The sequence below is a fragment of the Haliotis rufescens genome, unplaced genomic scaffold (genome assembly GCF_023055435.1).
Source record: "Haliotis rufescens isolate VD_foot unplaced genomic scaffold, xgHalRufe1.0.p SCAF_28, whole genome shotgun sequence".
Taxonomy (NCBI): domain Eukaryota; kingdom Metazoa; phylum Mollusca; class Gastropoda; order Lepetellida; family Haliotidae; genus Haliotis; species Haliotis rufescens.
Genome location: NW_025963979.1, coordinates 6,877,437 through 6,949,525, shown reverse-complemented (window position 1 = coordinate 6,949,525; position 72,089 = coordinate 6,877,437). Strand labels below are relative to the sequence as shown.

Sequence of the window (72,089 nt, the reverse complement as noted above, 5' to 3'; positions counted from 1 at the left end):
ATTTATACCAAGAAAGTACTATTAGTGGATTTCAGAATTTTCATTGTTTGTGTTACATGATACATTGCCAGGTGACATGTTTACAGTAGCAAAGTTAGAACCTGGTGGTATCCCTGGTGATTGATCGAACTTGTACATGATAAGTATGGTACCCCGGTAAGATTTCCACTCCATGTTGAATCTCTCTATGCACATCTCACAGTAAGATATATATTTAAGTGTGTTATTATCTGATCTCATGCATTTGATATTGGTTCTGATTCAACAAGATTCCCTGGTTATCAAAGTAGAACATACTTTCATCACGAGAAGCTGTTTAGTCCAACTTAAAGTTTTTTGTTTTATTGGCTTTTAGAAAGCTATATGTATGATAAAAATAGATTTTATCTTGTTATCTCATAGTGAGGTTTATTATGAGAAAATGCAATAAATGTATTTTGAATGTATTTAAGGAGTTCTTGTTGATTGAACAGCCATATGTAGATGGGTATGGTTTAAAATATGTCTGAATTTGGCTGCCATTACTGCATTTTGTTTTTGAAACCACACAGTGCTTAGACATCTCAGGGATATCGTGTCTGTATACCTGATGATTTCAATACTGGTAATCATGTATGATAGGTGATAACAATTTTATGACAGCTCTTGTAAGTCATGCTGACTTACTTACAATGAGTAACATGCTACATTTTCATTGTCAGTTTGATTTCCCCCAAGGGACGTGTGGTTTATATTCTGGGTAGTCTTTGGGAATGCTCTTGAAATATACACAAAGAAAAAAGTTAAGCACACCCCTATTTCAGAACAGTCCCCTATTGACAAAAGTCATGGCATGGGATGACTGACCACAGAAACTGGGCGATACCAATGTCATCAGATAGAACAAACATTTGACAACAAATAAAGAAGATATTGGTGAGTTGTGTTTTAAATTTACTGACAATAACATCATGGTAACACAGGTACTGTTTTTGACCTTAGACAATACCTAAAAAAGTATGGAGCTGCAGGTAAACGAGTTACGTTTGATGTTTCATGTGAAAATGTGGACAGATTTGGCGGTGGCAGCGTAATAAGGGGCCACATCTTCCAACACTGGTACAACAGAGCAGGTGTGCAAAGCAAGTTAACGACCCAATGCTGTTGTCCTACTACCGCACTTTGTTCCCGTTATGAACGTCATCTTTCAACGTCAATGCTTAACTGCTCACAGCACATGTAACGACAGCATTCCTACGAAACCACATGACCCTCTAACTCGTCAGATTGGAACCCAATAGAACACATGGGACACACTGCTGGCACATGCACATATATAGTGCACAAACGAACACTTGGTCATAGGTTACATGAACGCTCAAGGGACACCTTTGTAATTTCCCATTAAATGTCTTTATATTGGTCAGGCGGCAACTTCTACAATACGTCATCACACAGCCAGTATAGGTGTGCGGTAAATATGTGTTGCTTCCCATAGCATGCAGCCTTGTTGGGCACTCTCCCCCGCAAAACATAAACTTATCATTTCAAGAGTAGACAAGAATTTACTTTAATGAAAGAACACATGTAGGTTAAAATCAGATTGTTATTTATGAAATATGCTTTTGTTCGTTTTTCTTAGTTCAACACCGCATTCGGCAATATTCAGCGGCCTGTAAATAATCGCGTCTGCAGGACAACCATCTTGGGTTGTTTGTTGTTTAACGCCGCACTCAGCAACATTCCAGCTATATGACGGCTGTCTGTAAATAATCGAGTCTGGACCAGACAATCCAGTGATTTACCTATTGGATAAGATGCGTTCTATATGGAGACTTTTGATGATATTATGAATAGTGTAAATATTTGTTGGTTGAATTGTCATGGCCAGTACATCTGTGCCGGAGCAATCATGCAAGGTGCACTGTCAAGGATTGACCCGTCCAACTGTCTTGAATATTTTGAAAAAAATAATTTGTAAAGAGCAACTTTGTTTTAGGATTTACCTGAAGTATAAATGTATGCTGGACAGTGAACACTGTGTTCGGCTCCTCCTTTCTGAGAAAGTTTCATCCTCATGGCAGTCATGCCAAACAAATTAACAGACCATCAAAACAATATGTACAGATTAACGAACCTCAAACATGTCAATCATCAGTTCTTTGTGCGCATAGTACTACATTAGAAGTTTCTACATGGTATTGCAGACACGCTAGATATGAAGGTACATCGCCGTCAAAGGGAATTTGTAACGGAAACCCCACTGCTTATTTTGCGTTATCAAAGGGAATATGTAACAGAAACACCACTGCTGATTTAGTCGTTATCAAAGGGAATATGTAACAGAAACACAACTGCTTATTTTGCGTTATCAAAGGGAATATGTAACAGAAACACCACTGCTGATTTAGTCGTTATCAAAGGGAATATGTAACAGAAACACAACTGCTTATTTTGCGTTATCAAAGGGAATATGTAACAGAAACACCACTGCTGATTTAGTCGTTATGAAGGGGAATATGTAACAGAAACACCACTGCTGATTTAGTCGCTATCAAAGGGAATATGTAACAGAAACATTACCGCTGATTTAGTCGCTATCAAAGGGAATATGTAACAGAAACACCACTGCTAATTTAGTCGTTATCAAAGGGAATATGTAACAGAAACACCACTGATGATTTAGTCGTTATCAAAGGGAATAAGTAACAGAAACATTACCGCTGATTTAGTCACTATCAAGGGGAATATGTAACAGAAACACCACTGCTAATTTAGTCGTTATCAAAGGGAATATGTAACAGAAACACCACTGCTGATTTAGTCGTTATCAAAGGGAATATGTAAGAGAAACACCACTGCTGATTTAGTCGCTATCAAAGGGAATATGTAACAGAAACATTACCGCTGATTTAGTCGCTATCAAAGGGAATATGTAACAGAAACACCACTGCTAATTTAGTCGTTATCAAAGGGAATATGTAACAGAAACACCACTGATGATTTAGTCGTTATCAAAGGGAATATGTAAGAGAAACACCACTGCTGATTTAGTCGCTATCAAAGGGAATATGTAACAGAAACATTACCGCTGATTTAGTCGCTATCAAAGGGAATATGTAACAGAAACACCACTGATGATTTAGTCGTTATCAAAGGGAATAAGTAACAGAAACATTACCGCTGATTTAGTCACTATCAAGGGGAATATGTAACAGAAACACCACTGCTAATTTAGTCGTTATCAAAGGGAATATGTAACAGAAACACCACTGCTGATTTAGTCGTTATCAAAGGGAATATGTAAGAGAAACACCACTGCTGATTTAGTCGCTATCAAAGGGAATATGTAACAGAAACATTACCGCTGATTTAGTCGCTATCAAAGGGAATATGTAACAGAAACACCACTGCTAATTTAGTCGTTATCAAAGGGAATATGTAACAGAAACACCACTGATGATTTAGTCGTTATCAAAGGGAATATGTAAGAGAAACACCACTGCTGATTTAGTCGCTATCAAAGGGAATATGTAACAGAAACATTACCGCTGATTTAGTCGCTATCAAAGGGAATATGTAACAGAAACACCACTGCTAATTTAGTCGTTATCAAAGGGAATATGTAACAGAAACACCACTGATGATTTAGTCGTTATCAAAGGGAATAAGTAACAGAAACATTACCGCTGATTTAGTCGCTATCAAGGGGAATATGTAACAGAGACACAACTGCTAATTTAGTCGTTATCAAAGGGAATATGTAACAGAAACACCACTGCTGATTTAGTCGTTATCAAAGGGAATATGTAACAGAAACACCACTGCTGATTTAGTCGTTATCAAAGGGAATATTTTGTAACAGAAACACCACTGCTGATTTAGTCGTTATGAAGGGGAATATGTAACAGAAACATTACCGCTGATTTAGTCGTTATCAAAGGGAATATGTAACAGAAACACCACTGCTGATTTAGTCGTTATCAAAGGGAATATGTAACAGAAACACCACTGCTGATTTAGTCGTTATCAAAGGGAATATGTAACAGACACACCACTGCTGATTTAGTCGTTATGAAGGGGAATATGTAACAGAAACACCACTGCTGATTTAGTCGCTACCAAAGGGAATATGTAACAGAAACACCACTGCTGATTTAGTCGTTATCAAAGGGAATATGTAACAGAAACACCACTGCTGATTTAGTCGTTATCAAAGGGAATATGTAACAGAAACACCACTGCTGATTTAGTCGTTATCAAAGGGAATATGTAACAGACACACCACTGCTGATTTAGTCGTTATGAAGGGGAATATGTAACAGAAACACCACTGCTTATTTTGCGTTATCAAAGGGAATATGTAACAGAAACACCACTGCTAATTTAGTCGTTATCAAAGGGATTATGTAACAAAAACAACACTGCTGATTAAGTCGTTATGAAGGGGAATATGTAACAGAAACACCACTGCTAATTTAGTCGTTATCAAAGGGAATATGTAACAGAAACACCACTGATGATTTAGTCGTTATCAAAGGGAATATGTAACAGAAACACTACTGCTGATTTAGTCGTTATGAAGGGGAATATTTTGTAACAGAAACACCACTGCTGATTTAGTCGTTATGAAGGGGAATATGTAACAGAAACATTACCGCTGATTTAGTCGTTATCAAAGGGAATATGTAACAGAAACACTACTGCTGATTTAGTCGTTATGAAGGGGAATATTTTGTAACAGAAACACCACTGCTGATTTAGTCGTTATCAAAGGGAATATGTAACAGAAACATTACCGCTGATTTAGTCGTTATCAAAGGGAATATGTAACAGAAACACCACTGCTGATTTAGTCGTTATCAAAGGGAATATGTAACAGAAACACCACTGCTGATTTAGTCGTTATCAAAGGGAATATGTAACAGAAACACCACTGCTGATTTAGTCGTTATCAAAGGGAATATGTAACAGAAACACTACTGCTGATTTAGTCGTTATGAAGGGGAATATTTTGTAACAGAAACACCACTGCTGATTTAGTCGTTATTAAGGGGAATATGTAACAGAAACATTACCGCTGATTTAGTCGCTATCAAAGGGAATATGTAACAGAAACACCACTGCTGATTTAGTCGTTATCAAAGGGAATATGTAACAGAAACACCACTGCTGATTTAGTCGTTATCAAAGGGAATATGTAACAGAAACACTACTGCTGATTTAGTCGTTATGAAGGGGAATATTTTGTAACAGAAACACCACTGCTGATTTAGTCGTTATTAAGGGGAATATGTAACAGAAACATTACCGCTGATTTAGTCGTTATCAAAGGGAATATGTAACAGAAACACCACTGCTGATTTAGTCGTTATCAAAGGGAATATGTAACAGAAACACCACTGCTGATTTAGTCGTTATCAAAGGGAATATGTAACAGAAAAACCACTGCTGATTTAGTCGTTATCAAAGGGATTATGTAACAAAAACAACACTGCTGATTTAGTCGTTATGAAGGGGAATATGTAACAGAAACACCACTGCTGATTTAGTCGCTATCAAAGGGAATATGTAACATAAACACCACTGCTGATTTAGTCGTTATGAAGGGGAATATGTAACAGAAACATTACCGCTGATTTAGTCGTTATCAAAGGGAATATGTAACAGAAACACCACTGATGATTTAGTCGTTATCAAAGGGATTATGTAACAAAAACAACACTGCCGATTTAGTCGTTATGAAGGGGAATATGTAACAGAAACACAACTGCTGATTTAGTCGTTATCAAAGGGAATATGTAACAGAAACACTACTGCTGATTTAGTCGTTATCAAAGGGAATATGTAACAGAAACACCACTGATGATTTAGTCGTTATCAAAGGGAATATGTAACAGAAACACTACTGCTGATTTAGTCGTTATGAAGGGGAATATTTTGTAACAGAAACACCACTGCTGATTTAGTCGTTATGAAGGGGAATATGTAACAGAAACATTACCGCTGATTTAGTCGTTATCAAAGGGAATATGTAACAGAAACACCACTGCTGATTTAGTCGTTATCAAAGGGAATATGTAACAGAAACACCACTGATGATTTAGTCGTTATCAAAGGGAATATGTAACAGAAACACCACTGCTGATTTAGTCGTTATCAAAGGGAATATGTAACAGAAACACCACTGCTGATTTAGTCGTTATCAAAGGGAATATTTTGTAACAGAAACACCACTGCTGATTTAGTCGTTATGAAGGGGAATATGTAACAGAAACACCACTGCTGATTTAGTCGTTATCAAGGGGAATATGTAACATAAACACCACTGCTGATTTAGTCGTTATGAAGGGGAATATGTAACAGAAACACCACTGCTGATTTAGTCGCTATCAAGGGGAATATGTAACAGAAACACCACTGCTAATTTAGTCGTTATGAAGGGGAATATGTAACAGACACACCACTGCTGATTTAGTCGTTATCAAAGGGAATATTTTGTAACAGAAACACCACTGTTGATTTAGTTGTTATCAAGGGGAATATGTAACAGAAACACAACTGCTAATTAAGTCGTTATGAAGGGGGATATGTAACAGAAACACCACTGATGATTTAGTCGTTATCAAAGGGAATATGTAACAGAAACACTACTGCTGATTTAGTTGTTATGAAGGGGAATATGTAACAGAAACACCACTGCTAATTTAGTCGTTATGAAGGGAGATATGTAACAGAAACACCACTGCTGATTTAGTCGCTATCAAGGGGAATATGTAACAGAAACACCACTGCTGATTTAGTCGTTATCAAAGGGAATATGTAACAGAAACACCACTGCTGATTTAGTCGTTATCAAAGGGATTATGTAACAAAAACAACACTGCTGATATAGTCGTTATGAAGGGGAATATGTAACAGAAACACCACTGCTGATTTAGTCGCTATCAAAGGGAATATGTAACATAAACACCACTGCTGATTTAGTCGTTATGAAGGGGAATATGTAACAGAAACACCACTGCTGATTTAGTCGTTATCAAGGGGAATATGTAACAGAAACACCACTGCTGATTTAGTCGTTATCAAGGGGAATATGTAACAGAAACATTACCGCTGATTTAGTCGCTATCAAGGGGAATATGTAACAGAAACACCACTGCTTATTTTGCGTTATCAAAGGGAATATGTAACAGAAACACAACTGCTGATTTAGTCGTTATCAAAGGGATTATGTAACAAAAACAACACTGCTGATTTAGTCGTTATGAAGGGGAATATGTAACAGAAACACCACTGCTGATTTAGTCGCTATCAAAGGGAATATGTAACATAAACACCACTGCTGATTTAGTCGTTATGAAGGGGAATATGTAACAGAAACACCACTGCTGATTTAGTCGTTATCAAAGGGATTATGTAACATAAACACCACTGCTGATTTAGTCGTTATCAAAGGGAATATTTTGTAACAGAAACACCACTGCTGATTTAGTTGTTATCAAGGGGAATATGTAACAGAAACACCACTGCTAATTAAGTCGTTATGAAGGGGGATATGTAACAGAAACACCACTGATGATTTAGTCGTTATCAAAGGGAATATGTAACAGAAACACTACTGCTGATTTAGTTGTTATGAAGGGGAATATGTAACAGAAACACCACTGCTAATTTAGTCGTTATGAAGGGGAATATGTAACAGACACACCACTGCTGATTTAGTCGTTATCAAAGGGAATATTTTGTAACAGAAACACCACTGCTGATTTAGTTGTTATCAAGGGGAATATGTAACAGAAACACCACTGCTAATTAAGTCGTTATGAAGGGGGATATGTAACAGAAACACCACTGATGATTTAGTCGTTATCAAAGGGAATATGTAACAGAAACACTACTGCTGATTTAGTTGTTATGAAGGGGAATATCTAACAGAAACACCACTGCTGATTTAGTCGTTAACTGAGGGAATATGTAACAGAAACACCACTGCTAATTTAGTCGTTAACTGAGGGAATATGTAACAGAAAAACCACTGCTGATTTAGTCGCTATCAAAGGGAATATGTAACAGAAACACCACTGCTAATTTAGTCGTTATCAAAGGGAATATGTAACAGAAACACCACTGCTGATTTATTCGTTATCAAGGGGAATATGTAACAGAAACAACACTGCTGATTTAGTCGTTATGAAGGGGAATATGTAACAGAAACACCACTGCTGATTTAGTCGTTATCAAAGGGAATATTTTGTAACAGAAACACCACTGCTGATTTAGTCGTTATGAAGGGGAATATGTAACAGAAACACCACTGCTGATTTAGTCGCTATCAAAGGGAATATGTAACAGACACACCACTGCTGATTTAGTCGTTATCAAAGGGAATATGTAACAGAAACACCACTGCTGATTTAGTCGTTATCAAAGGGAATATGTAACAGAAACACTACTGCTGATTTAGTCGTTATGAAGGGGAATATTTTGTAACAGAAACACCACTGCTGATTTAGTCGTTATGAAGGGGAATATGTAACAGAAACATTACCGCTGATTTAGTCGTTGTCAAAGTGAATATGTAACAGAAACACCACTGCTGATTTAGTCGTTATCAAAGGGAATAAGTAACAGAAACATTACCGCTGATTTAGTCGTTGTCAAAGGGAATAAGTAACAGAAACATTACCGCTGATTTAGTCGTTGTCAAAGGGAATAAGTAACAGAAACATTACTGCTGATTTAGTTGTTATCAAAGGGAATATGTAACAGAAACACCACTGATGATTTAGTCGTTATCAAAGGGAATATGTAACAGAAACACCACCGCTGATTTAGTCGTTATCAAAGGGAATATGTAACAGACACACCACTGCTAATTTAGTCGCTATCAAAGGGAATATGTAACAGAAACACCACTGCTAATTTAGTCGTTATCGAGGGGAGTATGTAACAGAAACACCACTGCTGATTTAGTCGCTACCAAAGGGAATATGTAACAGAAACACCACTGCTAATTTAGTCGTTATCAAGGGGAATATGTAACAGAAACAACACTGCTGATTTAGTCGCTATCAAAGGGAATATGTAACAGAAACACCACTGCTGATTTAGTCGTTATGAAGGGGAATATTTTGTAACAGAAACAACACTGCTGATTTAGTCGCTATCAAAGGGAATATGTAACAGAAACACCACTGCTGATTTAGTCGTTATCAAAGGGAATATGTAACAGACACACCACTGCTGATTTAGTCGTTATCAAAGGGAATATCTAACAGAAACACCACTGCTAATTTAGTCGTTATGAAGGGGAATATGTAACAGAAACACCACTGCTGATTTAGTCGTTATCAAAGGGAATATGTAACAGAAACACCACTGCTGATTTAGTCGTTATGAAGGGGAATATGTAACAGAAACACCACTGCTGATTTAGTCGTTATCAAAGGGAATATGTAACAGAAACACCACTGCTGATTTAGTCGTTATCAAAGGGAATATGTAACAGAAACACCACTGCTGATTTAGTCGTTATCAAGGGGAATATGTAACAGACACATCACTGCTGACTTAGTCGTTATCAAGGGGAATATGTTATTGTGATCCGGAAGAACATTGTGAAACGTGATATTCTTATGGTGATGTCTGGTTATAAATTCAAAGAAGACAGCTTTCTCGACATTGCTAATACATGTTGAAATTTTGTCAGTTTGGGGAGCATTCGTCCTACTGCTATACTTTTGAACACCCTGGATGACCTAGGCTATTACCAGGCCTCCCATACTGACAAGGCAGCTACCATGTTCCACCTATAGTAGATGCTCCAAGAATGCATATTAGTTTTTATATTTATAAACATTTGTCTCATCACCTGCTGTGCCCCATGTGAAATATTGCTACTATTTTTACATACTTATGTATATGCATAATCCAAGAAATCAATAACGGCTGAAAGAAATTATATTTAAAATATGTTTTTAATCTTAATGTTATAAATCTTGCGATTGCTGGTACATATAATTAAACAACCCATCAATACCTAAAGGGTATAATTCGCCCGATTGAAATTGTTATTGAAAACAAAGCACTACCTCAAACACGTATTGCTTGATGTGAAGGACTAGACTTACATCAAATGTGGACATAAATCATTGTTTTCTGTCAAAGATATCATCCGGTTTAACGTGAGGACGGTGTCATTGTAGCACAATACCGGGGTTAGATTAATCCCCAGGCCTTTCTCTTATTCTATTAAAATAGTCCGCCCCGTTAGCTGATTGTCTACCCCGTGTGTGCAGAAATGACGGGTGTTCTTCGTAGTTATATCTTACCATTGACTACTGTGATGTCTTAATCCAAATTCTAAAATAAACTGACGTCCAAAAGAAAGTTTACCAGAGTTTGAAATCACTCTTGCTCAAAAACAACAAAACATACATGCATGAAGTGAAGTGTATTGAGAAGATCAATTTATCAACATAATCAACACTGAAAATGACAATCATACCGCGACCAAGAATGACGTCAGAGCCCCCCAAAGTTGGGTGTGGTACAAAACTCGAGCTTTCAGAATCATGGACAATAGGCAGAGTACATAAACAATCGCTCACGTTCAATAACAAGTCGTTAGTAGCGTGTGTGACCACCAAATGCCTCAATACACGCAAAAACTTTTCGACGTACAGAAAAAGTCAATCGTCTGATGAGGTCACGTGGGATTTGATGTCATTCTTCTTGAAGGGCCAAGATCAGTTCTTGCCGGTTGGCTGGAGAGTGTGGTCGTTGTCGAACACGACGATCCATCAAGTTCCAGAGGTGTTCTATGGGGGACATGTCGGGTGAGCGTGCAGGCCACGGCAGGTCTTTGACGTTGTTGGCTGCGAGGAAGTTAGTGACAATTCTGGCTGTATGGGCTCTAGCGTTGTCATGCTGATAAATGACACCACGTGGCTGCTGTTGGAGAAATGGTTGGACAACTGGATGAAGAATGTTATCCATGTAACGCTGAGCTGTCAAGTTTCCGTCAACGATGACCAGCGGTGTCCTCTCCTGCCCACAGATCCCTCCCTACACCATGACACTCCCTCCACCATATGGTACGACCTCCTGCACGCAACACGCCGCCGTTCGGTTCACCCCTTTGGCGGTAAACACGTTGTCTTCCATCAGCCCTAAACATACAGAATCGACTTTCGTCAGTGAAGACAACCCTCTGCCAGTCACGTCGTTGCCAACGTCGTACAGCCCGGGTCCATCTCAATCGCAGACGACGATGTTGCGCTGTCAATAGCTGTCCTCTGTATGGTCTTAAAGCCCTGATTCCATGAGCGCTGAGTCTCCTGGCCACTGTCTGTCGACTAACCCTGTGACCTAAGGCATTTGTCGCCGATGACGTCACTGTCAGGAAGCGATTTCGGGGGTGCAAGGTACGCGAGTACCGGTCATCATGGGGCGTGGTCACCCTGGGTCTGCCTGTTCTTGGCCTGTCTGCGGTCCGCCCTGTCTGTCTGTAACGTTGCATCAAGTTGGTAACGGCAACACGGGAGCAACCGAAGGTTCGTGCAATATGGGCGTGGGTGGCTCCCATTTGTACCATACCCAAGGCTCGTTCACGTTGTTCGACCGTGAGTCGTGGCATTTCTTTTGTGTTTTTTTTATCACTGTGGATGTCTGATTGCCGTTGCAATCGTTTTATACCCTTACCCGCACGTGCATTTGCAGTTGTCCGTGGTGCACGTGTTTTTCACTTTTTCGCGTGTTATCTCGCAAACATGTAACAGACGATTAACATTTTCTGCATACACTATTGTTGTATTTAGGTTATGTGTTTTAGATAGACTTCATCGAATTATTCTTATACTTTGTCTGAAATTAATATTTTCAGTTGGTAAAGTTTCTTTTGGACGTCTGTTTACAACGTACTTCAAAATTATCAAAAATACGATGTGTTTAAACAGCGACATGTATTTACTATGGGGTAAAAAAAAAAGTGGGTCTTCACAGTTTTCGGTCAGGCGGAGCGACTGCTGCAGCTAACGCCGGAGTAACAGACAGACTGTTCAAGAGACACGGACGCTGGGCGTCAGATAAGGCCAAAGACGGTTATATCAAAGACAATGCTTCTGAACTGTTGAGTGTGTCATCAATGTTGGGATTGTAAATAAGTTGAAATAAATCTGCTGCATGGACCCGTTCTTTTAATTCGAGCAGCGGTAGGCATTACCCTTGAGTGGAGTATGTTGTCATAGTAAATGTTTTATGTTCGGTTGAACATAGTGAATTAGAACATAAATGTATTTACTATGGGGTAAATACGGTAACGAATGTGATTTGAAGAAGGCTGTGCACGTGAAAGCGGTGGCATCACGTGCTTAAGGTGCTGAGGAGAGGGCAAGAAACACCACTCGAGGCCTTCGCGTCACACAGGCGAGCTGTTGTCTTCTTTGTTTGTTAAAAATATACACATAAAGGTAATCAGATTTTTAGTGTAATGCTTGTCTGTGTTGGACGGCCTGTTATTGCAGTGTTGCCGAATGGCAGGTAAAACCGTATGGGAAAAATTGCCGCAGGGCATTGAGTGCTGTTTAGCACGGAGAAGGGTGTTGCTTTCTTTCAGTGAGTGATCCCACAGAGAGTTGATTCCGGAGTCCGGACATGGATTTGGATACACAAGAAGACCCACCGTCCAGATAAGTTATCTTTATATTTTCAAAAAGTTAATTTCGCAGTAATTTATAAAGTGTTCAAGCGCGATATTACAAGGATATTGCAGTATTTCGTAACGGTTTTATGTGCCAAAAATATTAAAATGTACGTTTTTGTTACAGAAAGAATACCTTAGAGAATATGGAGTGTCGGTGTTTGGAATGGAATATAACACGACAGTCGCGTATGATTTTGTAAATAAACCCGCTCGCCTGTTAACAGCGGTAGGCATTACCCATGAGTGGAGTATGTTGTCATAGTAAATGTTTTATGTTCGGTTGAACATAGTGAATTAGAACATAAATGCTGTTACTTATGGGCTAACAAAATGCACCTGTTCTAAAATATGAATTAGTTCTAATGTGTAGCTTTTCCCTCTTAATCATATTCAGTAAACAAAACACTCCCACATTACATGCACTTGATATTCTCGATATTCTCGTGAATGTGAACACCAGCTGTAGAAGTCCATACATAAGTATGTATAAATATGTATAAATATAAGCGACAAAACTTTTTCCATATTCTCTAAAGAAATCTCTGCCAAAAACAGAGTCAAGCATGTGTTATTGAATCACTATAAAAAATGATACATGAGCCTTTCTGATGACGTATATTACGACACATTCAAGAAACATTTCAAAAGAAAATCTGACGTTTCTCACTGGTTTGACAAGTTCGATCTCAGGCCGTCGTGATATAGCCTCACTATTTCTGATTGCAAACAAACAAAATCATATTGCGTTTATTTATATGGTTGTGCCGAGCTGTTTATTCACACCTGTTTTCACTCAGGTCCTTTTGTTGACTCCTTGTTCACAAGATCCGATGAGCATTGTGTGAAAGAAGTTGAAAGTCTTTCCAAATCTGACCTTGACCAACATTTCAGTCAAGAATATTGCGGAAATAACTACACAGGTAAAGATATTTTGTGATTCTTTTATCCTAATAATGACATATCACGTAACCACTGATGGAATTTTACAGACCTTTTATTTTGTTTACGTGGCATGAGTTAACACACAGACAATACGTTAAACATACGTCTTCCTTAGGCAACTGACTATGAAAGTCCAGTTTTCACTCTTGTCGAACTAGGCTGGACTTATGGAGTTTTATTTTCGCTGGAAACTGGGTTGAAACTGGAATTTAAAGTCAGTTAATGCCCTTTACTCGGAAAGATGATAAACATACAAGATTATACATCTATACGAAACAGAAAGAGAATTTATTTACTTATTACGTACTTCAAATAGTTATTTGCTATTAATGATGTTCTTAATAATTTATGTTGGCACGGTGATTTCTCTGTAAGTATCTACATTATAGTTTGTGTCAACAAAAGTAAATACTTTTTTGTTGCCCAGCTTTCCACTGCCATGATTAAAGAATAATGATTGAAGCTTTAGTTACTTTACAATTAATCAGTTGAATTCTTAATACAATTGTTAGATTACCATAATGTATATATATTGGAGCTTTGTTAATTCTACAGATTCAGAAGAAGAAGATGAAGAAGACGCTACACCTGATGCAGAATGTTGTACAAAGGCGAACACACAAATAAAAACAGTGTTTTGCGAATTTCCGCAATTGGCTACATCCACCACTTCAAGTGGAGGGTGATGAGTCTTTTGGAAACAATGTTCTACATGTTGCCATTTGATTTCAGAAGAAGACCATACAAACAGTTGGAATAAAATACGCAGCATAGTGTTTATGGGCCACCTTCCTTTGAGTATTGCCGTCTTGTGTTTGATCAGCGAAAAGCACAAAGGAATTGATGAAGATGAAAGAAATGGCGAAAAAATGATTGCCACCCTCCCTCGAGGAAGCAAAAGAACTACAGAGGCGATACGGTGTTTCATACCATCAGGAGGTTTGTTCATTGCTACCCATCTACTGAGCAAGCTGCGGTTGACACCGTAAAGTATTTGATCGAAACATTAATGAATACTGCTGAATTAACAAAAGATCAAAACAAACATATCAAAGTTATGCTCTTCTGACAAACAACAATCAAAGAACAGCTTTACAGCTTGCAACTGAATTCAAATATCTTATGACAATTGAGAACATTTATCGCCAGCTCAGACCCTATGATGAAGTGTACGAGATACATCGGTATAACGTTACTGAACTTGACATAACTACAATGGTATGGTCAGCACGGCATAAGAAGAGGCCAGAAATACAAACGTGCAGGACACTTGGCAGCGCCTTCAGCCAACAATCTGTGACAGAATTATTGTGTACTCTTCCCCCCCGCAAGGCTCTTGACATGTTTTCTCATGATATTTTCGAGGAAATTATAAAAAGGAAATGGTTATTAAATAGAAAGTGGTGTTCTTTGTTCTTTGTGTGGCACTTCCTGTTCATGAGTTGGCTCAGTGTGTATGCTGTTGGAAAAGCTCACATGATTCGAGGTCAGGATCTCTTTCCAGCTGACTTCCTTCTAGTCACCAGGGTGTTTCTTCTGCTGATTGCTGTGCTATAAGTCTTCCCCGAGTTTCTGAGATCGTTCATTGTGATGCAACCCTTTGCTTGGCACGCTATTTATCATACAGTCATATGCTGGGTACTAACTTTCATATTCTCGATCCTTCTCATGGCAGACAGCATTGTCAATTTTGTGTCTGATTTTTGCATTGGTCATGGCACATGGCTCTTGCTTTTCTTTCTGAGAAGATGGTCCTTCCTCAGTGTCTATATTGTCCTCATCAATAAGGCTTTGTTCATCTTCGTCGTTCCTTTCACCATTATCATTAGCCTCCAGGTCGTAATCTTCGCTGTGGGAATGTATTCTGTATTTCTAGTGCAGAATGGTACTCCTAACCACGTTGACGAATTCGAGATCTATGGAAAGATGGGACAGTTAATGCTAGGCTTGTACGAACCCAAAGATCTACTCAAGTCCAGTGAGGATTTTGTGGCGTTGGCGCTCTTTGTACTGTTTATTATTATCACCTTTCTCCTGATGATTAATGCTCTCATAGGTGTCATGACCAATGACTTATCAAACACACAAATCAATCATACCAAAGTTGAATACCTTCAACGCTATCTTTAATAGTGTATTTTAAAGGGTTGTCTGTGAGTTTCAACTTATTTGTAGGTAAAACACTGGGTAGAAAAGATACGCAAAATAGAGACAGGTATGTAATGGCCTATCGCAAGGTACCCAGTGATGCTGCTGATAATCCAGAAAAGGTAGAACACAATGAACGCAATGAGTTCACAGAAACTAATCAGCTGAGGAATGAAATACATGGGATCCTCACTGGAATGCAATATGCACGTAAAAGTCATTCGGTGAAAGAACTGCGTATTTACCACTATAAAAAATGACAGTCGAACAGATGACACATCTCTTTGAAAGATGTTTTTTTTACGTTTTGTGTTCCTGATTCTGACAATGGGATTTCTCAGAACATAAAAGTTTGAAAACAGCACTAGTTGAACAATAGAAGTACATTTCGTGTTTTGAAATTTTGAACAGCGTTAATGCAATATTTAAGTAGAAGAAAAAAGCGTGAGATGAATACTGATGTAAGGTTGATGTGTACTGATGTTTTGTACATTTATGATTGCTGTTTGATGTTTAGCGATCTTCATGTCAAGACAGTTTCATGTCAAGATGCTTACTATGTTTAGTGTCGCTATTTCATACACTCCCATATATTGTTTGATGTCAAGATATTTAGTGAAATTAGAGTCGCTGCATTATACACTTATGTATGCTGAATGCTGTTTGGACCATCATGCCCTGACAACGTTGGGCGTTGCTTATAATAGGAGTAACTGGTTTGCCTGGTCCAGACTCGATTATTGACAGACCGTCATGATATGGTTGGAATATTGCGGTGTGCGACGTTAACTGAAAAAACCACAACGATAATGATTTGCATCTCTTGCTTTAAACTAATGTATGTCAACTTGATGTAAAGATGTTCAGTGGTTTAGTGTTACTGTGCTACAAACTAATGTATGTCAACTTGACATCAAGATGTTCAATGGTTTAGTGTTACTGTGCTACACAAACTAATGTATGTCAACTTGACATCAAGATGTTCAGTGGTTTAGTGTTACTGTGCTACAAACTAATCTATGTCAACTTGACATCAAGATGTTCAATGGTTTAGTGTTACTGTGCTACAAACTAATGTATGTCAACTTGACATCAAGATGTTCAGTGGTTTAGTATTACTGTGCTACAAACTAATGTATGTCAACTTGATGTCAAGATGTTCAGTGGTTTAGTGTTACTGTGCTACAAACTAATGTATGTCAACTTGACATCAAGATGTTCAGTGGTTTAGTATTACTGTGCTACAAACTAATGTATGTCAACTTGACATCAAGATGTTCAGTGGTTTAGTGTGACTGTGCTACAAACTAATTTATGTCAACTTGATGTCAAGATGTTCAGTGGTTTAGTGTTACTGTGCTACAAACTAATGTATGTCAACTTGACATCAAGATGTTCAGTGGTTTAGTATTACTGTGCTACAAACTAATGTATGTCAACTTGACATCAAGATGTTCAGTGGTTTAGTGTTACTGTGCTACAAACTAATGTATGTCAACTTGATGTCAAGATGTTCAGTGGTTTAGTGTTACTGTGCTACAAACTAATGTATGTCAACTTGATGTCAAGATGTTCAGTGGTTTGGAGTTACTGTGCTACAAACTAATGTATGTCAACTTGATGTCAAGATGTTCAGTGGTTTAGTGTTACTGTGCTACAAACTGATGCATGTCAACTTGACATCAAGATGTTCAGTGGTTTAGTGTTACTGTGCTACAAATTAATGTATGTCAACTTGATGTCAAGATGTTCAGTGGTTTAGTGTGACTGTGCTACAAACTAATGTATGTCAACTTGATATCAAGATGTTCAGTGGTTTAGTGTTACTGTGCTACAAACTAATGTATGTCAACTTGATGTCAAGATGTTCAGTGGTTTAGTGTCACTGTGCTACAAACTAATGTATGTCAACTTGATGTCAAGATGTTAAGTGGTTTAGTATTACTGTGCTACAAACTAATGTATGTCAACTTGACATCAAGATCTTCAGTGGTTTAGTGTTACTGTGCTACAAACTAATGTATGTCAACTTGATGTCAAGATGTTCAGTGGTTTAGTGTTACTGTGCTACAAACTAATGTATGTCAACTTGATGTCAAGATGTTCAGTGGTTTAGTGTTATTGTGCTACAAACTAATGTATGTCAACTTGATGTCAAGATGTTCAGTGGTTTAGTGTTACTGTGCTACAAACTGATGTATGTCAACTTGACATCAAGATGTTCAGTGGTTTAGTGTTACTGTGCTACAAACTAATGTATGTCAACTTGATGTCAAGATGTTCAGTGGTTTAGTGTTACTGTGCTACAAACTAATGTATGTCAACTTGATGTCAAGATGTTCAGTGGTTTAGTGTTACTGTGCTACAAACTAATGTATGTCAACTTGATGTCAAGATGTTCAGTGGTTTAGTATTACTGTGCTACAAACTAATGTATGTCAACTTGATGTCAAGATGTTCAGTGGTTTAGTGTTACTGTGCTACAAACTAATGTATGTCAACTTGACATTAAGATGTTTAGTGGTTTAGTGTTACTGTGCTACAAACTAATGTATGTCAACTTGATGTCAAGATGTTCAGTGGTTTAGTATTACTGTGCTACAAACTAATGTATGTCAACTTGATGTCAAGATGTTCAGTGGTTTAGTATTACTGTGCTACAAACTGATGTATGTCAACTTGACATCAAGATCTTCAGTGGTTTAGTGTTACTGTGCTACAAACTAATGTATGTCAACTTGATGTCAAGATGTTCAGTGGTTTAGTGTTACTGTGCTACAAACTAATGTATGTCAACTTGATGTCAAGATGTTCAGTGGTTTAGTATTACTGTGCTACAAACTAATGTATGTCAACTTGACATCAAGATGTTCAGTGGTTTAGTGTTACTGTGCTACAAACTAATGTATGTCAACTTGATGTCAAGATGTTCAGTGGTTTAGTGTTACTGTGCTACACAAACTAATGTATGTCAACTTGACATCAAGATGTTCAGTGGTTTAGTGTAACTGTCCTACAAACTAATGTATGTCAACTTGATGTCAAGATGTTCAGTGGTTTAGTGTTACTGTGCTACAAACTAATGTATGTCAACTTGATGTCAAGATGTTCAGTGGTTTAGTATTACTGTGCTACAAACTAATGTATGTCAACTTGATGTCAAGATGTTCAGTGGTTTAGTGTTACTGTGCTACAAACTAATGTATGTCAACTTGACATCAAGATGTTCAATGGTTTAGTGTTACTGTGCTACAAACTAATGTATGTCAACTTGACATCAAGATGTTCAGTGGTTTAGTATTACTGTGCTACAAACTAATGTATGTCAACTTGATGTCAAGATGTTCAGTGGTTTAGTGTTACTGTGCTACAAACTAATGTATGTCAACTTGACATCAAGATGTTCAGTGGTTTAGTATTACTGTGCTACAAACTAATGTATGTCAACTTGACATCAAGATGTTCAGTGGTTTAGTGTTACTGTGCTACAAACTAATGTATGTCAACTTGATGTCAAGATGTTCAGTGGTTTAGTGTTACTGTGCTACAAACTAATGTATGTCAACTTGATGTCAAGATGTTCAGTGGTTTAGTGTTACTGTGCTACAAACTAATGTATGTCAACTTGATATCAAGATGTTCAGTGGTTTAGTGTTACTGTGCTACAAACTAATGTATGTCAACTTGATGTCAAGATGTTCAGTGGTTTAGTGTTACTGTGCTACAAACTAATGTATGTCAACTTGATATCAAGATGTTCAGTGGTTTAGTGTTACTGTGCTACAAACTAATGTATGTCAACTTGATGTCAAGATGTTCAGTGGTTTAGTATTACTGTGCTACAAACTAATGTATGTCAACTTGATGTCAAGATGTTCAGTGGTTTAGTGTTACTGTGCTACAAACTAATTTATGTCAACTTGACATCAAGATCTTCAATGGTTTAGTGTTACTGTGCTACAAACTAATGTATGTCAACTTGACATCAAGATGTTCAGTGGTTTAGTGTTACTGTGCTACAAACTAATGTATGTCAACTTGATGTCAAGATGTTCAGTGGTTTAGTGTTACTGTGCTACAAACTAATGTATGTCAACTTGATGTCAAGATGTTCAGTGGTTTAGTATTACTGTGCTACAAACTAATGTATGTCAACTTGACATCAAGATGTTCAGTGGTTTAGTGTTACTGTGCTACAAACTAATGTATGTCAACTTGATGTCAAGATGTTCAGTGGTTTAGTGTTACTGTGCTACACAAACTAATGTATGTCAACTTGACATCAAGATGTTCAGTGGTTTAGTATTACTGTGCTACAAACTAATGTATGTCAACTTGATGTCAAGATGTTCAGTGGTTTAGTGTTATTGTGCTACAAACTAATGTATGTCAACTTGATGTCAAGATGTTCAGTGGTTTAGTGTTACTGTGCTACAAACTGATGTATGTCAACTTGACATCAAGATGTTCAGTGGTTTAGTGTTACTGTGCTACAAACTAATGTATGTCAACTTGATGTCAAGATGTTCAGTGGTTTAGTGTTACTGTGCTACAAACTAATGTATGTCAACTTGATGTCAAGATGTTCAGTGGTTTAGTGTTACTGTGCTACAAACTAATGTATGTCAACTTGATGTCAAGATGTTCAGTGGTTTAGTGTTACTGTGCTACAAACTAATGTATGTCAACTTGATGTCAAGATGTTCAGTGGTTTAGTATTACTGTGCTACAAACTAATGTATGTCAACTTGACATCAAGATCTTCAGTGGTTTAGTGTTACTGTGCTACAAACTAATGTATGTCAACTTGACATCAAGATGTTCAGTGGTTTAGTGTTACTGTGCTACACAAACTAATGTATGTCAACTTGATATCAAGATGTTCAGTCGTTTAGTGTTACTGTGCTACAAACTAATGTATGTCAACTTGATGTCAAGATGTTCAGTGGTTTAGTGTTACTGTGCTACAAACTAATGTATGTCAACTTGATTTCAAGATGTTCAGTGGTTTAGTATTACTGTGCTACAAACTAATGTATGTCAACTTGATGTCAAGATGTTCAGTGGTTTAGTGTCACTGTGCTACAAACTAATGTATGTCAACTTGACATCAAGATGTTCAATGGTTTAGTGTTACTGTGCTACAAACTAATGTATGTCAGCTTGACATCAAGATGTTCAGTGGTTTAGTATTACTGTGCTACAAACTAATGTATGTCAACTTGATGTCAAGATGTTCAGTGGTTTAGTGTTACTGTGCTACAAACTGATGTATGTCAACTTGACATCAAGATGTTCAGTGGTTTAGTATTACTGTGCTACAAACTAATGTATGTCAACTTGACATCAAGATGTTCAGTGGTTTAGTGTTACTGTGCTACAAACTAATGTATGTCAACTTGATGTCAAGATGTTCAGTGGTTTAGTGTTACTGTGCTACAAACTAATGTATGTCAACTTGATGTCAAGATGTTCAGTGGTTTAGTGTTACTGTGCTACAAACTAATGTATGTCAACTTGATGTCAAGATGTTCAGTGGTTTAGTGTTACTGTGCTACAAACTGATGTATGTCAACTTGACATTAAGATGTTCAGTGGTTTAGTGTTACTGTGCTACAAACTAATGTATGTCAACTTGATGTCAAGATGTTCAGTGGTTTAGTGTCACTGTGCTACAAACTAATGTATGTCAACTTGATGTCAAGATGTTCAGTGGTTTAGTGTTACTGTGCTACAAACTAATGTATGTCAACTTGATATCAAGATGTTCAGTGGTTTAGTGTTACTGTGCTACAAACTAATGTATGTCAACTTGATGTCAAGATGTTCAGTGGTTTAGTGTTACTGTGCTACAAACTAATGTATGTCAACTTGATGTCAAGATGTTCAGTGGTTTAGTATTACTGTGCTACAAACTAATGTATGTCAACTTGATGTCAAGATGTTCAGTGGTTTAGTGTTACTGTGCTACAAACTAATGTATGTCAACTTGATGTCAAGATGTTCAGTGGTTTAGTGTTACTGTGCTACAAACTAATGTATGTCAACTTGACATCAAGATCTTCAGTGGTTTAGTGTTACTGTGCTACAAACTAATGTATGTCAACTTGATGTCAAGATGTTCAGTGGTTTAGTGTTACTGTGCTACAAACTAATGTATGTCAACTTGATATCAAGATGTTCAGTGGTTTAGTGTTACTGTGCTACAAACTAATGTATGTCAACTTGATGTCAAGATGTTCAGTGGTTTAGTGTTACTGTGCTACAAACTGATGTATGTCAACTTGACATCAAGATGTTCAGTGGTTTAGTGTTACTGTGCTACAAACTAATGTATGTCAACTTGATGTCAAGATGTTCAGTGGTTTAGTGTTACTGTGCTACAAACTAATGTATGTCAACTTGATGTCAAGATGTTCAGTGGTTTAGTGTTACTGTGCTACAAACTAATGTATGTCAACTTGATGTCAAGATGTTCAGTGGTTTAGTATTACTGTGCTACAAACTAATGTATGTCAACTTGATGTCAAGATGTTCAGTGGTTTAGTGTTACTGTGCTACAAACTAATGTATGTCAACTTGATGTCAAGATGTTCAGTGGTTTAGTGTTACTGTGCTACAAACTAATGTATGTCAACTTGACATTAAGATGTTTAGTGGTTTAGTGTTACTGTGCTACAAACTAATGTATGTCAACTTGATGTCAAGATGTTCAGTGGTTTAGTATTACTGTGCTACAAACTAATGTATGTCAACTTGATGTCAAGATGTTCAGTGGTTTAGTATTACTGTGCTACAAACTGATGTATGTCAACTTGACATCAAGATGTTCAGTGGTTTAGTGTTACTGTGCTACAAACTAATGTATGTCAACTTGATGTCAAGATGTTCAGTGGTTTAGTGTTACTGTGCTACAAACTAATGTATGTCAACTTGATGTCAAGATGTTCAGTGGCTTAGTATTACTGTGCTACAAACTAATGTATGTCAACTTGACATCAAGATGTTCAGTGGTTTAGTGTTACTGTGCTACAAACTAATGTATGTCAACTTGATGTCAAGATGTTCACCGGTTTAGTGTTACTGTGCTACACAAACTAATGTATGTCAACTTGACATCAAGATGTTCAGTGGTTAAGTGTTACTGTGCTACAAACTAATGTATGTCAACTTGATGTCAAGATGTTCAGTGGTTTAGTGTTACTGTGCTACAAACTAATGTATGTCAACTTGATGTCAAGATGTTCAGTGGTTTAGTATTACTGTGCTACAAACTAATGTATGTCAACTTGATGTTCAGTGGTTTAGTGTTACTGTGCTACAAACTAATGTATGTCAACTTGATGTCAAGATGTTCAGTGGATTAGTGTTACTGTGCTACGAACTAATGTATGTTGTTTGATGTCAAGATGTTTAGTGGTTTAGTGTTACTCTGCTACAAACTAATGTATGTTGTTTGATGTCAAGATATTTAGTGATTTAGTGTTACTGTTCAACAGATTAATGCATGATGTTAAATATTTGGTGAATTGGTGTATGCGGTTTGATTTCCAGTTGTTTCGTGCTTTTAGTTTCATACGGTGTCCGCAGAGAGGCTGTAACCTCTATATTAAGTACGTTGCCGCAGAATTTCCCATGAAAGCCCAATTTGTACAAGAATGTAAACTAAACCCTACAAATCTGTGATAACAGATTTATTTCTTGTACGCTGCAAGTAAATAATATTACATTTAATTATTAACAATTACAACATTTGCACCCACTTATATGTCAAGGCAGCCTCTTGATAAACTCTCCTATCTGATGATCGTTGTGTTCATTGTAATTCCTGCATTCTGATTAGCTAAATTGTTCACGTGTTCTTGCCTTAATTTCCCCTATGCATATAAACAGTTAGTCCACGCCTACCGAAGAGGACTACTTTTATTACTTCGGAATGTCGGGGAATCCCAATATTACAGTCTAAAGAATTCGTTTTCTGCTCACGTGTATTGTCACGCACGCACCGGCTTGGGCTCCAGTACCTTTCATTGATGAACCGAGATACCTTCTAGACTTCACAGATCATTGTGCCCGAGTGTGGCGTAGACAAGGAGAAAGATTTCAGGATTCCAATGTAGCCGAACATGAATGATATGGAGGGGGCTCAAGCATGATATGGGTAAGGATAAGTAGACCTGGTGTGACTTGGGAGGCAAACTTGGGGCGCTTAGATACAAGCCAAGAGATATTTTATTTCTGCATTAGACCTCCTTCAATAGGGTGACATTATGTTATGGGTAAGGGTTATTAAACGAGGCATGAGTTTGTCCTAGGCTGATTTATCAACAATAACCAACATTTCAAGTGTCTATGTCAGCTGTGGATATTTTCCAGGCTGTGCCATATTTTAGTCAGGGGTCTAATTGAATTCAACATTATCTTTCAATGACCTGAAAGGCAAAGTACCAGGTACCTATGCGTATTGTCATTCCGTGTCACCATGGTCAGTCAAAGATATTACTCTGCAACTCTCATTTCCTTGTCAAGGAGCACTTGGTCCGACGATTGTTGCTCCTAATTACCTACATACACAGTCATATACCGGCGCACACACATACCAGTATTAACACAACACAAGGTTTGATACCAAGCTTCAGTCCATCTCTGAATAGACAACTAGCCAGGACAGGAACGACCGAGGTTCGACTCGATCAACTAACTGTAAAACCCACACCACTCTCATTACGATGGAACCATCTATATAAAGTGTTCCACCGCAATCCACGTTTTGTCATATGTCCTAAGACATCATTTTGATTCGTCAAAAAACACATCATACTCTGAACATGTTTTTGTATCGTGACGGCAAATACTTACCGGCATATGGGGAAGGTAGTCTGTCTTACAGACCCTGATACAAATATATATCAAATACAGCCAATGCAAGTCTATAATGTTGGGCAAGTCTGGATTACTGAAGTATCAGGAAATGAAGAGAGTAACTGGGCTCCCTTTTGTTATATTTTTATTAAGATAACTGAACAACTGTTTTCTGTACGATATGTTCATTTCAGAGACTAGATGTTAGTCCAATGGGGAAGGCTCATGCCACTGATCGGCACATGTGCCAGTAAAAAATGTCAGTGAGCTGACCCACATCACTGTGTTATATGTTATATTTCCTTTCAACAGCAGCTATGTTGTGGCGGGACTGTCCCATATTCTGACAGAACCTGGGCACAGGAGACATAGACTTTCACAGGCTTTTTCCAAAAGCATTGACAGTTTGTTTAAGTTATTATTGGACTTATTCACATTTATCATACTTGTTCACATGTTACATTACTTGTCTAGTATATACTAGACACTATATATCACCCTGTCCATTCGTATTATAATTTTGTTTCGAAAGTTAACCATACGGTAAGAGGAGTTAGGCCTAGGAAGTCTGTACTGTGGGGGGTTCATAGTTACATTGAACTTTTTTCAAATCTTCTCCAAGCAGGCAAAAACTCCTGAAATATAACACCCTCTCGTCACCTATATTTAAGTACATTTATGCACACTTTTCTGTTTCAGCATACATGTTCCAGTGTTTTTCTACTGAATTCTGTTACGTGTTTTTATTTCATTTCTCCACCCTGGGTCATCCTAAATACGATACCTATTATTAGATCTAGCTTTCAGTCACCGGTGGCCTACTTTATCTAATACCACATCTCTAAATAAACTGCAGCTGCGGCCCCGGAAAAATCCCTCCAGTGAAGCTTGACATGAACAAATCTCCCAGCTCGACCTGATAAAGACGAGGACGGATATTAATCTATAATTAATTGCCTTATGTGTCTGTAGCAAGCTACAGCAGACGACACTTTCTTTACTTCCGGCTGGGAATGCACTTACATTATTCAATCCCACATTCAAGAAAGTGAGTTTGGTTTAACGCCGCTTTTAACAGTATTCCAGTTATGTCACGACGTGTCAGCTTATTAATAATGTGTAAGGAAAGCCCAAAGTGATGCAGGTGTCAGACGTTTACCACTTCGGCGAAACCCTCGAGCATGGGGTAAGGTGCTGACAAACCTAGAAACATAATCGGGGCGAACCGGGATTCGAACCCACAATCATAGGTTTCTGGCGTGGAACCCACAATCACAGGTTTCTGGCGTGCCCAAGGGACGTAACTCTGCACAGCGGATCGCGGCGCCTGAGACGACTGGGTCACCCGTGCCCCCCTCACATTCAATTAGTTCCACCTATAATGTCATCAAACCTGCCAAATAAAACAGGTAAAGTTCAGAACTATGTGAATGGTAGACCAAGTGAATTGAGTACAGTGTAGTTTCTTTAAGACGTTTCATTGTGGCATTAAAGACGCTCTAAGTCTAACTGTCATGTACATGCATCAATTTCAGACAAATTCAACTCATTATCGGAATTGAATTTCACGTGCATTCAAATATTGCTTGTCATCAATCATCATCATCTATCATTACATAACCATATTATATAACATAGATATAAAGTATCGGTGTGTTCTGGTATTATAATGCATTTTATCTGATCAAATAATCTTATGACCCAACTGAGCAACAGATTATTTCGCTCGAAGCTACTATAATATGATTCATATGATCAGTAGTTTGACCTTTGGGTATTTTTTTTAATTGTATGCCCGTCATTTACAAATGTAATGCAATGTTACCAATGATCAAATTTTCATTGGAATCAAAATAAGAAAAATGGTTGCAAACTTATCATAAAACCTTAATAAAATACAACATATTGGTAAACAATGTAATGCCTTACAAGGGTAAACACGATTATCATGTAATTCAAGAAAATTAGTCACATCATGCTTCTTCCGCATAACCCACAACCTGTAAAATTGATCTTATGCATGTTATTATTCTGTCCAAACTCATCACGGGTTCAGCCTCTGAAACATCGTTTGAAAAACATAATTTGCAGTTGTTACTTTTGATTCTGCCAAAAGAAGTACTTATACCCAAACGTTTATTATTTCCCAATCTTCACATGAAGCGTTTTGTTTATAGATTTTGAATAGGGATTTTTATGTAGTGAGTTGTATGGTACAACAGTCATTGTAGAATGATTTGCCTACTGTAAAATAGAAATCACAGATTGACAGAGTGATTCTGTCGTCAAATCACTGTCATGCAATGCAGAAGCTTGGGCGTCTTCTGAAATCTGTCTACAAATGTCCAAGCGTTGGTAGTTATCAAAACAAAATCGCAGAAAAACAATGAAATTCACTTGATATTCCTTGAGAGCAACTTAATCGCCACTATTACTGACAATAAGGCCCGGTCGGTTAGCCTAGTTGTTAAAGCGTTCGCTCGTCACGCCGAAGACCCGGGTTCGATTCCCGACATGGGTACAATGTGTGAAGCCCGTTTCTGCATTCGTCACCACTCGCCCCTTTCCGTAACCTATCGATGAATGTTATGTGCGAAAATACGACAAACCAATCAGAATGCGCGTCTGATTTCATGTTCTTCGTCAAAGAATCCCTCAGAAATAATTTTTGATTTCACATGTCTTGCATGTAAAAATATACCCAAGACACAGTTAAATGTGCTCAATCATACTGTATAATTCCGCATGTCCAGATGTGCTTTAAATTGCATATATAATATATGGGGAAATGTATGTGAACCATTACGCAACGAGTTGACAATTATTTTAGGTATGCCCGTTTGCGCTAAGACTGAACCCGGTCGCAAAAATGGCCATGAGAGGGGCACGAGTCGCTATTCGGCTTGTCCCGGAATAACACGAATTGGTCACGAATGCCCGTTTCTGGTGTCTCCCGCCGTGATATTGCTGGAATATTGATAAAAGCGGCGTAAAACCTCACTCACGCACTCACTGACAATTAAGATTATATTCATCTGCTTTTTGACATGAGTGTTTCTTTTTTAAAAAGAAAAAGCCATTTGAGATTTGATTAGACAACCCCTGGGATGTTTACTTCCCAGATTTGCTGACTTATTGCAAATTAAGAACACAAAACAAAACAATAGTCCTGACATACATCATACTGCAGCCATATTATAAATGAGTTGTTGATAAGGGTTTATTTAATAAATACATTGTTAATAATTACAGTTGTTATGTATATACATAAAACCATTGATTTTGTCTTATACAATCATATAGCTTCATATCACAATTAGGAAAAGAATGATTATAATGTAATACCTTCAAATCGATGATATAGCTAAATACGTGTTCAATTCAGAAATCCGACATTAAGCAATCTCATTAAAATCAGACCTTAGTTCTCGCTACCGCTAAACAATGATCTGAAGACATCCCATTAGGGGTCACGTCAGAACGACCTTTTATCCGACTAATCAGAGCTTTGCTTACCAGATTATGAAAGTGACAGTCGGAATGTGATTTCTAATCATGCAACCTCGAAAACTTTAACACGGGGTATTCTGAACGATAGTTACGAGTAAAACGACAGAATCCACACAGTCTATACCATCTATTAGCCATTCCAGAATGATCTTTTGTTCAGGTTTCAAATTTGTAATCGAGAATTTGTCAAAATATGTTTCGAAGCGTATTCGCTAATTTTGAAATTAGTGCCGTAAAGCACGAGAAAGCTCCCTTCTGATTGGTCAAAGTTCGCGCAAGGTCGGTCTGACGTGACCTGTATTGGGATGTCCTCAGATCTTTGTTTAGCGGAAGCAAGAACTAAGATTTGATTTTAATGAGATTGGACATTAAGATGTGAATATGGTGTTTTCTATTCAAAGTAGCTACTTTTTCATTTTACTTCTTGTAGATTTGCTGAAGACTTGTAGTGATTGTATATCTGGGGTATGTAAGGCACATATATGTTGATAATGAAAAGCATAAAAAGAGCCACAAAAGTAGTTACAAACAAGTAAATTAAGCACATCAAAATACAAACATTTTATTAATTAAGTGAAAATGATTAAAAACCCAAAACGGATTTGGGAAACTATATAGTTTCCCTCTTAAGCATGGGGTTGTCTATGCAAACGTCCCTATGGAAATAGCCTGAGAACTTAGTGGCACATTTGGGAGACTCGCATTTTTCGCATCGAAATAGTTTAAAATACGGGTATGAAATGTTACCATCTCCTTCCTTAACTATTTAGGTATAAAATGACCTAAAAAGAGTCGCTCTATTGGAAAAGTATATAGCTTTTCTCTAACACGGAACGCTGTCTATGTAAACATCCCTATGGAAATAGCCTGAAAACTTAGTGGCACATCTGGCAGATATGATATGTTTGGAACAAAGAATGTAACAAATAAAGTCGTTCTGTATTATCAACCATAGAAAGCTAAAATACTGCAATACCATCCCGTATTGCCCAACACACTACAATACCATCCCGCATTGTCCAACACACTACAATTCCATCCCGTATTATCCAACACACTACAATACCATCCCGTATTGTCCAACACACTACAATACCATCCCGTATTGTCCAACACACTACAATTCCATCCCGTATTGTCCAACACACTACCAGACCATCCCGTATTGTCCAACACACTACAATACCATCCCGTATTGTCCAACACACTACAATACCATCCCGTATTGTCCAACACACTACAAAACCATCCCGTATTGTCCAACACACTATAATACCATCCCGTATTGTCCAACACACTACAATACCATCCCGTATTGTCCAACACACTACAATACCATCCCGTATTGTCCAACACACTATAATACCATCCAGTATTGTCCAACACACTACAATACCATCCCGTATTGTCCAACACACTATAATACCATCCCGTATTGTCCAACACACTATAACACCATCCCGTATTGTCCAACACACTACAATACCATCCCGTATTGTCAAACACACTACAATACCATTCCGTATTGTCCAACAAACTATAATACCATCCCGTATTGTCCAACACACTATAATATCATCCCGCATTGTCCAACACACTACAATATCATCCCGTATTGTCAAACACACTATAATACCCTCCCGTTTTGTCCAACACACTACAAGACCATCCCGTATTGTCCAACACACTTCAATACCATCCCGTATTGTCCAACACACTATAATACCATCCCGTATTGTCCAACACACTACAATACCATCCCGTATTGTCCAACACACTATAATACCATCCCGTATTGTCCAACACACTATAATACCATCCCGCATTCTCCAACACACTACAATACCATCCTGTATTTTCCAACACACTATAATACCATCCCGTATTGTCCAGCACACACTATAATACCATCCCGTATTGTCCAACACACTAAAATACCATCCCGCATTGTCCAACACACTACAATACCATCCCGTATTGTCCAACACACTACAATACCATCCTGTATTGTCCAACACACTACAATACCATCCCGTATTGTCCAACACACTATAATACCATCCCGTATTGTCAAACACACTACAATACCATCCCGTATTGTCCAACACACTACAATACCATCCCGTATTGTCGAACACACTACAATACCATCCCGTATTGTCCAACACACTATAATACCATCCCGTATTGTCGAACACACTACAATACCATCCCGTATTGTCCAACACACTACAATACCATCCCGTATTGTCAAACACACTATAATACCATCCCGTATTGTCCAACACACTACAAGACCATCCCGTATTGTCCAACACACTACAATACCATCCCGTATTGTCCAACACACTATAATACCATCCCGTATTGTCCAACACACTGCAATACCATCCCGTATTGTCCAACACACTACAATACCATCCCGTATTGTCCAACACACTATAATACCATCCCGTATTGTCCAACACACTATAATACCATCCCGCATTGTCCAACACACTATAATACCATCCCGTATTGTCCAACACACTACAATACCATCCCGTATTGTCCAACACACTACAATACCATTCCGTATTGTCAAACACACTATAATATCCTTCCATGTTCTCCAACACACTACAATATCCTTCCATGTTCTCCAACGCCGCGATATAACTGGAATACTGTTAAAAGCGGCGTTAAACCCAACTCACTCACTCACCCCATATTCTCCATTATACTACACGCTACTACAATATCCTTCCATATTCTCCATCATACTACAATACAATTCCACATTCTCCAACATACTACACGCTACTACAATATCCTTCCATATTCTCCATCATACTGCAATACCATTCCGTATTCTCCAACATACTACACGCTACTACAATATCCTTCCATATTATCCACCATACTGCAATACCATTCCATATTCTCCTTTATACTACACGCTACTACAATATTCTTCCATATTCTCCATCATACTCAATACCATTCCACATTCTCCAACATACTACACGCTACTACAATATTCTTCCATATTCTCCATCATACTGCAATACCATTCCACATTCTCCAACATACTACACACTACTACAAATTCCTTCCATATTCTCCATAATACTGCAATACCATTCAATATCCTCCATCATACTACAATACCATTCCATATTCTCCAACATACTGCAATATCATTTAATAATTTCCAACATCAAAAGCCATGATTATACTTCAGTCTTAATAGTACCATCTACCTAACTGTTCCACTTTGAAATAGGCCTCTCTGAAATATTGATATTGATATGTAAACCTACAGATCCTGGATCCATACATTTTACGTTTCTAGATAGTCATTTTATATTTTTTGTCAAACTAATCATCCTGCTTAATACTTTGGTTTTATAAGGCGTGTACCAGATGTGCACATATAATCTAACATAATCTATAATCTATACCAGTGTGGACAAAGTATGCGTGCAAATTTTTTCATGAGATTGTGCTTATCACTTAAAATAGGACACAAAATAAGTACCTTTTTAAAAAAAAGGTCAACCTTTAACTGTCTCAACCGCAGGTGCATAACTTCTCTTCAACAGACCACAGGAACTCTATGACGAGTCTGATGTCTGGAAATAACATCTATGGCAATGTTAATATCACTCTTGCGCCGGACATCCTTCGCCAGACATTAGGCACAACTGGCGACAGCGAGACATACCGCCGAGGCGAGAAGGGTGTCTAGCCGGGAGAGCCACATTTCAGAAATGGCTATTGCCGGTAGAGCCACATTTTCAGCTGAGTGCATTTCACCTATTCTAGCGGGTAATTAATTAATCCGATTACCGATACCTTTATATGAGTGTCCCACATTTAAATCTTCACTACAGACAAGAACATTGAACATTTGTGTACTGCAGACATTGTATTTTGTGATGGTACATTTTATGCCTGTCCCAAGTTGTTTGATCAGATTTATTGTTTACATGCTGAGGTGTTTGGCCATATGTTTCCATTAGTTTATTGTTTGTTGTCAAATCGAACAAAAGAGTGTTATGTCAACATGTTTCAGTACCTATGCGATTTTGCTAGTAGAGGATGTCTAGAGTTTGCTCCACTTACAATTAAGTTGGACTTTGAACGTGCAGCTCACAATGCCGTGACTGATGTATTTCCTGGGACATTAGTTAGAGGGTGTTTCTTTCACTTCACCCAATGTATCTGGGGGAGAATGCAGAAAGATTGTCTGGGGATGGTCTATAAGGAAGATGAGGAGGCGAAGAAGCTGATGAGAAGAGCTGCTGCCCTCCCTCTAGTACCTCGTAACAAAGTGGATGATGTGTGGCTTGATGCCATTGCTGACTCTCCTGCTGGCCCTAAAGTGACTGCCTTCAGTTGGGTTCAAGGAGGGGCCTTCATGCCAGAGATTTGGAACCATTTCGAAAACCAATGCCACCGTACCAACAATCACCTGGAAGGGTGGCACACCAAGATAAAGAAACTTGCCAAGAAGTGCCACCCGAACATCTACGAGGTAGTGAAGCTATTTCAGCGAGAGCAGTCACTCAAAGAGGTTGCAGTCCTGAGACTCTCTCACCAGTGGTCAGAACCTTCACGAAGAAAGAAGTACAAGGCAATCGATGCACGTATTGCGTCCCTCAAGATCCAACTCCCGAAAAAACACCTGAGTGAGATGGAATATGCTGACCACGTGGGCGACCTTCTTTCATCTGCAGTAATGACATTAAATCCATTATGATATTCATATTCATCAATGTAAAGTGTTGATGAATATGTTATCCTTGTTGAATAAAAAAATGAGAAAACAAGACTTGTTTTGTTATATACGGTAACCTGTTAGAATCACAAAGAATGTTTTGACAGCATAGCCGCGAGAGCCACATTATACAATCACGCAACCATAACCATTGCCGCGAGAGCCACATCAATTTGGGCTATCTATTTTCGAAATGTGGCTTTGCCGGCCTGTAGCAAGCACCCGCTTGAATTTTCCGAGAATTGAACTTTCCTAATTTAATTCATGACAGCAAGCAACAATGTTTCAGTTAAAATGTTCGGGGTTCTATAACTGTGTTTATGTCAACTTTCATACTTATCTGTGAGAACATTTGATCAAATTTGGCGGATTTTGTAAGCCTGGAGAGAGCTCAGCTGATCGTTCGACATGGTCACAGTTCTAACTGTTTATGTATTCCTACGCCAATGAAATAATCGCTATTTAAAAATGATTTCTGTTTTCAATTTAAACAGGAATGTTTAATTATGACAAACAAAAATGTCCACGGAACTTAATACTCGATATGAAATGATATATTTCACATAACATATATTAACAGGGCTAGTTGTATTCACGAACTATATTTCATTCACTGTTTTCGAAAAAATATATAAATTGCAAGTAATAAAAATAAAACATGTATATTATAAATACAAAATTCAATGTGTTTTCTCAAATACCACTTTTATCTCATCTCGTGAAGTGGGGAGAGTCTAATATTTTCACTCGTGACTGCGTCACTCGTGAAAATATTAGACTCTCCCCACTTCACTCGATGAGATAAAAGTGGTATTTGAGAAAACACATTAAATATCCTCTATTTATCGTCCAAAACTGGCTCCCACAGGAGATATCGCTTGGGTGAGATCAAGCGATATCTACACTGTAGATATCGCTGCAATGAAATTGCATCACAATGCTTTGCAGACCATTGTGACGACATTGGTTACCATGACGTCACAATCAAATGACATCACTAATGGCTCTGCTACTGAAGCTGTAAGCAGTACTTTTTACACTTAAGACACTGCTTATTACTGTCTACAAACTGAAAAAATTGGAAGAATGATGTTGGATGATAAATAAAATCTCACCCTCGTGTCTTTTGATATCAAATATATCAACACTCGTTGATAAAAGTGGAAAAAATCCTCGGCGAGCCTCGGAGTTTTCCCACTTTTATCAACTCGGGTGAGATTCTCTATATATAATGCACTAAATGTGAACATTTAATATATTATAGCTAAAATGGATAGCATTATCCTAAAAATCCCCGCATGTTATCTGAAATCTGCGGTCCACTGTAACTTGATAGCAGTCCGCTTTCCCCTTACGACGGGCTGCTATCTATTATAGCTAAAATGGATAGAATTATCATTAAACCGCCCGCATGTTATCAGAAATGAGCGGGCCACTGTAACTTGATAATGCCCTCATTTTGCTTGACGACGGGCCATTATCACGCCCGTTGTTAGGTGACGTCATCTGGTTTGTTCTATGACGTTTCCATATTTGTAAAAGTGGGTCAGTGACATTCGTGTTGATTGCAGTAAATGTTTCAAACCCGATAGTGTTGTTTCTTTTTAGTTGATAAAAAGTTCCATCCATTTTATCTATAATAACGGAAACGCTTTTTTTCAGGGCATTATCGTTTGTAGAAGCCCGAGGTCTTCCATTAACTGCCCGACGAAGGAGACCTTATATTATCTTGCAATGTGACGTCATTGGCGTCACGTTTTTTGCTTCTGACGTCATCCTATATCGTGTTCTATGACGTTGCTATTTGTAAATCTGTTACCTCAGTTGTAAGCTTTTTACTCTGTATTTTTTTATTAATAAAGTCACGAACGTGGTTTCTTAAAAAATTAATTTCTTTGCACATCACAATTAATAGTTTTATTATATTAAAACACAAAACAGTGTCGAATGACGAATTTCTGTACCAGAACTATCAATAGAGAATACTACACTCATTCTCGTTAGATACCATTTTTACGAAACGAGTGGACTTTCTGTGGTATCTGGTCGAGCGAAAGCGAGGTTAGATACCATAGAAAGTTCACGAGACATTGAGATTATTTATATATTAAGCACTTAGAAATGAAATACAATGTATTCTATTTATCTGAAAACATAAATATCGATATTTCACTCAGGGGAAAATACGTTTTATTTCATTCTGATCGATTAACACATACCTGCTTGACAGATATTAATTATTAAATCCATACAGATTGACCTGACCACACCTAGTCTGGCTCGCTTAATACGTTTAAATGTAGTTGTTCGGTTGCATTCATACCGACAGCGAATACCTTCTGGTGTGGCCATGGTTCGTGGAAAACGGTTTGTATAAGAACATACAATAATCACATATTTCATCTTCATGCTTTGTATAAAATAGGCTGTCTTTATATGGCTTTTAAAATAAAATTGTTTAATCGTGGAGATGTCTTCATGAATATGTATTTAAAGATGCATTATTTAATTTCACAACAGATATATGTTTACTGAACTTAAAATACTTTAGGTACAGTTACTTTTTCCCATTCGTCATGTAATGTTCACAGCAAATGATTTCACTTCGACGCAAATCCTTCTGTGTGAGGCTAAGAATTTATCAGTCAACCCTCATAGTTTAAGATTTACTATTTAACTACACATACAGGGTTGTCCGCTCTTGTGCACGCACGTCCTCGATTATCATATCCATTCGGGTTACTGCTGAAACCGTTTTCTTGTCCTTCAAGGAAAAGTTGATAATGCGTTATTACAGTTCGAAATCACAGAACAGAATATATCTTCATCCGATTAATTCACTGCATTCGCAGGCTAGACCAAGTATAAGGGAAACACACCAAGACCAGAGAATAAGGGAAAAAAAATTTTCCCGAGTGTAATAAACAGCTGTTTTTAAATATGTAATACAATGTTATTTGGTGATGCGGCTGTCACAGTAATGTCCTGTATTTATCCACATAATTAAGGATCGGCATGTTCACTATTCAGGCCTTATTCATTGATTCATTATTTATGTATTACCAAAATCAGTCCTAAAATTCTTATTTTTGATATCTTCAATAATTTCTTTTCAGTTATTTCCGCATATATCGAAAGGAAATGTATTGTTATTAGTAGTACAAATTAAGATACTCACATCATAATCATAATTGCGTACAATTTATTTGGCATTCCACGAATGTGTAGCTTTGGTAAATCAAAGTCAAGCTGATTAAAAATATAAGTCCATGTAGCTTAGTATGAAAAAACTATGGCTATGCTGTGCCTTATGTCGCCTTTTTGTTGTTAGTTGTATTCAAACTTAATTCAGGACAATTGTGTTTTGTGAACTATTCCAACCACAAAGTATCATAAAACAAATTTCAAGTCATATCATATTAACAGTTATCCGCGTTTACGAAATATTTCAATTGTATCAAGCATTGTTTTTATATAAGAATTATTATTACTTATTTAGATGATCGTGTTCTTAAAATGATATATTTGGATTCCCTGCATCATGAAACCACACTGGTTTTTCAGGTTTTCCTCTTGCCTCAGACCTGGCCAATTTGATATGCCTGAGAAAACTTCTCTACACCTCACCTTTAGTCGCGTGACTTTGCTGCACTGCCTCAATGTTCTCTTATAGTATATGGACCGCCTCCGGGGTCTAGTGTCAGAGTTTCCGCCCGGAGAGCGGAAGGTCCGGGGTTCGATCCCCGGCCGCTTCATACCAAAAGACGTTAAAAGATGGTACTTGTTTTTACCCTGTCTTGCGCTCGGCTTTAAGGGGCTAAAACAAGGACTGGTCGGATCGGAGTCAGTATACTGTGTCAGAGTGGGGTATTCATGTTAAACTGCGGCATAGTATTTCAGTGAGCTAGCACTATAAATCGGCATCAGTCCGGACTAGTACAAGCAGCCACACAAACCCAAACACACACGTACATGCACGTCGCTATATAAGTGCAATAATCTTGGACGCGACGTCAATCCAATTTCACCTCACCTCTTTGTGTATATTTGAGACGTGCATTTTGAGTGGTTGTTTAAGTTTAACGCCACTTTGAGTGAATTCGGAACCTCACCTATTCTAACTCATGCTGATGTTTGTTTATTGCAATACATATAAACAGTTGAACACAAATCCAATGCACTTAATTTATAACATAATGAAACTTTTCATGATTTGCTATAACTGAAGTTGATGGATAAAAATATTTTTTGTTTTTTTCTTTTCAGATATTCCATGCTTTTGGGTGGATTCATCATCATGCAAGCATCTTATGTACTCACATATTACCTCTTCCAAAAATATTTATTCAATGATAAGAATACAGAAGGGTTCGATGAAACAATGGACCATAAACTGTCAAACCAGCCACTATATGGACTTGATATCAAGACAGTTCAACGAGACATAAAGTCTCCCGTCACTTCGAACAGTCGTAATGGTCATACAGACAAACTGATTGTCTGGTATAAAACTAAAGTCCATTGGAAACAATACAATGCACAAAACGTAAAGTGTGGGCGTTACACGTGTATATTCTCCACAAACACGTCATATCTACACGAAGCAGACGCTGTTGTATTTCATGCTTGGGTTGTGACGAGGACCTCCATCAAGGAGACGCCATTGCGAATTCATCCGGACCAGATGTGGGTATTCTTTACTCAGGAACCATGGTCAAACTACCGCAATCAGTTTCCAGGTGAGAACTGGAACAGCGTTTTCAACTGGACCTATACATATGAGAGAAAATCTGATTTCCATGCGACCTACGGATATCTGAGAAGACGACAGAAGTTGAGGACGATTAATTGGAATCAAGTCATGAGACTGAAGACAAAGAAGGTATTGTGGTTCGTAAGTAATTGTGGAGGTTCGAGCAACAGAATGCAATACGTGGATGAGTTAAAGAAGTATATCCCAGTCGATATTATCGGGCATTGTGGGAGGCCCAAATGCACTGTGGATGGAAATGAAGACAGCTGTTACAGACAATATAAGTTTTACCTGTCGTTTGAAAGTACTTTTTGTAAAGATTATGTCACCGAGAAGTTTTTGAAGACTTTTCAAAATGACCGTCATATCATTCCTGTAGTTCGTGGCAATGGTGATTATGCAAAACATTATCCCAAAGACACGTACCTGAACACAGCTGACTTCCGGTCCCCTAAAGATCTGGCTGCGCATCTTTCATATCTGAATAAGAACACATCTGCCTACCTTGACCTTCTCAAAACACATGCGCAGTATGAAAAGGTTCCTTTCAAATCAAATAGCTACGAGATGTGTATTAGTCTCCACACCCTAGACCAACATAGAAATTCGTACCCCGATATCTCCGGCTGGATGGACACATGTGAAAGTCGGAAAGATTATTAAAAACGTCTAAGGATATTCCTAATCGTATCTCTGTCACTGTGTAAGGAGTGATGAGGGTGGTGGGGTGAGGGGTGTGGCATGGGACCCAGGCGCCGCAACTTGCGTCTCTGAGGTGAGCCAGAAACCTATGATCGTGGTTTCGAAACTTGATATGTTGAAATGTTACCGGAACCAATGGTGTTTGACTTAGGCAAGTCCTTCATTTTACGCAAAAATGGTGGACAGATAAAGAGCACTAAATAATCTGTTAATGAAGACTCTCTTTTCCGTTTTGAAATATTTGTAGAATTGTCTGTCTATTTCTCATAAGGTTGCTTCTACAATGTTGGATAGTACACTACATTTGTATTAATATATGATTGGGAATTGTTGGTTACACATATGGAAGAATGTAGAAAAGAGATTTCTTAAACATACATGTCAGCCAGTGTCAGTGTGTGTGTGTGTGTGTGTGTGTGTGTGTGTGTGTGTGTGTGTGTGTGTGTGTGTGTGTTAGTGTGTGTGTGTTAGTCCGGACATATGAAGATATTATCATTTTATAGTGCTAGTCCACTGAGATACAACGCCACTGTTTAACATGAATACCCCACTCACAGTAAACTGACTCCGAGCTGACCAGTCCTTGTTTTGACCCCTTAATGCCGAGCGCCAGACAGGGGAACAACAAGTAACAAAATAAAGCAGTCGATGTATGTATATGGTTTTGGAGTGATGGGTCCCTGCACCTCTTCTGGAACTATTTACTGCTTTATGATTTTCATGTTTTGATCATGAAAGATTGTGGAAATATATTTCTTTTTATATAAGGTTTTTGAGTAGATTTGGTACCAAAACAGACATATTTATCCAAGGTCCCGGCACAGTAAATATATTTCTTTTTATATAATGTTTAAAACAAAGATGCTAGAATATACAATTCCAAATATCATTGCCTAAGCATCATTCTACATACCTCGATACCAGAACCAGAAATCTTCGACTTGAGATAACGTTCCTATTCGTATCTTGTGTATATGTGCCGAATATTTTTATTATTTTGACAACGCCAATACTGACTTATAAAATTACTGAAATGCAACAAATGTAATTATCACGCAGTAAAAGACAAAATGAGTTCCATTAGGTCTGTCCATATCATACAAGAAATCGAAAGCTTTTCTTAATACGTGTTTTTAAATGTGTAAATGTCAAATATTTCTCGAACGAAATATAACCAGCTGTTCTCTTATAAAAACTTCACATTTTTAAAAGTAATCCAATATATGATATAAAACGGACAAATGTATCAGAGAATTTTTAATCATTAATGTCCAAAGAAGGATTTTAATTAACGGTGGTAACCATAATTTGTTCCATTTATTCGGTAATAACATCAACAGTTTAAAAAGTCCCAAGCACGAGAATCTGATGGCACACAAGTTCAGTAGCGTGTATGGCCATCGTGTGCGTTGACAACTGCCACACAACGCCTCCGCATGGACCTTGTGATGCTTGTGAACACAGGATTGGGAAGACGACGCCATTGTTGCTGCAAAATGGTGCCAAGATCTTGCAAATTCTGTGGTTGGTTCTGGAGAGTGCGCAGACTTCTGCCAAAGCATCCCAGACGTGTTCGATGGGATTGAGGTCGGGAGACCTTGACGGCCAGTCCATGACGTTGACTCCCGCATTCTGAAGGAATTTCCTTGTCAAAATTGCTGTGTGGGGTCTGGCATTGTCGTGTTGGAAGATCTGGTGCCAGTACCTGGTCGCGGTAAGCAGCATTGAGGTTGCCACGGATGACAAGAAGCCTGGAACGTGCATTGCCACAGAAAGCACCCCACACCATGACACTTCCGCCTCGAAATCTGTCAACTTCCTGTACACAACACTGGGCGTAACGTTCATGACGGCGCCTCCACACCCTCGCCCTACTATCAGCAAATCGAAGATTAAATCGGGATTCATCATTGAAGACGACTTGATTCCAATTCCTCTGAGTCCATCGTAAGTGTCGCTGTGCCTACAATTGAAGTTGACGTCTGTGTAATTGAGTCAGAATCGGCCCGCAGTATGGCCGTCGTGCTTGAAGGTGAGCAGTTCCCAGACGGTTTCGAACAGTTTGCGCACTCAGTCTACCCCTAAACAGTTCATTTCTGGTTGATGTAGCCGTCAAAAATCGGTTACGGAGGTGACGTAAGACAATCTGACGATCCTCTGCATGTGACGTCACACGTGGTCGACCTGGCCGAGGGCCGATTAGCGGTGGTACCTGTTTGCTGTAGACGCGTCTGTAAATCATAAACAGTCCGTCGACTACAACCCATCGTCCTTGCGACTTCAGCTACGGACGTTCCCGTCTGCAACATGCCGATGGCACGTTCACGTTGCACATTTGAAAGGCGTGGTATGACAAATGGCCGTAAAGACTTATGTTTTCTTGTGTTTTTCTTTTTTTGTTAATGACTGCTAACAAGTATGGCTGAAAACACGCGCGGTATTATGGCCACGTGACCAGTTGCACATGAAAAACAGCTTTTGCCACTACAGTGGTGTGCACATGATTTTGATCGATTAACCTGCACAAAAACGGCTGTTATCTGAAGACAATACGTGGCCATTACTGTTTAAATACACAATAAGGGCCCACAATGATAACTGGTCAAAATGTTAAAATGTTTTTAATTTGGTTCAGTATATGTATACCATTTGCCCACCTGGCCAACGCTAACTCCCGTACATGTATCATTTGTACTATTGGCCAGGACGTTCTAGGTACCACATAAACATAGTGAAACATCTTACACCAGTCATTTTCAACATGGTAGTAAATACTACCCCAAACCAGAAACGCATGTTTTCAGGGGATCCGTTGGGCATGTGTGTGTGTGTGTTTGGGAGATTACAAAGTAAATCAGTTCATCAAGACTAGTATGCTTGTCGTAAGAGGCGACAAACGGGATCAGGTGGTCAGGCTCGCTGACTTGGTTGAAGCATGTCATCGATCTCAATTGCGTTGATCGATGCTCATGATATCAATCACTGGATTGCCTGGTCCAGATTCGATTATTTACAGACCGCCGTCATATACCTGGAATATTGCTGAATGCGGCGTAAAACAACAAACCAACCAACCATTAAGACTAGTGTCGGTTACTTCACTCTCTAAAGCACAGCAGTCGTGAAGCCTAGTGACGTGATCCAGGTGTGTAAGGGAAAGGACGAAAGCATATTGATTATATATTGAAATTGTACAGCGAGATTAAATACCAGCCGTCAATACCTGAATTAGATCCGAGGGATTTAGTAACGGCTGCGTCTTTAAATTACTATTTTGTAATATAAAAAGAAACAGACAACTGCCCTGAACACACAACCAGCGTGTATGCATAGCGAAATCCCGGCTACAGAACGAAATGGAGCTATGACGCCAAAATTGAGAGACGCCCGCCATTTCTCTTTGTTTGCATTGCATTAATCTACATGCCAAGAATTTTCTGTTATTTTCGGTGTATGAAAGACACGAAATGGGGTATTGTGTTGCGGTGGGGTTTACTTGTTCATCAAACAAATGTAACAAGTGTTACGGAAATCCGAGAGCAAAACTGAATTTTAATATTAATACAACAATGGTTAATACTCACCAGCACGTATATTATATACACCTTTTTGATATAACTAGTATAAATGAAGATGTTTAAGAAATTGTTTTAGTTTTTGCCTTGGGAATGCTTTTCAGGTTAATGACTATGTGAAATAAATGTTTGTTTGTCATTTTTGTTTTATTGTACAGTAAACTACGTTTATAATGAACACGCTTATAACGAACTGACCGATATAACGAACTAATTTTTTAGTCCCGACCATTTGTCTTATAAATGCTGTATATATGCTTATAACGAACTACGGTTATTGCGAACTAAAATAAGTGGTCCCTTCGAGTTCGTTATAACCGTAGTTTACTGTATGTATGTTTATTACCGATTATCAGTCAGAGGCGGACCCATGTTTTTTTTTTCAAACCGGTTGTGTGACAAAAAGCTGGCGTTAAGTTAATGTGGGATACATATTTTTAGAAATTATGTGACAGGAATATTTGAATGTATTATTGTCAGTTTTATTTCATTTATTTGTTGTTAAATAAATTGTCTATGTTTATTTTATTCTTCGTTTGTATATATATCTCTCTCATATATGGTAGACCATGTATAATGGTGGATGTTTTTTAACAAGACTAGCCACTAACATCTCTCTGTTGATGAATGAAGTACATATTATTACAACTTTTTAAACGGCAGTATTAACTGACCACAATCACTAGACAATAAACACAACACAAACATTCATTTCTATAGAAATTTTTTTTAGCTTAAGCCCTAGGCTAAATGTTTGGCATAAAGACAACACAATGAACAATGCTTTGACAATGGTAAGCGTCATCTACACCTGGCACATTTTACATGACAACAATGCGTCATATACACCTGGCACATTTTACATGACAACAATGCGTCATATACACCTGGCACATTTTACATGACAACAATGCGTCATATACACCTGGCACATTTTACATGACAACAATGCGTCATATACACCTGGCACATTTTACATGACAACAATGCGTCATGTACACCTGGCATATTTTACATGACAACAATGCGTCATATACACCTGGCACATTTTACATGACAACAATGCGTCATATACACCTGGCACATTTTACATGACAACAATGCGTCATATACACCTGGCACATTTTACATGACAACAATGCGTCATATACACCTGGCACATTTTACATGACAACAAACATAAATAATCGATTAACATTCATTTTATTCAGAAAAGTGAGGATAGCGCTTAATACGTTTGATTTTTTGAATAATAGATTTACTATTCCTTAGTATTTTCACATCATCATGAAATACTATGAAACAGTGATAGGAAGGATGAGGAAGTGTATATACTCATATTGAGAAAATGTGTTTCCCTCCCCGGTTATACATTAGATCACACAAATGGGGTTTTCTGCTCAACATCTAAATGAATGTTACACGTTGCAAATTTGAAAACTTTCCAGTTTGTGTTCAGTAGCGTTTCAGTGTTGACATCCCATCGATCGACTTCACGCAATAGATCTACCTCGCTGCTGTCAAGACTATCTTGACTAACCACAGGCTCATATTGATATGGACAAATGTGTCGGGCCACTGAGCGAAAATGCAACGTTTTCATCGGTGTCATTGTCTGTAAGTGTCATACAGAAACAGTAAAAAGTGCGTTCGATTATTAAAATTGGAGTGGCTGAATCAACCGAGGTTACCACATTTCTGGCAACCCGGCTTGAGTGGGTTCAACCAAGATATATCAAGGATAACATGGTGCAGTACCCGAAATAAAACGCATAAAATGCAACCTATTGATTTCTCTATTCTAGGTTTCTATATTAAATGCCAATTTCTTTTTTTATCAAGTAGTCAGCAACTTTCTTACCTCATACAGGATATTATTATACTACCGTTTGTCTCAAGAAGACTATTTTAAAAAAGTGATCATTTTACTGGAGCTTCAGTAAATACCTGCTATATTGTAATTCTGTAACGACTGGGACTGCACGTTTTTAAGCCTCCTCGTTATTTAACCTATGGAAAAATAAATTGAAACACTAATTGATCTCCCTTACCTGATTTGCTTTAACAGGTGTTGTAGCACGTTTCTATATGGCCAATTTGCACCAATATTTGCACCTTAAGCGCTGGTAGAGGTTTCAACATTTAGGAGCCACATTGGACCCCTAACGTCGGTGATATTCTGGATACCCAGTATTTTAATTTCTAATCGCATAAGATGACCGTTATTCCCATACATTAACAGAGTCGAAGTTTGCGGGACAAGGCCCTGGTCCATACTCGAGTATTTACAAGACGCCGTCATAAAGCTGGAATATTGCTGAGTGCGGCGTAAAACACCACCACCATCAACAAAATAACAAAAACAGCACACACACTAAAAAAACAAAAAAAACTTTTAGTATGGAGCTTCATGTGAATATCAATGGAACGATGTTCGTCAGTGCCTCTCAAATTATTTCGTTTTGTAGGTAGACATGTTTTCTATTCAAATATCCTGTTAAATATACATCGGCGTCGGCTCCTCTCACTGACCCAGTCAACTGTTGACGTATATAGTTTTACCAATGTAGATCTGTCACGTTGTCACATCTGTCCATCCACCCCGAGATATCGGGGTACGACTTTCTATGTTGGTCTAGGGTGTTGAGACTTATACACATCTCGCATATCTTTCTTCCCGCACTGTGATGTCTATACAGCGCATGTGTTTTGAGAAGGTCAAGGTAGGCAGTGGAGTTCTTATCCAGATATAAAAGATGCGCAGCCAGATCTTTAGGGGACCGGAAGTCAGCTGTGTTCAGGTACGTGTCTTTAGGATAATGTTTTGCATAATCACCATTGCCACGAACTATAGGAATGATATGACGATCCCTTTGAAATGTCTTGAAAAACTTTTCTGTCACATAATCTTTACAAAGAGTACTTTCAAAAGACAGATAAAACTTATACTGTTCCAAACATTTATCTTCATCCGTTATATTTCCGGAAGTACAGTTTACGTTGGACCTCCCACAACGTCCGACAATATCGACAGGGATATACTTCTTCAACTCTTCAACGTATTCTTCTCTTTTACTCCGTGCTTTACAATTACCTACGAGCCACAGGACCTTCTTTGTCTTCAGTTTCATGAGCTTATTCCAGTCCGGTTGTTTCTGACTCCGTTGGTACCTCAGAACGCCGTAGGGTACCCAGAAATCAGAATGACGCTGATATGTGAGTGTCCAGTTAAAAATACCATTCCAATTTTGTGCAGGAAAAAGAGATCTGTAGTTAGCCCATGGTTCTTGAGCAAAGAGTATCCACACCTGGTCTGGACTAGATCTTAGTGGTACTTCTTTGCTTCGGTGTCTTGACAGCAAGAACACATCAACAATGACGGCATCTGCTTCCGGTATATACGAAGTATTGGAAGAGAATATGCACGTGTAATGCTTGCACTTCACATGATGGGCATTGTAATGCTTATGACGACTTGGAATCATATGCCAGACTAGCAATTTGTGTGGATGTCCCTTCTTTCCAATGTTAGGCCTTATGGACGACGTTTCGTGTTCACGTGTGTCAGGTTTTGTCAAATCAAACTGAACTGTCTTGAGATTATGCATTGATACTTGGTCCTTCTTATTGCGTGTCTCATTACGGAAAATCGTCCTTCCCATCACTCCCGTATATTGTACAGGGACCAGACTACGCTGTTTGAGAAAATATACTTTGATGAGGTGATATATAGGAGCCGAATACACCAGCAGCAGGATAAAGGCTGCTACCAACAAACATGACCTGCGAATGGGTAAACAAAACATGGATTGATATACCAACAGACATGTTAGATACGATCGTATGTAATGACAGGGGGAACATCCATTACCAGTATTGTTTGCTTTGTTTGTTGTTTAACGCCGCACTCAGCAATATTCCAGCTATATGACGGCGGTCTGTAAATAATCGAGTCTGGCCCAGACAATTAAGTGATTGACATTATGAGCATCGATTCACGCAATTGGGATACGATGACATACATCAACCTAGGCAGCGAGCCTGGCCACTTGATCCCATTAGTCGCCTCTTATGACAATCATAGTCGCTTTTTACGGTAAGCATGGGTTGCTAAACATTTTCTACCCCAGATCTTCACGTGTCCCATTACAAGTATGGACCAGTATGGCCCGTGATGAAGTGGATAGCCTGCTAACTCAGAGAGCGGAAGCTTGGTTGTTCGATCCCCTGATCGCCTGATACCATCATACGTTAAAAGACGTTACTTGTTACCCTGCATAATACAACGACTGTTCCGCTCGGGGTCAGTATATATGCCTGAGTGGGGTATCCATGTTATCAGTAGGGTATCTCAGTGGGCTATCACTATAAAAAACGGCATAAATCCGGACAAGAAGCCACACAGACGCGTGTGTACACGTCAGTACATGGGTGAAATCATCGTCAACGCCACGTTAAAAACTTTCTTTCCCAGCCCTATCTGTCATTTAAATCAGACCGCCTCCGTGGTCTAGTGGTAGAGCGTCCGCCAAGAGACCAGAAGGTCGAGAGTTCGATTCCCGGTTGCTTCATACCAAAATACGTTAAAGGTTGATACTTGTTGTTACCATGCCTAGCGCTCGGCATTAGGGGCTAAAACAAGGATTGGTCGGATCGGAGTCAGGGTACTTAGTCTGAGGGGGGTATTCATGTTAAACTGCGGCATGGTATCTCAGTGGGCTAGCACTATAAATCGACATCAGTCTGGACTAGTCCAAGCAGCCACATATACTCACACGTACATACACGTCGCTATATAAGTGCAACATTCTTGAACGCGACGTTAAACCCCATCTCACCTCACCATTACAATCGGGTATACGGGGTGGCCTTGTCGACCCACATTTTTGTGCGTGTCAACGAAGTGGTAAACGTGCAGGGTCTGTATAAATTCGGGCTTCCCTCCCACATCAAGCTGGCGCGCTGTGATAAAACTGAAATACTGTTCAAAGCGTCGGTTAAATCACGACTCCCTGACTCTTACCGGTATAAAACCCCGTCATTTACCCCATGTCATGTCGTACACTTACATCCATGCTATGATTCAAATTTACCCCCACCCCCCACCCCCCATGTCTTCCGGTACGCTAACCCATTTTCTACCCCACGGCGTGTTTGAATACCTAGAATTCCTTGACAAATCTCTCAACACATAGCAAATGATTACATATAGCTGAAGTTGCACGTGTTTGTTGCAGACACGGAAGCCCCAGATATATTTAAAATACACATGTACTCACAGTTGACGCCCAATACAGGAACTACCCATCATGAGACCGAACTGTCGAACTAATACACTGAATGTTCTGACGGCACTATCATATACCCAGCTGATAACTAGAATACTGTGTTTACAGTCCGTGACCGACACAACGACGGCGCAATCGCTGAAAGTCAGTCCACAACTCCGTCCACTGCAGTGTAAGTGGGTCGGTGGCAACCACATATCCTGCTTCCTATTATATTGAATCCAAAAAGCAATCCAGGTAACAATCACAATCCTTTGAGGGGGACATAATAAGAAAACACGTAGACCACACCCTTCACCCTTGAATGAGCGTCTCGACTGTGGATATACCATGCGACACAAGGGCCCCGTACAAACAACAACCTAGAATGACAATGAAATAACATGAAATAACATTTGAATAAACAATTGTGAACTCTACCCGGTGTCCTCCCATTAGTTAGACGTCCCAATAGTTAGACAGCTTATAACAACACTTTAAACGGTTGAGTGCACACTAATCCTTATGCTTGTTACCTCAGACTTTAAAATGGAATAGTCCAGATAAGATATGACAAACAAAGCAAAGCAGTTTTAAATAGATACTTTAATATTATATTTAACATTTCATCTACTTGAGTGACTTGCTGCTCGTACAATGCCTGCATCTGTGTGGTTTCTTCTCGCGCTCTTTTACGAAGATTGCTGACAAAGGTCACTCTGGTTTCATCTTCAGGTGGATGGTTATGTTCCGACTGATTGCGAAGAAAGTCACCGACAGTCGTACATTTCCCATTGCACGTCTTGACGACACATCTCCAATGTGTGCATGTTTGCCTCTCGCGGTTTCTGTTGTAAATATATCCATCTAATATCAACTGCTTACTTCCACGCCGAGAGGTGATGTACTCTATTTCCTGAAACCTTAAACCAGCCATATCGATACTGATAATGATACGTACCCCAAGATCAATTTTATTGTTTGATGAGTAGATAATCTAAACTCAACTCCTTCAACTGATCATACAGTAAGACAATTAAGCTACTCCATAGTTTACATCTCATGCCTATTGAACCTGTGCTGAGAGTAAGGTATTTTAGATTAATTAAACGAAATTGTATACTCCCTAAACTGTGAGTCCCCTATCCCTACTCAGTACTTTAATCTAATTAGGACTGATCCATTACACCTGTAGGTATAATCCCTTTTTTGCCTAAGTAAAATTGTCTAACAATTGGGACGTCTAACTAATGGGACGTCTAACTAATGGGATATAACCCTCTACCCAGGTTTCTTTCTTGTTACATGGGTGATACCATTTTACTTAAGGGTACAGGGTACTAAATACTGATGCAACCAGCCATCACGAGTGTTGTTTTAACGGGTCTGCGTTTTGGCAGGTCTACGTTTTGGGAGGATACCAATGAGCACACACATTCGTGTGGTGTTGATGGTTGCTGATGCACTTGGCGTCCTAGTCAGTTACTGCGATTATTTTTCCGACACAGGAATGGGAGAAGGTGCGTTACTAAACGTAAATAAACGACGAGTGGGAGTTGTTTATCATGCAATAAAACACCACAGGGAGAGTAAACAATGAGGGGCGCAGGACTGAGTGTTTATCTGGTACACACTGAAATAAACTGAATATACTGACACTCAAAAGTAACGCAATACCTGCTTTCAACAACCGTATGTCTAAGTTGAGCATGTACGTTTCAATTCATAATATCTGGTAGTATTATGAAGTGTTAAATTACATGCATTTGTATGAGTGAGTGAGTTTGGGTTAACAGTATTCCAGTTATATCACGGCGTGTCAGCTTAATGTGGGAGGAAAGCCCGAAGTGATGCAGGTCCCAGACGTGTACCACTTCAGTGAAACCCACGAGCACTGGTATGGTGCTGACAAACCTAGAAACATAATCGGGGCGAACCGGGATTCGAACCCACAATCATAGGTTTCTGGCGTGTCCAAGGGACGCAACTCTGCACAGCAAATCGCGGCACCTTAGACGACTGGGTCATCCGTGCCCCCTTTATGTCAAAATGACGTAAATGAACATAAGTCTACTTAAGACGTGATATCATGTATGTGATAATAATGTTATATTGTCATAAGTGAAATATGATAAATGCAATACAAAAATGAAAGATGTTGTGACAATTGAATTGGTAACGTTTTACAAAATGAATAAACATCTCGCACCTGAATATCTTTGTAGGCTTATTCCTAATACAGTTTCGGAAAGCCCAAATTATTACTTAAGGAATAAGTGAGAGAGTAAATATGGCTTTACGACACTTTAAGCAATATGCCAGGAATATCACCGCGGGGGACATCAGAAATGGGCTTCGCACATTGTAACCATGTTGGGAATCGAACCCGGCCGGGCCTTCGGGGTAATAAGAGAACGCTAGGCTTCCCCCACCGCCCCCTTAAGGAATAAAGACAGTGAAGTGTAAAACAAAAGTATAAGCAGTTTCATTTATACCAGCTAGAATATGCTATCAGAAATTACAAAAGAGACAACAGAAACCGTTATAAAATTTAAGGTTACCGTTTCGAGGTAATAAGCGCCCAGGGCGCTCTCAAAATTAGAAATCGGGGGCTCTCATTAGATATATTCTTTTGGTGAAAAACACAGAGTTGAAAGATAAATTCCGTGGTTTATGTTGACCGCCTGAAATGTTTATGTACGACAGATATATTTTTCCAGAATTTCATTGCCAATAATAAAGGTTGCATATAACACACGAGTGCGTATTATACGCGAATAGGAGAAGGAAGGGGTATGTACTTTAAGGGAATAGGGTTCGGAAGAGGTGCTAATTGGGATTGTTCACTAGCCAATATATTAGCAAATCTCGCCGTGGGCGCTTATTAGAGCGGGGCGCTTGTTACGTCGAATACGGTATATGTCAAATTATTCACAGTTGCCTCAGGCTTGGCTACAGCGATCTCAACACAGATCAGTATAAAATATACTGAAAGTTGTTCCTGTGGAAATCATACCGAAGATGTTTTACATTTATTTGTTGTGTGTACAAATTACGATATTCTTCGAGATGAAATGTACATGGTTACTCTTTACAAACAGTACTATACGGACCTTGGTATACTAAAAAATGTCAAACAAAAGTTGATATTTACAGTTATTCTTATACGTTCATGCCTGACGCTAATTGTTTTTAAATAGTCCATGTAACCTTCGCATACATGCAAAATAGACAGATGTTGTGTACAGTACTGTGTGGAATTGAATACGATACTGAACGTGTTCATCAGGCGAGACATTTCCAAACAATATGCAAGAGAAGGTGTTGAAGATCTTCTTTAGTTGACAACAACATATAGCTAGATCAGAAATTTTATATATCATATTATTTTGTTATCTTTTAATATCCATATCGAGAATCAATCAACAGACAATACATGACATACTAATTGCTTCATAAGGAACTGTTTGTATTTTGATTGTATTATTGATTGACACATGAATACTTTTGAAGACATATATGTAAGTGTAAGATACGCGAAACGGGGATCAGCAGAAGATTGAAACTACAGGCGGTACGAGGTAATGGATAACACGACATAAGTATGTTGATTTTACATGTGTATGTTATGTTAAGAACATACATTGTCCGATTATAATATTCTCTGACTTTTACTAGTACCAGGGATGTGAGCAGGTTTTCCCGAAAAAAAGAGGACAAGTCTAGGGGTGACACATCTTATTATAATAAATGATGAACTGATGCATACCCTACATGGGGTCCATCCTTTTGCCTCAAAGTAGGCTGTGAAAGAACCCCCTTTGGTGCCATTCGTCATTCCAGTGGGATTCCTGTGTGCCTACAAAATGGCCAGTCACCCACTAGCCGTTAACGTTACAAGTAGATGTTCCAAATGTGCAGAGTAAACGATCTTGGGCTGAATGTGCATTGGGTGTGGATTGACATGCATTTCACGTTACACCAAAATCGATATTTTGTGATCATTATTTTGTTTATTGACAAATATGTTTCCGGTAGCTTGTGTTAACATTTAAGATGTATCATGTTTAACGTTGACCCACACACTTGTCCTGTTTTCAGTCCTACTTTGTTTCTCGGAAGAATTAGATCTATAAGCGATAGACCACGAACAAGCAAGAAATAATTTCACTCCGGGCATAAAGTATAGAGTTAACTGAAGCTCTTGTAACATCCTGCATTTAGACTACCATTACTAAGACATAATAAGTATAAAACTTCCCTTTGCAGCATTTAACCAAAGGGAGATAATCAGTTTTACTCTTCTGTTACAGAGGGCCATTTTAATTCACTTCCGTAAATAGGCATCACATGTTAACAAGTGTCAAGTTTTATGCGGCAATGCAGTGCATTTGCTCGATGTTACGATTACCGGTTGTTGGAAGAAATAGCCCCTTTTCTTCAAACGTGAGTGTAGGTAGAATCACCAGAGTACTGAAGTGAATGACAGTAGGCTATTCGGAAATAGCATAATGTCAGGCCTGTGTCGATATCCACTAGATCTTTGAGCGGCTATACAAAGGAGATATAACTTCTGGAAGGGGGGTCTGTATATCATGTACATCTCTGGTAGATCAATGAGCTTTACAGAAATATATTGTTTTATTCAGTCCCTCTTTAAACTTCATACGTGACCTAGACACAGTATGTCTCCAGGATGATTGCACCGCGCCCTGTGAGGATTGGGTGGTTGCAATATGTGTCCTTGTTAATAGTGAAACATTGTTACTTGATGGTATGAAATGCTACTCATACTATCAACCATTGGTTTACCTGGCCAAAACTTGATTATTTACAGGCTGTAATATGCAGTTTGAATAGGGCTCACAATGTTGATTCACCTAAAATAACATTCTCTCTCATACCTAATGACACCTGTTCCAGGTTCTCCGTAGATGTTTTGCTCAGAAGACATTCCACAAAGATGCCAGTATTCTTGATTCCCTGTACTCTGATGCTGAGAAAGAGAAGATCCTTGACACATTCAACCGCTGTAACGAGTATGAGTTGCAGCATACAAGGCAGCTGAACCATCACAAAGCTTCCTCCATTGTCAAGCACAGGAAGGACAACGGCAACTTCCAGACATTATCTGATATTTTACTTGTACCCGGAGTCGGCATTTTAGGAATCCAAAAGATTTGTAATGTTCTCCGTACTTTGGATTATGAGACACTTCAAGAAAAGACATCTAAGGCAGATTTTGATAGAGTAAAAGCAGAGCCAAATATATCGGAAAGGACTTGCCAGGTTTGTGTTTTATGTTTGTTTTGTTGATACAGTGAAACTTGTTAAATTCACTGGGGCATTTTAGATAAGTAGATCTTGATTTTTGGAGTTAAGATGATGAAAGGATGGTTCAAATAGAAAATAAACAATTTACCGAAATTATAGTTTCAGGGTAATAATCGAATCAATACAATTTGTTCATAGACAGGATCAGTGTGATTAGGAAGGAAGCACTTTTAATGGATGTTTGGATCTGTCTGTTGTCCCCCAAAATATTAGTGTTTCCGATTTCCAGATTTAAGCCCATCTCAAAATGGGGAAGGCAAGTTGGTTTGTTTTTCTGTAAATGACTGGTTTAACAACAGTTAAGTGCAACAAATATACATTTAAAAATGGCATAAAAAGTATGGATGGTGATAAAAGCTATGGTGAACTTTAGAAAAACAAGAAAAGGCATTTTGGGTCAGGGTCAATCTCATTAAAATTAGATTTTAGTTCTCGCTACCGCTAAACAAAGGATCCTTGTTTAGCGGTAGCGAGAACTGAGGTCTGATTTTAATGAGATTGGGTCAGGGTCTCCAGGTTAGGGTTTGTGAGGAGACCAGACATATGTTCTTGGTGCCTCAGTGATCCCCTTGACTGTAGCTGGCATGCTATGATTGTAGAATGTGAGGACTCTCGTGACACTGGATGCTCAACTCGATGGCATCACATGGACCAAGATAGATCGCAACTTGCGTGTGGAAGGCTGGGATCACATCAGCCTCTTCGATAAAGTATATCTGAAACTTGATCTCCATCAGTTCTTGGAGAAGGTGAGGATTAAGAAAGTTTCTGTCACCAAGGTGATTTACAGATGTACACCTATCAATATGAAAACTCAACACAATATCACCTATTGAATGTCATTGATCAGGACAAATACTTTTTGGTTGTATGTGGAGCCTTTGCTAAGATTTATTAAGATATGAACAGGGTAAAACACTTAGAATATCCAGCACTTAAATTATTTGTGTGCATGCACTGTAATGAGTAAATGTTGCTTTACGCCACATTTTACAGCTAAAGTGACCAAACTTTCAAAGGGTTTTTCATTGTTTAGTGATTTTAATGCTGTTCATACCTTTTGTTCTACAGTTAAAAATAGGGCCTTGGTTCTTGTACTTTCAAAAACCACCGGTTCAGTGCTCAAATGAGAAATGGAAATCAATGTAATACATTTCAACATGTTTACGTTTTCGGATTTGTGAAACAAGACATAAAGAAAAACATGCTTTAAACTAATATTATTCACCCGACTGTATTTTCAGTTGCTCTTAGTAAAAGACAAACTTCCGGAAGCAGACATATATGTGATGGAAAGAAAGGTTTTCCGTAACATCAATCCCCGCATGGTGCCTTTCCTTTTCAACATGAAGATTTTAGATGCAATGCTCTTCACTCTCCTAAACAGAGACTTTGAATCAAGTGGGGACCACAAGATATACATGGTAGCTCCAACCCTGGTCAGCCAGTTCTTCAGTCTGTCAGTGGGTGGGGAGAGGGTAAGCGGTCAGCACGTTCTGCAGGACATTCAGAGAATGCAGTCGGATGTTGCGATGGATGTGGACATCCCACATGCTCGCTGGGACACATTTAAGAATCTCAACAATGTACAGAAGGAGAAGTATGCCAACTCACTGCTGCTGGGAGTGGCTTTCTACAAGCTGATAGTACTGAGGAGTCATAAACTGCCATTGTGATCACCATCTTGATGTGCTGTTCCTGGTGTATGTGTGTAGAATTTTGTGAATGCCTTAGCGATGTCGCAATTCACTGGTGCATCGTCGGCAAACTTTGCACGATACGAAACCCGATACACATAATTTGGCATCAATCCACATTTAACCCCATATCGACAAAGTATTTTATAATTCCTCAAAACTTTCTTAGTCGTCTTTCGGATACGAAACAGGCCCATAACAATCCTTGTTGCCTGTCATACTACAGTATGTAAACTTGTTAGTTTCTTTTTATTTTCTCACACAGAATAGTTGACATGTTGATGGGTATAAGTCAGTTGTCCTCTTTTACCTTTATCATTATGTGTGAGTCTGTGGACTCAAAATTGCTGGAATATTTCGCACAAAATGTATTTGCAGTATCAAGATACGTATCATATTGGGGCTTCTGTATGAAATATGTATCGTATCGTGTGACACCTGTATTGTGACATCCCTAGAATGGCTGGAGGCAGCGCTAGAAGACGCTGGTTGTGATGGAATTATGTGAACACCTTTGTGAGAGATGTTGGTGTAAACACCGCCTCTGGCAGATCAAGAGGGGAGGTGGGCGTGTGCTGTGTGTATGCTCACCCTCCCTTACTTTCAGACACTTTACATGACAGCCTATCATGTGTATCTGTTCAGTTTCATGCATTGAAACTTGAGTATGTATAGTGTGCACCCTGAGTGATGCATGAGAAACTGTTCATTGACCAGCAGACTGTGTTTAGATCAATGAAAGAGATCACTCTTACTGCATGTGTAGTAGCTGGTCTATCCTGCAATGGATTTGACAAAAATAATATATCCAATGTGGTGTCAATTGTGTAACAGAAGAAAGGACAGTGTGCTTTCATGCTCATTAAAAGGAGGCTTTATCAGAGTTGTGAATCAATTTTCCACTAACTCTCAAATTGAAGTAACTTTATTTTCGAGACTACTCTGGTTTTAATTTAGATGATGCGACTTCCAGACAAGGCACATATTGAAGTTACAAACATATACCTTCTCCACAGTAGCGTGAAGATTCCAGGTTAGAATTTGTCTTCAGCAACCCACACTTGCCGTAAGAGGCTCCTCACAGGATCGAGTGGTCAGACTCGCTGACTTGGTTGATCCATGTCATCATATCCCAATTGCGTAAATCTATGCGCATGATGTCAGTCACTGGATTGTCTGGTCCAGTTTTGATTATTTAGACCGCTGTCATATGGCTGGAATATTGCAAACAAACAACACCTTCTCCTTAGTTTGGGGAACTGGCTGCAGTATGTCAGTGAATTAAATGAGTGTTTGGGAACAAATATGCATCAAACTCAGTATTGAGACACTCAGATCTTTCACTCTACTTTGAATACATCTCTTCATCAAGATCAAACAAACCCTCCATCTGCTGTGCCACACTTTAAGCAGCATTTGAACCTAAAGCCAGGCTTATAAGTACAGACAGTATGTGAACTTGGTTGGTTGGTTTGTTGTTTTACGCTGCACTCAGCAATATTCCAGCTATATGACGCAGTCTGTAAATAATCGAGTTGGGGCCAGACAATCCAGTGATTGATAAAATGAGCATTGATCCATGCAATTGGGATAGATGACATGCTTCAACCAAGTCAGCGAGCCTGACCACCCGATCCCGTTAGTCGCCTCTTACGACAAGCATAGTCTCTTTTTACGGCAAGAATGGGTTGCTGAAGACCTATTCTACCCCTGATCTTCACAGGTCCAGTATGTGAAGAAAATGGTTGGTACTAATGTATCAGATTACCTTTTATGGTGAAATACCGTTGAAGAATATGAAATACCGTTGGCATTAATGTATTAATGAATTAAAATTTAATTTATTGTATTTAATTATTAAATACAATACCTCGAAGCGTATAATAATTATCTGATGATCACAAGTAAATAGTGTAATCACCATCTGTTCCACATCTTGGGAGTAACTGCTTTGTTTGTGATCCTTGTTGTCAATGAATTGATCAGTAAAGCCAAACTTTAAAATGTGCTCAACCCATCCACCATCAACTGGTGATCCCTTTGAGTGAGTGAATGTCATTTTACACAACTAAATGAAGCTATGGTGGTCAGTAAATAATTATGTCTTGGCAAAGCTGACTGGTGGTCAATACTGAATAGCATGAGTAATGATCCATGATCGTGATGTACGAGTGTGACCATTGAATACTCATTTTAGCTAGCTTTCACAATCCACATGGGTTACTATTGTGATCCAGACTATCCACCACTTGCTCCACAGGATGGGAAGACTATGCATCACATCATTTGTTGCTTCTCCGCTGTTGTACATCCTTATACTTCATGGCTGCCATTACTGTCTGACCAACTCCATGCTGTGGTCTTAGATTGCAAGTAAACATGTATGCATGTTCCCTGTAGTTTTATGATTGTTTTACATTACAGACATTAGTTTGACAAAATCAGCTCCATATTGTATACTTCTGATGAAATTTATTATTCATATGAGAAAATACACTTTGCATTTCATCTGAACATGCTGACTAGTCAAACAGCATATATAGATTACAGCACACATGCCCAGTGAGTGACATTAACATTAGAACCAATCCATGAAAGATAAAAACAAGCAAGACTAATTGTCAGTATGTGTCTACCAATTCATAAAAGGTCTAATAAAGATCAAGAACACTTTTGCTGATGCATATTACATAGTCTGTGCTGTAGGGCTCACGATTGTTACATGTCACACACAGCAAGGTTTATGTTTGCACACTTTTCAGATCACATTAAAATTAAAGAGCTGAGACTTCTTGATCCATTCAACTGACCTGAAAGGTTTTGGTTTGGTTTGTTGTTTTACGCCGCACTCAGCTATATGAAGGCGGTATGTAAATAATGGAGTCTGGACCAGACAATCCAGTGATTGATATTGTGAGCATCGATCCACGCAATTGGGATCGATGGACCTGAAAGGATCCATACATCAACCAGAGCACAGGTACAGAAGCTCACCTTCAATGGATGAATGGATAATTTGCTCTTATATTTTCATAAAGACCAACTTCAATATTTGATATCTTGAACTGATATATTCTTCAAAAGAAAGGCTGTACAATAATAATGTATTAATTTTTATAGATATAAAAACTAAAAACTAAAAACTAAACGACTTCACTTGATAAACATATTATTATTTTAGATTGTGAAAACTTCATTCAGTATTTAGATAATTTCACTCTATTTCCAAGTCATATCAGAGTGGCCCCTAAATGGTTTTTTTAAAAAAAAAAGCATACTTCAGTTTGTTGTCATAATAAAGAAGAAAGCTTATGGAATACCTCTGAATTTACAAACAAAATGTTCCAGTGGCTACATGATCTTTTTGGTGTGGTGTATTATATTCAAATCTTCCATTGCCTTTCCATTTGAATTGACAGTTTACTAAAACCAATACAACGTTGTCAATGTAAGTTAATGAATAACAAACATTTCATCTAACAAGCAAACAAATTCTTAAATAAGTGAGTGCATGAATACCTCATCACTAGATTTGTCTCTATTTGCTGTTCTTCAAACATTTTGATATTATATTACCGCTATACCCAAATTAAGGAAGGATAGTTATCAATTCCTTTGAGTATCCCAAACTTAAAACACATCTGTGACATCATTCTATTGTTTAAACACTCCATTAGGTTTCAGGAATGGAAACAATTGAAATAATTGTTTGTCAATTATACATTATCTTGACCCAATATTTCAAAAAACGTACACTTGGAATAGACGGAACTATTTTTATATAAATATACAAGTGAATGAATTCAAATTTTGTTGGAAAATATGTGTCGTTTGACATGAGGACGTCTAATTGTTGACCTCAGCTACGGCGACACATGACAGTATGGTGTGAAATTAACTATTATATATTTTCAAAAATTTGCATACTTCCTAAACGCTAAAACAAATATGTACATACACTTGTGCTTATAACAATGTTCATATTTAATAGAGCAATTCCATAAACCTCTGGCGGGAAAAATATTCAGATGAACATATATATCCTTGTTCAGGGATCTACAATTGATAAAATTCCAGTCAGCATGTATTTACAACGTGCAAGTGATTGATACAATACCAGTACAGGACCCTACGAAATTATGAAGAGCTGTATACCATGCATTGTAAATATCAGCTCCAATGGAGCTTGGTGCATCGCATGCGCAACAGTGGCAGAAAATGTATTCCTTGTTCATCATGCAAGGGCGACAGGCACAGTATAAATACAATCTACAAAGAGTTCTGGTTTATTTTTCATATATTTTGCACAAGAGAATGTCTTGTCAAAGTGTAAAGTAGGGGAATATCCTCTTAACTCTCCATTCCTTTAAAATAATGGGCCTTGGCTACATTAATTTTAAGAAATGGAGAGTTACTCAAACATTCCCCTCTACATAACCCCACAGCAAACCATGAGACATCTTCAACAAATACCTTTTCTGCTCTCAAAATTATTCTATTACATCCTTGGTTTATGTGCATAAACATTGAGAATGGAGAATGCATACAGGTCTGAAATGCTCAAATTGAATTTCAACCTAGAGTTACAGAAACTGTCCCCTCAAAAGCCAAAATAAGAAGAGGCCACCCTGACTCAATATGCACTGCTAGTCCTATGGCAATAAAACTGTATGTCTATTTGAATCTTTGCAATTAATTCCATTGTAGCATACACTTAAGAAATTTAACATGATTTACGAAATACACATGTACAATCAAATTTTGGACAGTTCATGTTAGATTTTTTCTTAATCACCCAGTTTCTATTAAAACATCATATTTGTCGTTGGTAATCAGAGCTAGGGCCCCCAAACTTGGTACTAAGTCCTCCGGACTCCCAAACAATTCTAATCCCTCTCCAACATGTGGGAAACTGTGTATCAGATATATGTCTCTGACACTGGAATCTGATGTAAGAGTTTAGTTGCATCTTATGTCTCGCGTAATATATTCAGGAATTTTCACCATCTGATAAAGTCTATGTGCAAATTTCACATCTGTCATGAAAGTGTATCCTTCGGTGAATCTGTAGTGTATCCCAGCTTGTCCCAACTTTCCTTGGTCATCAAGTTCCTGAAAAAGTGGATCACGAGACAGCAGGTGACTGTTTTGCTTATGACTGTTGCAGGGTTTCCTGGACACCAAATAATGGCAAATATTGCATCCTACACACATACAAATTGAGAATGGCACAAATAATTAACACTGCAAGTGCTCTGGGTACCGTATATGACCGCGAATAAGACGAATTTTGAGGACCAGAAAAAAGATTCTGTAGAATGGGGTCGGCTTATCCACGGGATACACTTTCATGATAGTATTTTTCAGATTGTGATCTGTCAGAAACATCGCCTGAATGACGGTCCGATAGATTACAACTTCCCGAAAGTTTGGAAGTTGCCACGACTAGAGCCATTATTGTTATAAATAATCAATAAAGTTATTATACACCAATGTTGTCATTATTAAAAAAATGTTATGCATGTTACTACTTCCCATAATAAGTTTTCAATTAAATGTTCAAAGTTTATCGTTCTTCATAAACTCCACAATCTTTCCATGAAACAATATATGTAATCCACAGCTATAATATATAATCTACAGATGAAATCGCCAATCTGCGGGTCATATAATTTTCATTCGTATTTCGATGGTCAAGTTAACACCTCGGCATATCTACGGGGTCCGCTTATTCGCAGTCATATACGGTAGCAAAAAGGCATCACTGTTGGAATCATTAAATTGCCACATATCGTCAGCCTTGGAACCCCATTTATTACTCCTGGACTATTACTCCATAAAAAGATCGACCAAGGTTAATCTCTGTTGTTGACATCCATTGGTCGAACACTTCCATTTTCAATAACAGCTACTGATGCTCACTCTAACAATGTCTTGACTGGAGAAGCCAGTAATTAGCCAATCCAGGTGATAATTTGCCAGTGTTGCTATTCTGATTTTAGGTTAATTTCATACAAAAAAACAACCCCAAAATATATCTTGGAAATCAAAGATAAATAAATATAAGCAAGAAGAAGATCCAAATAAGCTAACTTTCCATCAAAAATAGCCATCTTTAGGAGGTTAACTTTGCAAACTTTAGAGCAGACTAATTTGTATAACAAAAGAATAAATTGGTCTGGCCAAGATAAATATAAGTCTCATACCTGTCCATTCGGCACTGTAGGTAATCTTTTGATTCATCTCTACATTTGGAATTTGCGTGCTTGTTTATTCTCAGGCATCTCATATACTTGAACATGAAGTCTTTACATTCACCTGACAAAGTCAAACAAAAAATATTCAAAATCGAACATGCTACCTGAATCCATGTACGAGAGTTTATTCAATACACAAAGATGAGGTGCAATGGGCTTTAACATTGCGTCCAAGATTATTGCACTTATATAGCAAAGTGTGTGTGTGTGTGTGTGTGTGTGTGTGTGTGTGTGTCTGTGTGTGTGTCTGATTGTACTAGTCTGGGCGAATGCACATTTTATAGTGCTGGCCCACTGACATACCATGCCGCAGTTTAACATGAATACCCCACTCAGACACAGTATACTGACTCCGAGCCAACAATCCTTGTTTTAGCCCTGTAATGCTGAGTTCTAGGCATGGTAACAAGTACCATTTACCAATTTTTAACGTCTTTTAGTATGATGCAGCCGGAGATCGAACCCTAGACCTTCCAGATGCTACCAATAGACCACTGAGATGGTCTCAATATACAAACCATTTGTCCACCACTTCAAAGGCATGTATGCTAATTTTTAGATTATAACAATCATCAAATGCTTACGTCCCCCACCATGCAGCTTGATGTATGACAGCATTGAACACTGTCAAAAAAAATAATCTTTCCCCCCAAAATAAGAAATGAATATTGTTTTAAAGTAAACAATGCATCCAATTTAGAAACTTTATATGTACATCTCACTATTAATATGACAAACACTGTGTTGATAAAATGACACACACCATGTTGAGATATATTCTGATGTTATGCATGATATGTACATGCCTATTTTATTTTTAACACCATACTGAACAATATTCCTGACCAGATAAACCAATGATTGATATAATAAGCAATGATCCAAGCTGACTGAGTACTATGACATGAAATGAACTGAATCTCTATGCACGGTTCTTTACATTCACCTCGCACGACTTGCATAGATTGTTGGGGAACAGTTTTAACCTGGTACTTCAGATAATTAGGATCCCATAATTCTGAACTAAGTTTGCACTGTATCCATACCCTACAATTGCTGCTTTATTTCTTTACTTAATAGTTGTCAACGATCCATTATCTCAACTATCTGGCTATCGATATAATGGTAGCCCCTTAGAATTGAGGTTTTCGTGGGTTTGAAAAGAGATCTCATTTTCTTCTCAATTATCTATACATTCTGAACAACACAGGATACTAGATTTGGATCTAAATATCCCCGTATATGCTATATATGGTCTCTGGTGTAAATTACTATTCAGCCAGTTCAATGTTAACAATTTATTGGGCAGTTTATTTCATAATCGACGGTAGCATACCTTCGTGGTCAAGAGGAAAACTTCCCTTGTCTGGGGGTTTAGCGCTGCCTCTTCTTTGAAATGTCATTTGAGTTGCCATCTTCGGTCCTCCCAGCCAAACGAAATGTACATTGGTGTTTAGAGTAACTCCCCTTGACTCAGTTTGTAACCTGCTATTTCATTGGCTGGTCGGCTTGAACTAACCAACCACTAAGTTTGTTTCATTTTTATACTGACAGAAGCCATCATCTGCTCGTGTGCCTTGTAGAAATGTATTACTAGTATCTGCTCAACTTCTTCCCGCCTGAGTTTGCCGATTCAAGTGTTGCACATGCGGTTCGTCTTTAAGTTCTAAACGATATGTGAGTTGACAATGGTTAAGTTGCTTGAATAACCAACACAAGTTCAAATTAGACTTCGTCTGGTTTGACGACAATGAAATTGTATCGGGGGTTGCCTTTAATATTTAGATCACAGGCCGAAATAGACAACAACATTTGATACATGGGTTCGGTGTTTCATTAATATCAGTATCCTGCTTCAGGGGCCTGTGATCTAGACCTGCTCAATTATTATTTTAAACATTTCCACAAATATAACTCGACTTACAAATTGGTCAATGCTGTGACACTAGCCATGCTCCAAGGCTATACTTACCGTGATAAGTCCGTGGTTGTGTGGTAATTCTATCCTTATAATAGGCAGGTCTAGATAATCGGACAGTATAAATTTGATGTAGACAAATTGTTCTTATTATTTACATAAACCAGAAATTATGATTTTTAACTAAATGATAATTGCCTTATATATTTGTGCAAGTCTACTGTGCGGATAGAAGATCTATAATCTATTATCTGCCAGTTGAATGCTTGTTTGATATAATGAATTCAACTAATTCATGAGGAAAATGGTCAAATTTCTTTTCACAGACAACATGTTGTGTCTGGAAAGTCTGCAAAACCATCTGGAACTCGACAGTTTTGAAGAATGCACCCCCTTCAGCAACTTTGAAACCAGATCTGCAGTGAAGACTGTTGTCCTGACACATTGTTATGGCAGAGGAAAGACAAAGGCAGAGATTTGTGTACCAAGACTACCTCGTGGAATCACTTTGGTGGCTGCTAATGCTTTGGTAGGACCATTACCTGAGTATATAATAAACAATTCACTTGGCATGGTTAGAATGTTATATATATGGTTATTTGGGCCTACCTTTAGAAATCAGTACCACAATTTTTTCAAACACGTGACAATACCCTATGACGTAATTTGTAGTATTTTGTTGCCAGTCACACCTGCGAAACAATGCCCTGTGACATCAGGGGTCATCGAGTGTGCATAAGCTCCTCCCAGTGATCTATCATCTCTACATGAAATGTCATTGAATACGCCAAGCGCTGTGGAGAGTTTTGAATATTTGTTCACTGAATATTGCCTGCGGCGGCACATTTTATAGCAAGCGCTTGTTTACGAAAGCACTTTTAGTTTTAGCACTCACGTTAGTTGTTCAGTCTGATCATGTTTATGGGTGTTGCCTTAAAATAAGTTAAATAACATGGTTATCAATTGATTTAAAGTAGAATACAATTTCACCATCTTCTGTACTCTTGTCAGCATTACGATCTGGCAATAGGTCTACAGTTAGAGAAATATTCTGGATTCTAAACCAAGTGCCAGTGGCAGACCAATATGGGAAAAGCATAATTTTGTTCTGGATTATATTGTCTTTGACATAATTACCATTGCATTTAACATGTTCAGTGTAATAATCATGATAATGTTAAGGCTATAAGTGTTAACATTAGTTATAATTATGATAACAGCCATGATAACTAGGAACTGATTTATTCTAATTCGGGCTGAATATTGGTTACCGAGAATACCTTGATTAATCCCTAAAGTCAAAATATCTCAGTGGTCAAGGTGATCTTCACTTCATGGAATTACCAGAGTAAATAATACCAAATGTTGTAAGGTTTTGGAAATTCTCATATATATCATTATACACTGATCCATCTTCCCGAGGCAAGAGAGTTAACTGACTTTAAAAGTCCAGTTTCCACCCTTGCCGAACTAGGCTGGAATTCCTGGGCTCGATCGTTGCACCACTAGTGGCTATTACGAGTAATGTCCTTTCTATGCCTCTCCTATTGACCAATCAGATTCAACCTCTCGTATCACTTGCATTTGCTTCAAACAAAACGGTGGTGCCCAATCAAAGCGATCTGATCGATAATCAAGATCTATATTGTGATCAAACGAGTCTTACATCGCGAAGTGCATCAAATCACGTGTGCACCTTGATTAAAAACATGAAAAGATATAGAAAATATCTGTTGACAACGAGTTAGCATGGTTAGCGGTGCACAGGCTTTGCAAATCTCGCAGTCGACCGAAATCTGCATGACACTTTACGAACCAGATTTCGATTTCGGCGCACGATTCCGATTGGACTATGCATAGACTCGTTAGTCCAGCCAAAATGTAACTCCATAATACCAGCCTAGTTCGGCAAGGGTGGAAACTGGACTTTTATAGTCAGTTAACTCACTTGCTTCGGGAAGATGACACTGATCATACAATGATGTAAATTTCATGTTTAAGGAGTCTGTATGGCTGTAGTATTGTATATACCGGTATTTGAATATGGGATTGATAAACTTATATCTACTGTCATTACCATGATTGCAGCCATATACATTAGTACTAGCCCGGATAAAGATAAAATGCTCTTGTAACTTTAAAACAATGGGGAAATGTGGAAATTTAGGTTGGTGAGGTGAAATGGGGTTTAACGTCACGTCCAAGATTATTGCACTTATAAAGCGACGTGCATGTACGTGTGTAAGTTTGTGTGGCTGCTTGTACTAGTCCGGACTGATGCCGATTTATAGTGCTAACTCACTGAGATACCATGCCGCAGTTTAACATGAATACCCCACTCAGACACAGTATACTGACTCCGAGCCGACCAGTCCTTGTTTTAGCCCCTTAATGCTGAGCGCCAGACAAGGTAATAACAAGTACCATCTTTTAAGGTCTTTTGGTATGACGTGGCCGGGGATCGAACCCTGGACCTTCTTCTCTCCGGGCGGACGCTCTACCACTAGACCACGGAGGCGGAAATTTAGGGTCTTACCCTGTACATAACAAGGAAAACATGTGTAACTGAACTGCGTACACGTGCAGGGTTTTACGTGACGCACAAATGTGGAGAATGGATGCAGAAGTAAATATAATGTGTCCTGAGCAACGCACAATATTACTTATTGTACCTACAAGGCATCAAGAGCAATTATGGGTGTCTGTCATTTCATCTATCAATCACGACCACTGTCTATATCATCATTGATTCATCATGTTCATTCCAGGCTATAAATTAATTTATCTAACCATTTCATAACTTTAAAGGACCCACTTTTTCCCTTACAATTAATCATTGTAAGTCAAGGTAAAATCCTGCATGTGTATTTTTAGAACAAACAAAAATCTTGTTTCACGTATCTGTTGCATCAAGCATGTGTAAATAACATTTTAGAAATTATGCATTTCATCATGGTAAAATAACTTAGGTGTGTTTGCTGCAGAAACATATAATCATGGTCAGCAGCTTGTGTACATTTATGTCTGTCATGGTTATGTAAGCATGTATTATTTACTTGTTAGTGAGTAACATTTACTGTTACATCAGCAGTATTTCATCTATAAAGACATTGAATGTGTTTATGTGCTTAAGGCTAGTTTTTCACTTAATATTGTCTGTCAAACTTTTCAACCACAGATCAAGTGCAGGTAATGAAATCATGTTTACATGATTAACTTTTTGTATAATTTATGTTTAATATATTTTTTATGCTGGGAGTGAGATGTTTAATATTTTATTTTATTAATAGTTCTATTTATCTCCAGCCTAGCGTTGAATTGAGAAGCATACTCCCAACCAAGAAGCGTATGGGGAGGGGGAGAGCTCGCATACTGTCCCAGCATGCAGCCAATCAAGCAGAACAGGTTAAAGAATTCCCTACAAGTACAGCTAGGCATGTTTCCATGGGAACACCTAAAGAATCACCGTTTCAGCATCCTTTTAAGCATCCTACAGGCTCAACAGATTTTGGAACAACTCTTTTTGATGATTCTGACGTAAGTTAAGAGTTTAAATATTTTTGTTATGGAAGTAATTAAATATTAATTTGATGTCTGGACAGTTTAACATTTGAAATCTCTGGCTAACTCTGACAGTTTCAAATGAAATATCATACATGGAATACTCCATGTACTCAGGAACTCTTAAAATCTGAAAACATAATGTTTGTCTCTCAAATACTCCTACTCTTCCCACCACATTGAGTGCTTCTGCCCAGGCCAAGGAACAGCAATGACTTGAACTGACACTGAGACATTAACTTTGGACATTTTTTTATCCTGTTTGTTTTGAAAATTGAGTTAAATTCAATACCCTCGTTTCATTTTGTTGTCATAAGTGTCTGGCAGAATGATTCTTAAACTCCTGATAGTACTATTGTGTAATTGTTCATTGTCATAATTATGATAAAATTACCAGTGCTATTTTCTAGTGTTACATGTCTGATGAAGAGAATCAGGAAGAAATCCTGCTGCCATCACAGAGAGGGATGGTGAGTCGCCCTTTTCTACCACCTCCGAAACATACTAAATCTTTTGATGTCAAATCTAAAAATGATTTCCCAACACTTGGAGGAGCACCTCAAAATGATGTGAACACTAATACCAACAATGCAGCTACATCGGTGAGGACGTTCTCACCTTTACCACCAAGACTAAGCAAGAAAGTAACAAATGTAGACATTATTTTCGAACCAATGAAAGACAAAAAGTCAAAGAAGAAACGAAAATCAGAAAATAAAAACAGAAGCGAAACCAGAATGGTTGATACAGAATCTCAGCATATGGATATAGATTTGAATTCTGATGGTACTATGAGAGACAAGTATGTGATTTGTGATGCAGAGGGAATTCCTGGTAAAGAAAATGTTACTGTGAAGCCTATGTTAGAGTTATCTCCCCTGAGGGAACCTCTCCCAGTGGAAGCAGACGTAAAAGACATGAGTGGTGGTAAGATAGACTCAAAGAAAACAGTTGTATCAGACTCCTGTGATGTGAAACATATGAAGGGACCTCCTTTACAACACACAGATTCTTGGACAATTGTTGGTGCAAATGTAATACAGATTGAAGGTGTCCCTAAAGATGGAAACACTACCGAATTAGAGGAAATGGTTTCAGCTTATGGAGTGGTTTTGGAGTCCCAGAAGAAGACACTTTCTGATGGGAGAGGTGCTATGAGATTCAGGTAAGACTTAAAACAAGAGGTGTTTCAATACAGTTTCCGAGTCTGACTCTTGTGTACTTATGGGGATCCACTGGAATGGAGGTAAATTTTAAGAAATACCTTATACCTTTTTGTCATGTATATAAATAATGGGTGTATTTTACTTGAGCATGCATGATTTATCATGCTATATTATATATTATGGGCCGGTGGCCTGATTACTGAAATGAATTATCTGTCCATGCTGTCTGTCTGATTGAAGGAGTTTATGAAAGAACAAATTTGCAAAATAAACCTCACACATATTTTACCCCTCCAAATATATTAAACATTCTTTTTTTTCATGATCTCATAGAGTATGTTTTTCGAATTAATTGTTCTCGTTTGATAATAATGTTACTGTTCTGTATTTCTGATAGGTACAGTGACTCAGATTTCTGTGAGTGGGCTGTGTCATGTCTACATGACTCAGATTGTGTCTTCCCAGGTAAATATTTTAACTGTTTAAAAGTGTGTTAAACATGTTGGATATTAGCGAATTAAGAATGCATTACTTTATCAGTTGTTCAATTGAATTGGATTTGATATTCTTTGTTACAGTATGTTACATTAATTCTGTTCATTGTTACAGTATGTTACATTAAATCTGCTCATGGTTACAGTATGTTACATATATTCATTGTTACAGTATGTTACATTAAATCTATTCATGGTTACAGTATGTTACATATATTCATTGTTACAGTATGTTACATTAATTCTATTCATGGTAACAGTGTTACATTCAATATGTTACATATATTCATTGTTGCAGTATGTTACATTGATTCCATTCATGGTTACAGTATGTTAATTAATTCATGGTTACAGTGTGTTACATTAATTCTATTCTTTGCTACAGTATATTACATTAATTCTTTTCATGGTTACAGTATGTTACATTAATTCTTTTCATGGTTACAGTACTGGTATGTTACATTAATTATATTCTTTGATACAGTATGTTACATTAATTCTATTCATGGTTACATTATGTTACATTAATTCTATTCATGGTTACAGTACTCGTATGTTACATTAATTCCATTCATGGTTACAGTACTGGTATGTTACATTAATTCTATTCATGGTAACAGTATGTTACATTAATTCTGTTTATGGTTACAGTACTGGTATGTTACATTAATTTTATTCATGGTTACAGTACTGGTATGTTACATTAATTATATTCTTTGATACAGTATGTTACATTAATTTTATTCATGGTTACAGTATGTTACATTAATTCTATTCATGGTTACAGTACTCGTATGTTACATTAATTTTATTCATGGTTATAGTACTGGTATGTTACATTAATTCTATTCATGGTTACAGTATGTTACATTAATTCTATTCATGGTTACAGTACTCGTATGTTACATTAATTTTATTCATGGTTATAGTACTGGTATGTTACATTTATTCTATTCATGGTAACAGTATGTTACATTAATTCTCTTTATGGTTACAGTGTTTTACATATATTCTTTGTTACAATATGTTACATTAATTTTGTTCATGGTTACAGTATGTTACATTAATTCTATTCATGGTTACAGTACTCGTATGTTACATTAATTTTATTCATGGTTATAGTACTGGTATGTTACATTAATTCTATTCATGGTTATAGTACTGGTATGTTACATTAATTCTATTCATGGTTATAGTACTGGTATGTTACATTAATTCTATTTATGGTTACAGTGTTTTACATATATTCTTTGTTACAATATGTTACATTAATTTTGTTCATGGTTACAGTATGTTACATTAATTCTATTCTTAGTGACAATATGTTACATTAATTATATACCTTGTTACAGTATGTTACATTAAATCTAGGTAGAGTATTGTTCAATTGTTATTTACTTTCATTTTCAGATTCACCTAGTACTCTGGTTTGCTACATTGTGGAATGATGGGGAAACTGATGAGACTAGAGAGAGAGAGGCTGAGTGAGTGTATTAAGTGGGAATTCACACCCACCAAGAATGTGCCTCGCACTCTGTGGCAGTGTGGAGGATCAAGTTGGTTATGTGTTGGACGAACAAAGCACAAACTGGGTACCCATCATGACTTTTACAAAAACATGATCTATTTCTTCAATTGGCATTTAGAAGCTTAAAACACATCGGAACAGCAGATGATCAACAAGAAAGGCAAAGTGAAGGACGAATCATATTGTTCATGCAAACAACTTTGTCAATATGTTATATTGAATGATATATGTACCCCGTATTTCATTAAGGATGACAATAAGGCTGTAACAGCAGATCCTTAATGAACCAATGTGTCCGTCTGAAATATCCAGTTCCACTACCTTGTGTGTGCGGTACCCTGGGTGATTGAGAATGACCCTTAGCTGACCTTAATACATACCAGACTAGGAGTCTAATGAAAGGGAGAACCATAATTATATTATGATTATAATACTATGACAAGATGGTTTCAGTAGGTCTTCGGAAAAAAATCTTTTTCAAATGGAGCCACCGGCCACCTTATGTTATTTTTCTGGTAGCCAATGCAATATATAGGCACCAGTACATGTCAACATGGAGGCTTATTCAACATGAAACCAAGCAATGTAAATGAGCCATATTTCTTCATGAGATACTGCTAAACAAACATAAATCCAGGCTCAGAATCCGCTAATCAGCATAATCTGTACAGTCCATAACAACAGCAGGGGTGGAAGGTTTGCTCGTGGGTCAGCGATGTCAACGACTGAGTCGTTTCGAAGTGGCGCATTGACAAATACAGTTGAGCACGTGCATTACACAATCCACCGCTGTCCCCTGTTCAGTGGAAATAGATTCATCCCTTGCAGTGGAACGCCTGCTGTGCCAAGGTGCTGTGTTTCTTAAGCTTGTTTGGCAGTAATATCATTATCTTCTGAAAACACAACATAATTTCTTGCATTGGCCATCATAATCATTTAAAAATCCTTGTACTTGCTAACACTGGTAACTTATAGCATTCATTGCACGATTTTAGAGGAGCAGGGTCCCAGGTTTTGACGCATGTTTCAAACACATGCTGATTACTGATGGTGCAGTTTTTGTATTACGGATCTGAAAATCGTGTCTTGTGCTTCTTGAAAACGCTTCAAAACACCAAAACGACCGTATTATTAATTAAATGCAAAGATATTTCAATACATTGACCTTACATTAGTACGCAAACAGCTCATATTAAACAGTAGAGGACTGTTTGTGTAATGATTGAAAATTACTTTTTACTTTTCAATGAAGACGTCATGAGTCTCGTTTTGTTGTGATGACTCCTTAGAAAAACATTATAGTAGTATAGAGTCAGTAGGCAGGAACCTTTTTTGGTTGATCCGGTTGATCCAGGCGGATGCGAAGGTGATTGGCTGATCCAAGTCACGTGATCGGATAGGATGACTCATGCATCAACAGCGCGTCACAGGTGAGGGGGAATGAAAGGTGTGTGTTTATAAGACAGAAAAGAATTCATAATAAAACAAAAGTAAAAGGTTATGAATAGAGCTATGTGTATAGCGTGCTGCCTTGAATAGACAGACCGTACCCGTCAGCCCAGTTTGAATTGAGCGCGCTTGACAACTGACGTGGCCTCGTCGTTTAACCCGCGCTCGCTAGAGCGTGCGATCTGGTTTGATGAATGAAGGGTGTGTGTTGAAAGTACAAGTACCACAATAGAGACGGGTTATGTCAACACGATATACGCCGTGTAATGTAGGGAAAAAAATGTACGTCTAGCTGGATCAAATCCATCTTATACGGTCTACACGTTGTACACCATGAACGTTCGACAACCTGTATGGAAAAAAAAAATATATATAGACAAAATAGATAAGACTACGCAATCAGCAAGCTAGCAGTTTACGTTTAGCGCGCAAGAACGAGCTAATGTTTAGCAGAGAGACTAAGCGACCGGCCGCCCATAACAATGTCAACATACACTACCTTACAATTAATGTTAATATAACAGCCTCGCCTGAAGCTTCCCATTCATAAATGGTGTGAGCAGTGTCCCGTATTTATGATACGTTAGGGAAGATGTGTTGTACATTTGATATTTTAAAAGGGAGTTATTTCAGAGAGGATATATATGGGTATTCCCCCCCTCATTAAACTTTTCTTTCGTTGGTGTCTATTAAACGTATCCGGTATTTAATACATTTGAATGATGTAGGAAAAGTAAATGCGTGAAGATGTTGTACCTATATCCGAACACGAATGTATGACACCTTTCAATAGATCAATTACGGTTCTAACCACGACACGCAACATGACTATGAGCGTGGTTTAGCAGTTTATATTTATAAACACATCGTAAATGACATATTTCTGATGAATGAACTCGCCCGCACACATGTCTATGGGGTTATGTTCGCCCGAACTGTAAACAGTGACACATTTGATAACAGGAAGGGTGTGTGGAATGCACTCGTCCTTGTAAGGGTAAAATACGCGTTTAAACTCACCATTTAAATGATGATGACATTACTTTTTAGATGTATAATTGGTATCAGTGAGTGAGTGAATTTAGTTTTACGCCCCACTCGGCTTTATTCCAGCTCTAGGACGGTGGTCTGTCAATAAACGAGCTTGGACCAGACAATCCAGTGATCAACAGCATCAGCAGCGATCTGTGCAACTAGGAACCGATGGCACGTGTCATCCGAGTCGGACCAACCGATCCCCGTCAGTCGCCGATAAGCATGGGTTACTGAAGGTCGATTTTTATACCCCGGGACCTTCACGGGTGTAGTATGACGAAGACTATATACTCATATGCAAACAAACTGAGAAAAAAAACCCAAACAATTCATTCGTATCATTTATTGATTCGAGCCAATCGGTTCCATACAAAGCCGTGATATACGAATGGACAATAGTATTCACTCTGGAACATTATTTAGTCACTCATATACACATGCTGC

The 72,089-nt window shown here is 38.1% G+C and overlaps 6 protein-coding genes across 10 annotated transcripts in view; 4 read left to right on the top strand and 2 right to left on the bottom strand.

The window, feature by feature from the left end:
- The window catches only part of LOC124139047 (mitochondrial glycine transporter B-like), a 9,658-nt gene extending 9,212 nt beyond the window's left edge, over positions 1-446 (top strand). Inside the window, exon 10 of the mRNA XM_046506027.2 lies at positions 1-446. This exon is cut by the window's left edge and continues 2,075 nt beyond it. The gene's annotated coding sequence lies outside the window, so the exon portion shown is untranslated.
- Positions 447-32,363: 31,917 nt separating this feature from the next.
- Positions 32,364-32,891, top strand: LOC125384158. The gene has a single exon (XM_048402640.1). It carries the CDS (start codon positions 32,364-32,366, stop codon positions 32,889-32,891), a length of 528 nt encoding a protein of 175 aa, XP_048258597.1.
- A 10,232-nt stretch (positions 32,892-43,123) lies between these two features.
- On the bottom strand, positions 43,124-47,701 carry LOC124139056 (glycoprotein 3-alpha-L-fucosyltransferase A-like). 2 transcript variants are annotated; one of them, XM_046506044.2, is made up of 2 exons: positions 47,648-47,701; positions 43,124-45,722 (listed from the first exon to the last, which is right to left on the bottom strand). In XM_046506044.2, the coding sequence occupies exon 2, from the start codon at positions 45,599-45,601 to the stop codon at positions 44,498-44,500; it is 1,104 nt and encodes a 367-aa protein (XP_046362000.1). In that variant the 5' UTR covers positions 45,602-45,722; positions 47,648-47,701; the 3' UTR covers positions 43,124-44,497. The 2 variants fall into 2 exon arrangements, with proteins under 2 accessions (XP_046362000.1, XP_046361992.1); XM_046506036.2 differs by lacking the exon at positions 47,648-47,701 and adding an exon at positions 47,219-47,637.
- Positions 47,702-51,521: 3,820 nt separating this feature from the next.
- On the top strand, positions 51,522-55,120 carry LOC124139069 (transcription elongation factor, mitochondrial-like). Of its 2 annotated transcripts, none has more exons than XM_046506067.2 (4): positions 51,522-51,652; positions 52,130-52,495; positions 53,140-53,289; positions 53,785-55,120. In XM_046506067.2, exons 1-4 carry the CDS (start codon positions 51,557-51,559, stop codon positions 54,214-54,216), a joined length of 1,044 nt encoding a protein of 347 aa, XP_046362023.2. In that variant the 5' UTR covers positions 51,522-51,556; the 3' UTR covers positions 54,217-55,120. The 2 variants fall into 2 exon arrangements, with proteins under 2 accessions (XP_046362023.2, XP_046362014.2); XM_046506058.2 differs by having other exon boundaries at positions 51,523-51,658.
- A 2,380-nt stretch (positions 55,121-57,500) lies between these two features.
- Positions 57,501-61,957, bottom strand: LOC125384175 (cytochrome c oxidase assembly protein COX19-like). Its single transcript, XM_048402706.1, has 3 exons — positions 61,831-61,957; positions 60,444-60,555; positions 57,501-59,349 (listed from the first exon to the last, which is right to left on the bottom strand). The coding sequence occupies exons 1-3, from the start codon at positions 61,907-61,909 to the stop codon at positions 59,277-59,279; spliced, it is 264 nt and encodes an 87-aa protein (XP_048258663.1). The 5' UTR covers positions 61,910-61,957; the 3' UTR covers positions 57,501-59,276.
- An 89-nt stretch (positions 61,958-62,046) lies between these two features.
- On the top strand, positions 62,047-70,455 carry LOC124139079. Of its 3 annotated transcripts, none has more exons than XM_046506081.2 (7): positions 62,047-62,171; positions 62,739-62,941; positions 65,719-65,949; positions 66,384-67,138; positions 67,537-67,604; positions 68,081-68,085; positions 69,044-70,455. In XM_046506081.2, the coding sequence occupies exons 2-7, from the start codon at positions 62,744-62,746 to the stop codon at positions 69,119-69,121; spliced, it is 1,335 nt and encodes a 444-aa protein (XP_046362037.2). In that variant the 5' UTR covers positions 62,047-62,171; positions 62,739-62,743; the 3' UTR covers positions 69,122-70,455. The 3 variants fall into 3 exon arrangements, with proteins under 3 accessions (XP_046362037.2, XP_046362046.2, XP_046362055.2); XM_046506090.2 differs by having other exon boundaries at positions 62,064-62,145; XM_046506099.2 differs by lacking the exon at positions 68,081-68,085 and having other exon boundaries at positions 62,064-62,145.
- Positions 70,456-72,089: the final 1,634 nt, after the last annotated feature.

Excerpts from the sequence above, each read along its gene's own strand:
- LOC125384175 (XM_048402706.1), bottom strand. The coding sequence starts at position 61,909 with ATGGCAACTCAAATGACATTTCAAAGAAGAGGCAGCGCTAAACCCCCA. Across the intron at positions 60,556-61,830 it reads TTTTCCTCTTGACCACGAAG|GTGAATGTAAAGACTTCATG; the intron begins GTATGCTACCGT and ends TGACTTTGTCAG. Across the intron at positions 59,350-60,443 it reads CTACAGTGCCGAATGGACAG|GAACTTGATGACCAAGGAAA; the intron begins GTATGAGACTTA and ends CCACTTTTTCAG.
- LOC124139079 (XM_046506081.2), top strand. The coding sequence starts at position 62,744 with ATGTTGTGTCTGGAAAGTCTGCAAAACCATCTGGAACTCGACAGTTTT. Across the intron at positions 65,950-66,383 it reads CTCTTTTTGATGATTCTGAC|TGTTACATGTCTGATGAAGA; the intron begins GTAAGTTAAGAG and ends GCTATTTTCTAG. Across the intron at positions 67,139-67,536 it reads AGAGGTGCTATGAGATTCAG|GTACAGTGACTCAGATTTCT; the intron begins GTAAGACTTAAA and ends TATTTCTGATAG.
- LOC124139069 (XM_046506058.2), top strand. The coding sequence starts at position 51,557 with ATGTTAACAAGTGTCAAGTTTTATGCGGCAATGCAGTGCATTTGCTCG. Across the intron at positions 51,659-52,129 it reads CCTTTTCTTCAAACGTGAGT|GTTCTCCGTAGATGTTTTGC; the intron begins GTAGGTAGAATC and ends CACCTGTTCCAG. Across the intron at positions 53,290-53,784 it reads TCCATCAGTTCTTGGAGAAG|TTGCTCTTAGTAAAAGACAA; the intron begins GTGAGGATTAAG and ends CTGTATTTTCAG.
- LOC125384158 (XM_048402640.1), top strand. The coding sequence starts at position 32,364 with ATGCAGAAAGATTGTCTGGGGATGGTCTATAAGGAAGATGAGGAGGCG.
- LOC124139056 (XM_046506036.2), bottom strand. The coding sequence starts at position 47,559 with ATGGTATATCCACAGTCGAGACGCTCATTCAAGGGTGAAGGGTGTGGT. Across the intron at positions 45,723-47,218 it reads TCCTGTATTGGGCGTCAACT|GTCATGTTTGTTGGTAGCAG; the intron begins GTGAGTACATGT and ends ACCCATTCGCAG.